Source organism: Triticum aestivum, chromosome 1D (genome assembly GCF_018294505.1).
Source record: "Triticum aestivum cultivar Chinese Spring chromosome 1D, IWGSC CS RefSeq v2.1, whole genome shotgun sequence".
NCBI classification, from domain to species: Eukaryota; Viridiplantae; Streptophyta; class Magnoliopsida; order Poales; family Poaceae; genus Triticum; species Triticum aestivum.
The window spans coordinates 127,510,460-127,582,548 of record NC_057796.1 but is presented as its reverse complement, the minus strand read 5'-3'; the positions used below and the strand labels follow the sequence as shown (position 1 = coordinate 127,582,548).

Sequence of the window (72,089 nt, the reverse complement as noted above, 5' to 3'; positions counted from 1 at the left end):
TTTAAGCTTTTGATGTATTCACATCTTGTTGAGCTGCTTTGACCCATGGCTTGGGTTAAAGCTTCTCTAAGATGGAATATCATACCTTGGGTGGTGGTGTTGATCTTGATCATGTAGGCGAACTTGTGTGGGATGCTCAAGGTTGATGTAGCTCATCAAGGATTGGGAGCACCACGTGTAATTGAGGTTCATCTTCCTACAAGGGTTAGTCTTGCAAGGAAGGGCACTTGTGTATCCAAATGACAATCATGAAACTTGATACCAGAAGAAATTTGATATATAAAATTTGTCAAAGGATATGTTGAAGGGTTTCATGCTTCCTTGACTTCAACCACCATATTGTAGAGACTTGGTGATGTAGAGATTGATCACGGTATGAGTGACTTGCAATCTCATTGATTTAGGTTCATCCAAGTATCTACAAGGGTTAGATAGCATGCAAGGGTGCAAATATATCCAAGACATATGAATATCATCATAAGAGAAATATCAAGGATTAGTCATAGGCTCATGCCTTGCATGTATCCACATGGAGTATCTACTCCAAGTTTGAAGCATCAATGATGTTCAATTCACCTCTCAAACGGCAAAACACTTTCTCATCAAGCGGTTTGGTGAATATATCCGCCAATTGCTTATCGGTACAAACATGCTTAAGATCAATGTCCCCTTTAGCAACATGATGTCGGATGAAATGATGACGAACTTCAATGTGCTTAGTTCGAGAATGTTGCACGGGATTGTGAGCAATCTTAATAGCACTCTCATTGTCACAAAGGAATGGAACATGTTTCACATAGATCCCATAATCCTTAAGAGTTTGGGTCATCCAAAGTAATTGAGCACAACATGAACTGGCGGCAATGTATTTCGCTTCGGTGGTGGATAAGGATACCGAGTTTTATTTCTTGGAGGACCAAGACACAAGAGATCTACCAAGAAATTGACAAGTACCCGAAGTGGACTTTCTATCAACCTTGTCACCGGCATAGTCCGAATCGGAAAAGCCAACAAGATCAAAAGAAGACCTCTTAGGATACCAAATGCCAAAATTTGGTGTATGTATTAGGTATCTCACTATCCTTTTCACAGCCTTAAGATGACATTCTTTGGGGGCCGCTTGATATCGTGCACACATGCATACACTTAGCATAATATCGGGACGGGAGGCACAAAGATATAACAATGAACCAATCATAGATCGGTAAACCTTTTGGTCAACCGATTTGCCATCCTTGGTCAAGTCAAGATGTCCACTAGTAGGCATGGGTGTTTTCATACCTTTGCTTTCTTGCATGTTGAACTTCTTGAATAAGTCCTTGGTGTATTTTGTTTGAGAAACAAAGGTGCCTTCCTTAGTTTGCTTGATTTGCAAACCAAGAAAGAACTTGAGTTCACTCATCATAGACATCTCAGACTTCTTCGACATTAGCTTCCCAAACTTTTCACTAAAATGAGGGTTGGTCGAACCAAATATGATATCATCAACGTAAATTTGGCACACAAATAATTCACCATTAACCTTTTAGTAAAAAGAGTAGAATCTATCTTTCCAATCTCAAAGCCTTTTTCAATAACGAACTTGGTCAAGCATTTATACCATGCTCTAGGAGCTTGTTTAAGACCATAAAGAGCTTTGTGAAGTTTGTAAACATGGTCGGATTTCTTAGGATTGACAAAGTCGGGAGGTTGTTTAACATAAACTTCCTCCTCAAGGTGATATCATGATGATTAGCATAGGCAAGCAAGATGCGGATGGACTCAAGTCTAGCAACGGGGGCATATGTCTCACCATAGTCCATACCTTCGACTTGAGTGTAGCCTTGGGCGACGAGACGTGATTTGTTGCGAACGACTTGTCCATCTTCATCTTGCTTGTTGCGAAACACCCATTTGGTACCGATGATGTTGTGGTTGTTGTCGGGCTTCTCGACCAATGTCCACACTTGGTTTCTGTCAAAGTTGTGTAGCTCTTCATGCATGGCATTTATCCAATCCGGGTCTTCCAATGCTTCTTCAACCTTCATAGGTTCAATGCTAGAGATGAATGAATAATGTTCACAAAAGTTAGCCAAACGAGTTTTAGAGCGAGTGATTCTCCCGGTTTGAATATCATTGAAGATTTGTTCGACGGGATGGTCTCTTGAGACTCTTGCTTGAATTCATGAGAGCTTTTGCTTGGGTCGGGGTGGAACATCTTCTTCATCATCTTGTCCTTCTTCTTCTTGGCCTTCTTCATTGTTGACGTTGTCGCTCTCTTGTCGTGGTGGAGAAGGAGGTTGATGAAGTTCATCTTGGAGTACTTCCTCGTTTTCTTCATCTTGGTGTGTCCCACTTGTGGATGCTTCCATGTCAACTCTTGGTTCACCTTGTCGTGAGGTAGAAGCTTCCACTTGGACGGACGAGGTACTCTCCTTCACCTCCGTTGGACGGATCTTGCCAATAGACAAGTCTTGGGTTGCTTCTGAAGGGTCTTTGTCTCCTACATCAATTGGCAATTGTCGGATCACGGGTTCTGGCAAAACCCTTAAGGTTCGAACTCTAGGGTGCGCGCGAAGTTCTTTCCCTATCGATCCACGCCCTAGCTTGCTAAGATCTCGCGGACGAACTGTGACACCCAAGTTTTTGTTTGGATTTTTCAAAAAAAAAGATCTCTATTTTGACTTGAGGGGAGTGATTTAAATTTTCCTTTAAGAGAACTCTCCCTCTCATCTATTTTCCTTATGGCAAAAGTTTTGTTTGGATGCACCCAAGATCTGCCTTGGCCTTGGGAGTTCTTACTTTTCATTTGGACTCAAAGCAAAATGTTTTTCATTTGGGAAAATAACTTCTGAAACTCTTTTTGAATTTTGCACTATGACTTTTGGAAAGTCCTTCACCACTTTCAACTTTTCCTTCTTACCATGACATTTGTGCAAATCCTCTCCCCAAACCCTTCCCTCACCTTTGGATCATGCTTTACACCTAATCCAGCAAGTTGAACCTCCCCATGTGATTTTTCCCATTCAAATTTCATTCAAACAAATTTCTGCCTTCTATTCTACCACTTGGAGATTTACAAAGGAACTCCATTTTCTGTTTGGACTTTTACCACCAAACTTCTTTCCCCTCCTAGTCCTTTGAACCCTCAACCTGGAACCATGAAGATCCACTAGTCTTCAGTTCAAAATTTTCAAACTACACCTGCTGCAAGTTCGGACCAGATTTGGCAAATTTGGTGAAATTCATTCAAAACCTTCCCCAAAAATTCCAAGTAAATTCAGGCAGCCCCTAGGTGCTTTGAGTGATCATCTCACCAAGTTATAGCTCTAGAAAAATTTACCTCATAGCCAAAACCTTCTGTCGAACACCTGCAGTGCATGGTCATTGTCAAGTGCAGAAGTTCAGAGAATCAGTTCAGTGCTCACTGTCGTTTTCTTCAGAGATGGACATCGATCTCGCCAGTGCCACCGCGTCGCCTTGCTCCTTGTCCTCGCCCCCTTGTTCCTGCACCGCACGAGTGCTTGGCACCTTGCGGGCGTCGGCGACGAGCCGTAGAGGGTGCGCCACCCTGTGACCAACGCCGGCGGCGGCTTTGCGGGCGCCAGCGGAAGACACGGCGTCGACGACGCCACCCAGCGCCGCCCAAACCACCGGAGCTCGCCGCGTGGCCTTCCACTCCCCCGAACGCGCTCCCGCTCTCGTCGTGAACCGTAGGGCGCGGAGCGCGCTCTCTGCCGCCGTTGAGCCCGTGCGGTCACCTCACCGTGGACCGACGCCATTACGCCAAGACCGACCCCGTTTAGCTTCAAAACGAGTCCAGTAACCTCCACTGATGCTGCCCGACCGCTCAAACCCCCTGCCAACCCATTGCTCCGCCGTAATCGCTCGCCGGAGATTCACCGTTCACGGCCACCCCGTCGATCTGCCTATAAATAGGGGCCCCGAGCTTCAACTCGAGCACCCACCAGCCCTGCACTCCCCCTAGAGCACGCCTAGCCACTGGAAGAGCCCCGAGGAGGTCTCCTTCCTCGACTCCGGCCGCTGCGACCCGCCACGGGATCCAGCCCGATTCGCCCCCGTGTGTGCTCCTCCGCCCCCATACACTTGCCAGTAGCTTCACCATGCATCCCTCTCTCTGACCCGCACCTCAATTTGAAGCTTGCAGCTCTCCACCGGAGTTCCCCATCCTCACCCGAGCCGCCGTCCGCCGGAGAAAGTGTCGCCGTCGACATAGTGCTCCCCGTTGGACGAGTCCACCACCCACCGACGCGGAAGCAGACGCTGAAGCTCTTGGTACCCTCCGTTTCGCCTAACTCGCCGTGGTTCGACGCCGGCGTCCACCGCAGTCTTCAGGCGCCGGCGAGCTTTTCAAACCTGACATGTGGACCCCGCACGTCAGCCTCTGTTCTTTTATTCGCGAACCGTTTTCTGTTGACGCCTTCGGGCAAAATACGCTTCCTCCTGTGCGCTTGCGCATTCCCAGCCGAAGCGTTTTCTGTTTTCTCAGTTAAAACCCTGGAACTTTTCTCTTTCATTACAGATAAGTCCCTCGACAGAAACCTTTATAACTTTTTAATAAAAAGGTATTTTTGAGTGATTCTTTTTCTGACAATCTTCAAATTTCGTCTAGTTTATTATGGGATTTATTTGAAAAATATTTGGAAAACTTTCTGTGTATGTGTTGGTTTTCACGATAGTACCCGTTTTGTGATTTGCCGTAGGTTCCGGGAGGGGTGACGGAGCCGCGAACTTCGCCGAGCTAGACTCCGACTTCTCCGAACCAGGCAAGCTTGTTTGAACATTTGATATGGCAGATGTTTTGCATGTTCATGTGAAAGTTTGTGCATGGCATGTGAGTGTCGATGAAAGCCTCGTTGCTTGTACGGCAACGACCCAGTTGTCCCAAAGTTGCGATGACCTCTGTTGAGAGGTGGCCTAATCATGTGGTGACATGAAGGGCAGCAAGGTGGTACTGTTGTAGCATGCCAGCCTTGCGTCATCCGACTCTCCGCGACGTTAACGTGGTTGGAGCTACGTTGTCGTTCTTTTCCCGCATGTTCCGAAGTTGCGATGATCTCTGATGAGAGATGGCCTAATCATGTGATGACATGAAGGGCAGCAGGGTGGTACTGTTGTAGCATGCCAGCCTTGTGTCATCCGACTTTTCCGACGTTAACATGGTTGGAGCCGTGTTACCGTCCCTTCCCCTTTCCGTGCTACCACATGTCTCATTGCCAGGATGCGGTTTAGTAAGTTGGTAACCTCTTTCCGTGTACACACCAAACAGAGAGGCCGGGATGATGGTACCTTGGCCCAGGATTAAAGCCAGTCATTCGGTCAGGAGGCATGGGTGTTTCCGGTTGGGACCGAGAGGGGGGGCACCCCCTTAGAGCGCGCGTATATAAATTCGATCCCATGCTACGCGAGGTTGTAGCCTCCCCGTCTCAAGGTTTTTCTTGAACGTCGCCGAGGGTGATCCCTGGCTTCGGATGGTTGAATTGGGTGTGTACTGGTTAGACGTGTTTCTTCCAAAACACCGTAGACGGAACTAGTCCCCGTGACTACTGAAATCCGTTGGCTGTGGTTAAGTACAAACTCTGCGGAGTCAATTCTTTCCAAATCATCGTATCCATGATCAGTAGTGCACACATTATATCCATATCTATCCGTATGAAAACTTGTCCCCGGTGAACAAGCTCAAGTGGTAAAATTTCAGATTTATTGTTATTCCAGTGGATGGACTAACTTTATTTTGTGACTCATGCTTGTGATAATTTATGCCTCCGAACCGTTGTAATAATGAGATGTGATATAAGCCCTTTATGTGATGTCGCTCAGACGTCCGACTGCGGCATGCACTGTCTTTACTTTCGATATAAGCCCTTTATGTGATGTCGCTCAGACGTCCGACTGCGGCATGCACAGTCTTTACTTTCTGTTATAAGCCCTTTATGTGGTGTCGCCCCGACGCCCGACTCTGGCATTATTATTCTGCATTTACCTCTCGAGGAGTCTTTCAGACACTCGTTTGGCACCCGCATTATTATTTCGCATTTTCCGCTCGAGGAGTCTTTCAGACACTCGTTTGGCACCAGTATTATTATTCTGCAGTTTCCGCTCGAGGCGTCATTCTGACCCTCGCTTGGCACCCAGTATTTAATTTCTCTATGTCTGATCGCACTGGTTAACTTGTTCAGATGTTTCATGCTTGCTTTTGTTATATCTTATGTCCGGACTGTCTTGCGAGTACTTTCATAGTACTCACCTGGCTTGTTGATTTGGCCAGATGTTGACGAAGGCGATCTCTTGGATGAAGAGTTTGATAGCGCGTCCGACGCCTAGAGGAGTCCCAGTCAGTCCTGCGCGATCCTGGATATTGGTCACTTATGTTGTCTACGCTTCCGCCACCCGCAATAAGTCTTCTCGAGCCTCACTCCAACGCTCGATGAGTTGTAGTGCTATGGAATTATATCACTCGCTTTGCGATGATATTTCCACCACCATTATTATCGTGAGTTAGAAGTTTGCCACCCTACCGCCGTAATGTTTTATCGGCGTGCCTGTAATAAATTGTTGGGCAGTCTCAGCTCAACCTTGTATTATATTTTAGCACTCCTGGTATTTTTCTTCTGTGACCAAGATATTGTCTACCAGTGAGAAGGAATTATTCTTCGCTGGTCCATAAAAGGGATTGGTCTCTCAATAATTATTTTATTGAAAAACCGGTCGTGACAAGCTTGGTATCAGAGCCAGGCTGACTGTAGGAAGCCACTAGGTGCGATCGCTAATCGGTTATTAGCGTCTTTTGTGCTTTTTCAGCATTTTGCAATTGTAGCTATTTTCTGTTGGTCATCATAAAATTTATGACATGACTACTCAGAATTTTTGCCTACTTTTGTAGATGGCTGGCAGCAGCTGTGAGAATCGAGTGTTCACCAACGTGCCCGAGGGGTTTGTCAAGCTCCTCGTCTCCATCACCAAGCTCGCGATCGGGCCAACAGCTCGCCCGGAGTTCACACTCTATCAGCACAAGCTCAGTGACGACGTGTCAATGCACCAAGCGGTGGTGCAGTTCAAGGGAGGACGTTCTGCTGCTCGTCACTTCCGCTTTACGGGAAGGGCCATGCCTACGGAGAGGCATGCCATGCAGATGGCTGCCCGTGAGGCGATAGCTCGCCTTCGGGACATCCTTCCTACGATGAAGACTCGTCGCTACCGCTACCTCCCATGCCATGTGCCTTACACCAGCTACTATGCGTTCGCCTGCCATCGGGGAGAACGAGATGAAGCCATCGAGATGGTTGTGGAGTACCTCAAGGCGCTGGAGGAGCCTTTCGACAACCTCGTAGATGATCTTGTGGCTGCCCGCATGGACTTAGTCCGGGGCGGTCCTGCCAGCAGGAAGGAGCTTCTCCACACAGCGCCGCCTCTGACATTCGTCTCGTCTTCAGCCTCGTATGCGCCGACCGTTTTTGCCACTGCTCGCCGTCTGCCTACCACTGAGGAGTTCGACCGTGTCATCGCTCCTACTCCAGTCAGAGCCGCTCCGCCGGCCGCACGCGTGCTACCACCAGTCGCCCCCGCACCATCACCACCGCGCAGCGTCGCACGCCAGGAGCCAGCTAGGGAGGAGCAGGTTGATTCTCCTGGACCGCTGAGCCTTGCCATCGGCAAGGGGAAGGAGATCTTCACCATCTCCGACTGAGAGCACCGAGTAGCCTCGTGTTATGCCTGCTTGTATGACGTGTTGTTTTTATCTGTACGCTAGTTTGTATTGGTGTGTTTGCTACCTTCCGGAGTAGTACGCTAGTTTTAATAACATGTCAAGATTGTGTACGCACAACCTGAGTGCTGTATCTTGTGTTTGCTTCCGCATGTAAGATTTGTGTTAAGCACTTCTTCTCCGTGAAAATCATTTGTGGTTCTTGAAAAACCTTGAAGCCTTTTGATTATTGCCTTTGCGAGATTTTTTGTGCTACACAGTGTTCTCATGGGTTTCGCGAATAATACCCCAGACTGGAAAAATGTCTCGCCCATGGACTCGCTCCATGCCCAATCAGCCAGAAGAGGTTTACGGGACACAGACCAGCAACAATTTCACTCAGGGTCAGTCCAGCCAACAGGACAGCGAAGCGGCACTAGCTCAAGTATGCCGTCTCTTCGAGCAAAGCCAGCAACAGCACCAGGAGATGATGAACCATGTCATCAATATGGGAAACCACCGTGAACCCTATCAACCACATTCCAAGTTATTTGAGTTACAGAAGACTCGCCCCTCAACTTTTGCTCACACCGACAGGCCACTGGAAACCGACGATTGGCTTCGTGAGATTGAAAGGAAACTGATTATCGCTCAGTGCTCAGATCATGAGAAGGTGCTTTATGCACCACACTACCTTACTGGAGCAGCCGCAGCATGGTGGGAAAACTTCCTACACATGCACCCCAGGGAACACAACATCACCTGGGAAGAATTCAAGGAAGGCTTCCGTGGGGCACACATTCCCAGGAGCATCCTAAAGATCAAGAAGATAGAGTTTGATGACCTGAAGCAAAGAGGCATGTCCGTCACAGAATACAACGGCCAGTTTACCCAACTGTCTCGTTATGCCTACGACGAGCACATGACAGAAAACAAGAAGATGGAAAAATTCCTGGACGGCCTGGCACCAGCATTAAGATGCCAACTGATTGTGCACACCTTTCCGGATTTTAAGACGCTGGTGGACAAGGCCATCACCCTGGAGAATGAGCGCCGTAGTCTGGAAGATATCCGCAAGCGGAAGAGTGACAAGACGACTCTTGCCCGCAGCAACCGAGGCAAGACTGAGATCCCAAGGACAGACACGAGGAGATCCACAACTACTGAGCCAAGACCCGTCGGACAATTTCATGCCAGAGACAAGGAGTTCACATACCGTCCAGGGGTCACCTGCTATGCTTGTGGTCAACAAGGGCATCATGCTAAACAGTGCCCGAAGCCAAGAGACACGGCACCCAAGCCGAACAATGGTGGGAACAATCCAGCCCCCAAGCGCAACAACTTCAACCCCAGCAACAACCACAGGAAGGGTCACCTGAACCACGTGACCAGGGAAGAAGCGCAGAATGCCCCAGACATCGTGCTCGGTACGTTCCCTGTCAACACAGTACCTGCCACGGTTTTGTTTGATTCTGGAGCTTCCCATTCGTTTGTTTCGAAGAGTTTTGTTTCACAACACGGTTTTCCGATACTTCCCTTGGAAAAATCTATGATCATCGAGTCCCCCGGAAATAAGCAAATTGCTCAGGGTTACTGCCAAGGAGTGGTCATTGAGTTCGAAGGACTACCATTCCACGCGAATCTCATCGTGTTGGAAAGTAAAGGACTGGATGTCATTTTAGGAATGGACTGGTTAACCACCAACAAAGGATTCATCGACTGTTTCAATCGGACAGTGATTCTCACTCACCATCACGGCAAGACTATAAGAGTTTCCGCTCAAGAAAGGCCACGGTCACAGAAACCAAAACTGAACAAGATGGACATCGCAGAATTAAGAAAAGTTCCAGTGGTATGCGAGTTTCCTGATGTGTTTCCTGAAGAACTACCAGGCATGCCACCAGACCGAGAGATCGAATTCAGCATTGAACTAGCACCTGGCACCGCTCCCATCTATAAGAAGCCTTATAGAATGGCACCCTCAGAATTGGTGGAGTTGAAGAAGCAGATAAAGGAATTGTTAGACAAAGGATTTATTCGAGCCAGCTCCTCACCTTGGGGTTCGCCAGTGTTATTCGCCAAGAAGAAGGATGGGACACTAAGGCTGTGCATAGACTATCGAGCCCTCAATATGGTCACCATCAAAAACAAGTATCCGATGTCGCGAATAAATGATTTGTTTGACCAGCTCGCACAGGCCAAGGTATTCTCAAAAATTGATTTGAGATCGGGATATCACCAACTGAAGGTACGGACGGAAGATATTCCCAAGACAGCTTTTACTTCCAGATATGGGTTGTACGAGTTTACAGTGATGCCTTTTGGACTAACGAACGCCCCCGCATATTTCGTTCACCTCATGAACAAAGTATTCATGATTTTCATGGACAAATTTGTAGTAGTGTTCATTGACGACATTCTGGTTTACTCAAGGACACCAGAAGAACATGCTGAGCACCTCAGAATTGTTTTGGGAGAATTGAGGAAACATCAGTTGTACGCCAAATTTAGCAAATGCGAATTTTGGCTAAGACAAGTTGGTTTCTTGGGCCATATATTGAACCAAGAAGGCGTGGCCGTAGACCCAGAAAAAGTCAAGGCCATACTGGACTGGAAGCCACCCGCGAATGTTACAGATGTGCGGAGTTTCCTAGGAATGGCCGGATATTACAGGAGGTTTATTGAAGGATTCTCCACTGTGGCAAAGCCTATAACACAGTTACTCAAGAAGGACAAGAAATTTGTATGGACAGAAGCATGCGAGCAGAGCTTCCAAGAACTCAAGAAAAAGCTGACAACCGCACCAGTCTTAACTGTGCCAGACATACACAAGAGCTTTGAGGTGTATTGTGACGCGTCCCGAAAAGGTCTCGGATGTGTACTAATGCAGGATGGCAAAGTTGTCGCATGTGCCTCCAGGCAACTGCGAAAACATGAGGAAAATTACCCAACACATGACCTGGAGCTAGCAGCAGTTATACATGCACTCAAGGAGTGGAGGCACTTTCTGTTGGGTAATCGCTGTGAAATATATACGGACCATAAGAGCCTCAAATATATTTTCACACAGCCAGAGCTGAATTTACGCCAACGACGCTGGTTGGAACTGGTCAAGGACTATGACGTCGGTATTCACTACCACCCAGGGAAAGCAAATGTAGTGGCCGATGCCCTTAGTCGAAACCCCAGCCCAGACAGCGACAGTCAGCAAAGTTTGAGGCCTGAGTTTCAGCGAGAGTTCACTCGGCTCAACATGATGTTAGTCTCTGAGGGCACCGTATCGAACCTGGAGATACAACCCACCCTGGTGGAACAAATTAAGAAGGCTCAACAGGGACATCCCAGCATCGAAGGCATAAAGAAGAAAATGAATCTTAGTAAGACTTCAGAATTCGTCACAGACAGTGAAGGAACATTATGGTACCGAGACAGACTTTGCGTACCTAACATTGAGGAACTCAAGCAACAGATCTTGACGGAGAGCCACACCGCTCCATACTCGATCCATCCTAGAGGAACCAAAATGTACAAGGACATTCAGGAAAGATTTTGGTGGCACGGTATGAAAAGAGATATATCCACATTCATTGCTTGTTGTGATTCATGTCAGCGCATCAAGGCCGAGCACCAAAAGCCAGCAGGGCTACTCCAGCCTAACAGGATACCAGAGTGGAAATGGGATGAAATCGGGATGGACTTCATTGTCGGATTACCCCGATCACAGCGTGGAAATGACGCCATCTGGGTCATCACAGACCGACTAACCAAGGTTGCTCACTTCATTCCCGTGAAGACTACCTACTCCACACAAAGACTGGCAAAACTCTATCTCTCCCGCATAGTTTGCTTGCACGGCGTCCCAAAGACTATAATATCAGACCGAGGCACCCAATTCGTCTCCAAATTTTGGGATCACCTACAGCAAGCTCTGGGCACGCAACTAGCTTTCAGTACAGCATACCACCCTCAGACGGATGGACAGACGGAACGTGTGAACCAGATCCTAGAGGATATGCTAAGAGCCTGCGTACTCACCTATGGATCCAGCTGGGAAGAGAGTTTGCCGTATGCCGAATTTGCTTACAACAACAGTTACCAAGCCAGCTTGAAAATGGCACCCTTTGAAGCATTGTACGGGCGAAGGTGTCGTACCCCATTGAATTGGTCAGAAACCGGTGACAGCCGTATCTTCGGCCCAGACATGCTCAAAGAGGCCGAGGAGAAAGTTAAGCAAATCAGGGACAGACTCAAGACAGCACAGAGCCGCCAAAAGAGCTACTATGATCAGAAGCACCGTGAGGTCAGCTTTGAACCCGGTGATTCCGTATACCTCCGAGTATCTCCTATGAGGGGTCTGCAATGGTTCAAAATTAAGGGGAAGCTAGCCCCAAGGTTTATTGGACCATTTTGTGTAAAAGCACAAAGAGGCACGGTGGCCTACCAACTAGACCTCCCCAAGGAGCTGTCAGACGTCCATGACGTGTTCCACGTCTCGCAGTTAAGAAAATGTGTGAGCAATCCAGAAAAGCATGTACCCCATGAGGACATTGATATGCAACCATATCTCACCTATAGATAAAGGCCAGTAAAGATTTTAGAAGAGTCTGAACGGAGGACCCGTCAGAAAACGACAAGATTTTTCAGGCTTCAGTGGAGCAACCACACTGAGGATGAAGCCACATGGGAAAGGGAAGATTTCCTCCGAGCAGAGTATCCATATCTATTTGAGGATCAACCGAAATCTCGAGGACGAGATTTTTCCTAAGGGGGTAGGTGTTGTGACACCCAAGTTTTTGTTTGGATTTTTCAAAAAAAAAAGATCTCTATTTTGACTTGAGGGGAGTGATTTAAATTTTCCTTTAAGAGAACTCTCCCTCTCATCTATTTTCCTTATGGCAAAAGTTTTGTTTGGATGCACCCAAGATCTGCCTTGGCCTTGGGAGTTCTTACTTTTCATTTGGACTCAAAGCAAAATGTTTTTCATTTGGGAAAATAACTTCTGAAACTCTTTTTGAATTTTGCACTATGACTTTTGGAAAGTCCTTCACCACTTTCAACTTTTCCTTCTTACCATGACATTTGTGCAAATCCTCTCCCCAAACCCTTCCCTCACCTTTGGATCATGCTTTACACCTAATCCAGCAAGTTGAACTTTCCCATGTGATTTTTCCCATTCAAATTTCATTCAAACAAATTTCTGCCTTCTATTCTACCACTTGGAGATTTACAAAGGAACTCCATTTTCTGTTTGGACTTTTACCACCAAACTTCTTTCCCCTCCTAGTCCTTTGAACCCTCAACCTGGAACCATGAAGATCCACTAGTCTTCAGTTCAAAAATTTCAAACTACACCTGCTGCAAGTTTGGACCAGATTTGGCAAATTTGGTGAAATTCATTCAAAACCTTCCCCAAAAATTCCAAGTAAATTCAGGCAGTCCCTAGGTGCTTTGAGTGATCATCTCACCAAGTTACAGCTCCAGAAAAATTTACCTCATAGCCAAAACCTTCTGTCGAACACCTGCAGTGCATGGTCATTGTCAAGTGCAGAAGTTCAGAGAATCAGTTCAGTGCTCACTGTCGTTTTCTTCAGAGATGGACATCGATCTCGCCAGTGCCACCGCGTCGCCTTGCTCCTCGTCCTCGCCCCCTTGTTCCTGCACCGCACGAGTGCTTGGCACCTTGCGGGCGTCGGCGACGAGCCGCAGAGGGTGCGCCACCCCGTGACCAACGCCGGCGGCGGCTTTGCGGGCGCCAGCGGGAGACACTGCGCCGACGACGCCACCCAGCGCCGCCCAAACCACTGGAGCTCGCCGCGTGGCCTTCCACTCCCCCGAACGCGCTGCCGCTCTCGTCGTGAACCGCAGGGCGCGGAGCGCGCTCTCTGCCGCCGTTGAGCCCGTGCGGTCACCTCACCGTGGACCGACGCCATTACGCCAAGACCGACCCCGTTTAGCTTCAAAACGAGTCCAGTAACCTCCACTGATGCTGCCCGACCGCTCAAACCCCCTGCCAACCCACTGCTCCGCCGTAATCGCTCGCCGGAGATTCACCGTTCACGGCCACCCCGTCGATCTGCCTATAAATAGGGGCCCCGAGCTTCAACTCGAGCACCCACCAGCCCTGCACTCCCCCTAGAGCACGCCTAGCCACTGGAAGAGCCCCGAGGAGGTCTCCTTCCTCGACTCCGGCCGCTGCGACCCGCCACGGGATCCAGCCCGATTCGCCCCCGTGTGTGCTCCTCCGCCCCCATACACTTGCCAGTAGCTTCACCATGCATCCCTCTCTCTGACCCGCACCTCAATTTGAAGCTTGCAGCTCTCCACCGGAGTTCCCCATCCTCACCCGAGCCGCCGTCCGCCGGAGAAAGTGTCGCCGTCGACATAGTGCTCCCCGTTGGACGAGTCCACCACCCACCGACGCGGAAGCAGACGCTGAAGCTCTTGGTACCCTCCGTTTCGCCTAACTCGCCGTGGTTCGACGCCGGCGTCCACCGCAGTCTTCAGGCGCCGGCGAGCTTTTCAAACCTGACATGTGGACCCCGCACGTCAGCCTCTGTTCTTTTATTCGCGAACCGTTTTCTGTTGACGCCTTCGGGCAAAATACGCTTCCTCCTGTGCGCTTGCGCATTCCCAGCCGAAGCGTTTTCTGTTTTCTCAGTTAAAACCCTGGAACTTTTCTATTTCATTACAGATAAGTCCCTGGACAGAAACCTTTATAACTTTTTAATAAAAAGGTATTTTTGAGTGATTCTTTTTCTGACAATCTTCAAATTTCGTCTAGTTTATTATGGGATTTATTTGAAAAATATTTGGAAAACTTTCTGTGTATGTGTTGGTTTTCACGATAGTACTCGTTTTGTGATTTGCCGTAGGTTCCGGGAGGGGTGACGGAGCCGCGAACTTCGCCGAGCTAGACTCCGACTTCTCCGAACCAGGCAAGCTTGTTTGAACATTTGATATGGCAGATGTTTTGCATGTTCATGTGAAAGTTTGTGCATGGCATGTGAGTGTCGATGAAAGCCTCGTTGCTTGTACGGCAACGACCCAGTTGTCCCAAAGTTGCGATGACCTCTGTTGAGAGGTGGCCTAATCATGTGGTGACATGAAGGGAAGCAAGGTGGTACTGTTGTAGCATGCCAGCCTTGCGTCATCCGACTCTCCGCGACGTTAACGTGGTTGGAGCTACGTTGTCGTTCTTTTCCCGCATGTTCCGAAGTTGCGATGATCTCTGATGAGAGATGGCCTAATCATGTGATGACATGAAGGGCAGCAGGGTGGTACTGTTGTAGCATGCCAGCCTTGTGTCATCCGACTTTTCCGACGTTAACATGGTTGGAGCCGTGTTACCGTCCCTTCCCCTTTCCGTGCTACCACATGTCTCATTGCCAGGATGCGGTTTAGTAAGTTGGTAACCTCTTTCCGTGTACACACCAAACAGAGAGGCCGGGATGATGGTACCTTGGCCCAGGATTAAAGCCAGTCATTCGGTCAGGAGGCATGGGTGTTTCCGGTTGGGACCGAGAGGGGGGGCACCCCCTTAGAGCGCGCGTATATAAATTCGATCCCATGCTACGCGAGGTTGTAGCCTCCCCGTCTCAAGGTTTTTCTTGAACGTCGCTGAGGGTGATCCCTGGCTTCGGATGGTTGAATTGGGTGTGTACTGGTTAGACGTGTTTCTTCCAAAACACCGTAGACGGAACTAGTCCCCGTGACTACTGAAATCCGTTGGCTGTGGTTAAGTACAAACTCTGCGGAGTCAATTCTTTCCAAATCATCGTATCCATGATCAGTAGTGCACACATTATATCCATATCTATCCGTATGAAAACTTGTCCCCGGTGAACAAGCTCAAGTGGTAAAATTTCAGATTTATTGTTATTCCAGTGGATGGACTAACTTTATTTTGTGACTCATGCTTGTGATAATTTATGCCTCCGAACCATTGTAATAATGAGATGTGATATAAGCCCTTTATGTGATGTCGCTCAGACGTCCGACTGCGGCATGCACTGTCTTTACTTTCGATATAAGCCCTTTATGTGATGTCGCTCAGACGTCCGACTGCGGCATGCACAGTCTTTACTTTCTGTTATAAGCCCTTTATGTGGTGTCGCCCCGACGCCCGACTCTGGCATTATTATTCTGCATTTACCTCTCGAGGAGTCTTTCAGACACTCGTTTGGCACCCGCATTATTATTTCGCATTTTCCGCTCGAGGAGTCTTTCAGACACTCGTTTGGCACCAGTATTATTATTCTGCAGTTTCCGCTCGAGGCGTCATTCTGACCCTCGCTTGGCACCCAGTATTTAATTTCTCTATGTCTGATCGCACTGGTTAACTTGTTCAGATGTTTCATGCTTGCTTTTGTTATATCTTATGTCCGGACTGTCTTGCGAGTACTTTCATACTACTCACCTGGCTTGTTGATTTGGCCAGATGTTGACGAAGGCGATCTCTTGGATGAAGAGTTTGATAGCGCGTCCGACGCCTAGAGGAGTCCCAGTCAGTCCTGCGCGATCCTGGATATTGGTCACTTATGTTGTCTACGCTTCCGCCACCCGCAATAAGTCTTCTCGAGCCTCACTCCGACGCTCGATGAGTTGTAGTGCTCTGGAATTATATCACTCGCTTTGCGATGATATTTCCACCACCATTATTATCGTGAGTTAGAAGTTTGCCACCCTACCGCCGTAATGTTTTATCGGCGTGCCTGTAATAAATTGATCGGGCCAGTCTCTGCTCAACCTTGTATTATATTTTAGCACTCCTGGTATTTTTCTTCTGTGACCAAGATATTGTCTACCAGTGAGAAGGAATTCTTCTTCGCTGGTCCGTAAAAGGGATTGGTCTCTCAATAATTATTTTATTGAAAAACCGGTCGTGACATGAACTCAACGAACTCACAACACAAGAGACACAAGATTTATACTAGTTCGGGCCACTGATGTGGTGTAATACCCTACTCCAGTGTGGTGGTGGTGGATTGCCTCTTGGGCTGATGATGAACAGTACAAGGGGAAGAACAGCCTCCTGAGGTTGAGGTGTTCTTGTGCTTGGCGAACTTGTGTGTGTGGATTCGCTCAGCTCGGGCTTGCTTGTGAGCTCCGAACTCGGTGTCCCCTACGGTGGTGGCTGGTTCTATTTATATAGGCCCTGGTCCTCTTCCCAAATATTGAGCGGGAAGGGAGCCACAACGGCCAATTTGAAAGGGGACAACTAGTACAACTTATCCTGACAAAAGCGGTCTTCGCCTGCCAAAGGCTCTGGTGGTGACGCCGCCTTGGGCTCCATGGTGACCTCCATCTTGCCGTTCTGCTGGTCTTGGTCTCGTTGCATCGATATGGAAACCTTTGCTTGACGCCTCGGTACTCTGCGCCTGCGCTCGCTTCCTTAGCACCAAAGGGGAAACAAGGACACTGCACGTGCTGGCGCCCGCCTGGTGCCCGCCTGATCTCGATCGTCATGGCTCATGTCACGAGAACCTCGCGAGGTTTGCCGTGCCTTGATCTCTCCGCCCCTCACGAGCCAACCTGGTGAGGCCGCTCCTGCGGAGTTCTTGTGTCGTCCGCCTCGTGAGGCTTGGTCCCTCGCGAGGGTCTTGGATGCCTTGTTGATGAAGATGGGCCGTACAGGCCTGCTAGCACAGCCACGCCGTGGGCCGCAGGCAGGCAAGTCTGGGGACCCCCGTTCCCATAACGCCGACAGTAGCCCCCGGGCCCAAGGCACGCTCGGGCTTGGCTTCGAGGCGAAGCCAAAGGTCAAGTGCGGAGCGCCGCAGGCCACCAAAGCCTGCGGCCTTGGTCGACGCGTGGCGGTTGATTGGACATGGGCGTCTCCGCTTCCCCACGCTGCCTCGGCAACTGCCCGACTTGACAAGTCCCTGCGACATGCAAGGGAAAACCATCATTAACTATGATCATGGGACGCGCCGGTTGGCCTTCTCCTGCTGTAAATGGGGGGGGGGCAGAGTCCCCCGTCGCCATTTCTCCCCATCATGTTTGCTTCTTCCTCCTCGATCCTCTGCTAGTAGCAATGGCGCCCATCCGAAGGTTTTCTGCTGCGGAGAAGGGAAAGACTCCCCTCGACGTGCCGGTGCTGCTCCCGCCGAAGAAGAGGTCGGTTCACCGCCGTGACGCAGCGGTGATGCGGTGGTGACGAGGCCTTGGTGCAAGAGGCCTCCTCCTGGGTCTTCGCTATCCCTGTACGCCCAAGCTGGGGGCTCAGGAGGAAGGAGCGACGAGCAGCGCCGCCCGCGGCGCGACCGCGGCCGCTGCGCGATGGCGATACGCGTCGTCGCCCCTGGAACCCATGATGTGGACTCCTCTCGCGAGCTCGTGCTGTGGGCGGTGATGCCCCCAAGCACCTGGATCCGCTTCCCGCGGTTCTTCTCCGACGTGATGCCGCCGAGGGGACCCCTCGAGCTCTAGTTGCAGCATGCTAACTGCAACACCCCGGCGACCGGAGCAGAGGTTGAAGTGGTCTCCTCTGGCAAGATCTTCATGACCCGCGGCTGGGGTGAGGTTGCGCGGGTTTGCCGTGCTGAGGGCGCCCTCGCGATCCACTTCGACTATGACGATGCCTCCACGCTGCTCCTCAAGGTCTTCGATGTGGAGGGCCGCCGCCTGGAGTGCTGCCCTGGAGGGGGGCGCCAGGACGATGCGCGCCCGGCTTGCGGCACCTCCAGCAGCAGCGACTCTTGGGCGTCCAGCGGTTCTCCTGAGCTCTACGAGACTCCGGAGACGAGCGACGACAGCTATGTGCCCCCGAGCTCTCGCCGCGCCCGGAGCAGGGCTGCGGCGTCCAGCCGCCGCCGTCGCTGATCTAGATGGGGCTGGCACCGGCCTCCCGCGGCCCACTGTTGATGATGGCGTCGGCCACGGGAGGGTGTAGATAGGATTCCCCTAAGTTCTCGTCTTTTGTTCCCTGCGAGGAATCAAGAAGTACCCCGCGGGGGTGTGTAAAGGCCTTGTAATGTCTTTTGTTGATACTATCCTTGTTATGAAAATTTGTGAATGCCTGCTCTGTTTAGGCTCGGTCTCCCCTTTCCAACCTCGCGACGGCTTGTTGCTCTACGCTGATAGGTCTCGGTCCCCAGGCAAGCTGCAGCCGTCGCTGGTATGCCAGGTCGCGTGCCGTGGTCAAGGCCAGGAGGTGAGCGGCCCGAGGTCCAGTAAGAGCCCCTGAGGCGCGATGCTTAGGAGGTCCCCTTTAGCGCTCAAGCAGCCATGGTAAGGTAAGAAAGGGAGGTGACGTTGCCGCAATAGGGCTGCGGCGAGCATGACCCTTAGGCTCCAACGATTAGCCAATCTGAGCCCGAGACTTGTCTTGGCGGTTTGGGGTCGATTCCTTGCGATGTGCCATGTTAATGCGTAGCTAGGCCAGGTCCATGCGAGCTTCCCCCTCTTCTCCACGCTCTCCTTTATGCTCTACATCCTCAAGTCCCAGCCCTCGAGGGAGCTCAGCCGCCGCTGGTATGCCAGGTCGCGTGCCGTGGTCAAGGCCAAGGGGTGAGGGCTGGAGAGCCAGTAGGAGCTCCCGAGTCACGATGCTTAGGAGCCCCCCTTTTAACGCGCAAGTGGATTGCATGGGAGAAGAGGGAGCTCGGGGTGCCGCCTGCTGTCATTCTCATGAGTTTCCTGCAAGCCAGCACAAGGAGAAACACAGTTTGCCATTATGGTTGCCACTCCACCGCCGGTTGCCTCGCGAGGAGACGAAGGCACTGAGGGCCTCGTGAGGTGACGTGCGCGGGGCGTGCCGCGAGCCAGAGCTCGGCCGCTCAGATTTGTCGACGTTGCAGGGACGGACCCGTGCACAAGCATCGTGCCAGTGTGAGCAGCCCCTGTGGAGGGTGAGAGTCAAACAGGTCATAATCATAGGTATATTAGGCATGGAAGGCAAACTGACTTAGGTAAATGCAGGGAAGATACATGCCACCGGGTCCGGCCCAAGCGGCTTGGGGATGATGCAGCCCGAGGGGCGCCCCCAGCAAGGTAAGCTAAAGACATGACAAAAGGGATACATGCCACAGGGACGGACCCACGCGGCCTGGGAATGATGCAGCCCGAGGGGCGCTCCCAGCTAAATAAACTTGGAAAATATCACCTGGTTCTGGCGATGAAGAGATGTCGGGGCAGCTGAAGGTACACGGCGAAGGGGTCACTCCTCATGAGCCACCGGAGCCCTGAGCCTCGAGAGGCTCTGCGGGCCCAAGCGGTTCCTTGAGGATCGTCTCCATCTCCATCAGGATGGCGTGATGCCTGGCCTCCTGGGTCGCCAGGACGCGCCGCAAGTTGCGCTGATAGGCGGACGACACGCTCGGCAGGCCAAAAGGCATGCAAACGTAGCTGTGCGGTGGACCCTCCCAGCGGCCCACGAGCGAAGGCCAGAAGGGCTCCTGAGATGTGGCCCTGTTGAGCCCTGGGACGTCGATGCAGACGTGCAGCCCGACATCCTCACCTGGATGGGGAGCTGCACCTAGTGAGCGGCGGCCGCCGCGCATGGCCCTTACGTCTTGCAGTTCCTGAGTGGTCCTGGTGATGAACTCCTGAGTGGTGGGCGCTCCTTGCCCTGTGTTCTTCTGAGGGAAACGTGCCGTGAAGCATGCCTCCAAGTGGTGCCCGAGCGCCTCCCTCGTGATGTTGGCAAGGTCTGAGGCCCTCCAGAAGAGAGCCCCCGAGCCCTGCCCGGGGAGGGCGTCGGGCACGCCTTCCTATGCGATGGAGGGAGGCGCCCCTGGCGCAGGCACTGATCCTGACGAGGTTCCAGTTGCGACACCACCCTCCTGAGGTCCTGCACGGTGCAACTGCTTCTTCTTCTTGGGGCTAGCCTCAGGAGGGCACTCGCCCTTGCTGTCGGGGTCGTCGATTGCTGCAGCTTGATAGGCACGCTCAAGGGAGCACACCGCATCTGTTTCTTCGCATGGGACCGTGATGATTCCGCCGCTTCCCGGCATCTTGAGGACATTGTAGCCGTGATGGGTCACTGCCATGAACTTGGCCAGGGCTGGGTACCCGAGGATGGCATTGTATGGCAGACGGATGTGCGCGACGTCGAAGTCGATGAGTTCGGTGCGGTAGTTCTTGCGTTCTCCGAAGGTGACGGGAAGGCGGACCTGCCCGATCGGGGTAGTGGAGCCGTCGGTCACTCCTGAGAAAGGCTTGGTGGGCTGAAGCTGATCATACGGCACTTGGAGGTTGTCGAATCTGTCGACGGACAGGACGTTGAGCCCTGCGCCGCCGTCGATGAGGGTCTTGGTAACTTGCACATTGCTGATGACTAGGGAGCAAAGCATCGGGAGGGCGCATGCGGTGGCCACGCACTTGAGCTGATCCGCCGAACTAAAGGTGATGGCGCACTTGGACCACCTGAGCGGGCGTGTGGCCTCAAGCTTGGGGAGGACTGCATTCACTTCACGAGCAAATTGTTTGAAGATACGCTGCGAGGCTGGGGCCTGAGCTCCGCCCAAGACGCAGGCGATAGCACGTGGCTCCTGGAAGCCCCTAGCCCCCTCGCCTTGATGGTGGTCGTCATTCCTTCTGGGTGGTGGCGATAGTGGAGGAAGACCGGCGTTGCCTTGAGGACGATCCTCACGAGGCTGATCCCTCCAGGCACCCTCGCGAGGCTGATCCTGTCAGCGGTCCTCACGAGGCCGGTCGCGCCACTCCTGGCGCGGGCCACGGTCGTCCCAGCGTCCGCCACCACGTCCTCCTCCTCGGCCGTAGCCCCGGTCGTTGCGCTCGGGCCGTCGACCGAAGCGTCCTTCTTGAATGGCTCTGAGCTCTTGACAGTCGTTGGTGTTGTGGGTATGCAGGTTATGGAAGGTGCAAAACGGTCGGCTGCTCTTGGATGACTCGGGCTGATCTCTGCCGCGCTTGGTGTCCGGCTCCGCCGCGAGCACAGCTGCTCCCTTGCGCTTCACGTCCTTAGCCTTGGCTTTCTTCTCCTCCGGGTCTGCAGGGAGAGGCGCCCTTCCTCAGCTCTTGCGCACTTGGTCGCCAGGTTGAACAGCTCCAGGGATGTGCCCTCGTGGATAGCGAGCTCCTCCTTCATCTTGACGTCACGGACGCCATCAAAGAACGCGGAGATGATGGCCTCATCCATCACCTTGGGGATCTTGAGACGAATGTTGTTGAAACGCTGGATGTACTTCTGGAGGGTCTCTCCTAGTTGTTGCTTGACGCGGCGCAGGTCACCTGCGGCCGGAGGGCGGTCGCGAGTGCCCTGGAAGTTGGCGACGAAGCGGTCGCGCATCTCGTTCCAGGAGGAGATCGAGCCCGGAGGCAGGTTCAGGAGCTACGAACGGGCGCCGTCTTCGAGCGCTATAGGGAACTAGTTCGCCATAACTTTCTCGTCGCCGTTGGCCGCCTCGATGCTCAGCTCGTAGAGCTGCAGGAACTCCACGGGGTCGGGGGTGCCGTTGTAGCGAGGAGGCAGATCTGGCTTGAACTTGCCTGGTCAGGCGACACTACGCAGCTCGGGAGTGAAGGCGCGACAGCCGGCCGTGGTCACAGGGGTCCGTCTTAGGGGTGGAGGTTGGTCTTGACGCCCGCGCGCCGCTACGGCAAGCGGCGCGGGGCCTTGCCGCAGCAAACGATCCTGGCGCAGCGGTGCGAGGAGCGGTGGAGCGTTCTCTTGCGGTGGAGGGACTTCTTGACAGCTTCTTTCTTCACGCACGAGCACCGGACGCGGTGGGTCGCACCGCGGAGCCGCACGCCTTGGTGCCAGGGCGCCGTCTTGGTGCGGAGGTGGTGGAGGCGCTCCGTGAGCTACGTCGCCCGTAGCTGGCGGCGGGCGAGGCAGTGAGAGGGACGGCGCAGGGGAGCCCCCTGTGGCGCTGACGAGCTCGGCGATGCGGTCGAGCCAGTCCTTGTAGAGGTCGTCGACCGGGCGGTAGCACAGGAGCTCGTGCGCCATGAGGAGCGCGGCCCGTGTGTCCATGGGAGCGTGACGAGCGTGAGAAGATGAACCAACGGGAGTCAACGAGGACGCTTGCTGCTCGTTCCCCACCGGGCCGGTGGCGGCGTTGGCAGCAGGCGACGGAGAGCGACGGGGTGGCCCGCCGACAGGGGCCGTGTGAGCAACGCGGGTGGCGAGGGCAGCCCGGCGCTTGGCGCGGGCGCGGCGTGCGTCCACCATGGAGACGACGAAGGGACGTGACACGGAGCGACGGAAGGGAAGCTTCGGCACACACCTACCTGGCGTGCCAAATGTCGGATCACGGGTTCCGGCAAAACCCTTAAGGTTCGAACTCTGGGGTGCGCGCGAAGTTCTTTCCCTACCGATCCACGCCCTAGCTTGCTAAGATCTCGCGGACGAACTCAACGAACTCAAAACACAAGAGACACAAGATTTGTACTGGTTCGGGCCACCGTTGTGGTGTAATACCCTACTCCAGTGTGGTGGTGGTGGATTGCCTCTTGGGCTGATGATGAACAGTACAAGGGGAAGAACAGCCTCCTGAGGTTGAGGTGTTCTTGTGCTTGGCGAACTTGTGTGTGTGGATTCGCTCAGCTCGGGCTTGCTTGTGAGCTCTGAACTCGGTGTCCCCTATGGTGGTGGCTGGTTCTACTTATATAGGCCCTGGTCCTCTTCCCAAATATCGAGCGGGGAGGGAGCCAACAATGGCCAATTTGAAAGGGGACAACTGACAAAAGCGGTCTTCGCCTGCCAAAGGCTCTGGTGGTGACGCCGCCTTGGGCTCCATGGTGACCTCCGTCTTGCAGTTCTGCTGGTCTTGGTCTCGTTGCACCGATATGGAAACCTTTGCTTGACACCTCGGTACTCTGCGCCTACGCTCGCTTCCTTAGCACCAAAGGGGAAACAAGGACACTGCGCGTGCAGGCGCCCACTTGGCGCCTGCCTGATCTCGATCGTCATGGCTCACGTCACGAGAACCTCGCGAGGTTTGTCGTGCCTTGATCTCTCCGCCCCTCATGAGCCAACCTGGTGAGGCCGCTCCTGAGGAGGTCTTGTGTTGTTCGCCTTGCGAGGGTCTTGAATGCCTTGTTGATTAAGATGGGCCGTACAGGCCTGCTAGCATAGCCACGCCATGGGCCGCAGGCAGGCAAGTCTGGGGACCCCCGTTCCCAGAACGCCGACAGCAATTGCTCTACTTGCGAGCCGTTAGATTCATCAAACTTCACATCTACCGTCTCTTCAACCTTTCGGGTGAAATTATTGTAGACACGGTAGGTGTGAGAGTTTGAGCCATAACCAAGTAGGAAACCCTCATGAGATTTGGGAGCAAATTTAGAACGACGATGCTTATCAAGAATGTAACACTTTGAGCCGAATACTCGACAGTATCCAACTTGGGGTTTGTTACTGGTGAGGAGCTCGTATGCCGTCTTGCCGAGTAGCTTGTGAAGATACAAGCGATTTGTTGCATGACAAGCCGTCTCAACCGCTTCTGCCCAAAAGTGTTTTGGAGTTTTGTACTCATCAAGCATCGTTCTCGCCATCTCAATAAGAGTTCGATTCTTCCTCTCAACAACTTCATTTTGTTGAGGTGTGTACGTAGCCGACAACTCGTGTGAAATCCCTTCTTTGTCAAGAAAGGTATCCACATTTGCGTTCTTGAACTCCGTTCCGTTGTCGCTGCGAACCTTCTTGATCTTCACTTCAAATTGACTTTGGGCCTTCCTAGCGAAGTTCTTGAAGATATTTTGGACCTGCGATTTATCATCAAGAAAGAACACCCATGTAAATCTTGAATAATCATCGACTATAACTAGACCAAATGAGTTTCCACCGAGACTCTTGTAGGCATTGGCACCAAACAGATCCATATGAAGTAGCTCGAGCGGTCTCCTCGTGGTCATGATGTTCTTCACGGGGTGACTTCCTCCAACTTGTTTTCCTACTTGACAAGCACTACATAATCTATCCTTGTCAAATATAACATGTTTTACTCCAAGGATATGATTACCTTTAATAAGCTTATCAAGATTTCGCATGCCCACATGACCTAACCTTCTATGCCACAACCAACCTTTAGAAGATTTGGCAATAAAGCAAGTTCTAGGTTGAGCCTTTTTAGTGAAATCAACAATGTATAGATCACCTCTACGTATACCGGTAAAGACCATATTATGGTTATCTCTACGAAACACTTGGCACTCTACTTCAGTAAATAGGACATCGAAGCCAAAATTAGCAAGTCTAGATATGGAATGTAGATTATAGCCAAGAGATTCAACGAGCATAACATTTTGTATGGAGCTATCATGTGAGATGGCCACCTTACCAAGGCCAACCACCTTACCCTTTGAGTTATCACCAAATGTGACATACTTTCGAGGGCCATCGTTTTCAGCAAGCTCACGAAACATATCCTTGTCTCCGGTCATATGATTGGTACATCCACTATCAAGGACCCATTCGTTTCCTCCAGCCATGTAGCCGCGAAGATTTGCCATAAGATCAAAGTGTCTCATAGACTCATCGAGATCGAAGTCACTATCATCACCCTCATCATAGTATCCATGTTCAACATCGTCTTGTGATGGATCAATTCCTAGAGAGGGTGATTCATTAGATTTATGACCATAACAATGTGCATCTTTATGGATTCTAATGACTTCGGAAATGATATTGCTAATGATTCCAACATCTCCTTTGGCACGCATAAGATCATGAAGCTCAAACAAACAATCACCATACATAGGATAATTAGGACTCATCTTAGTCAAAGCAATAGACTTATGAAGAATCTCATCTAAGTTTTTCAAGGAATAGTTTGGAAATCGTTCCTCAAGGAATCTCCATATACTGTAGGCACAATCAAGAGTAGGCAAACATCCAGTCAAGTTTCTAGGCAAACCTCTAGTGATAAGATTATCAGTTCTAAGGTTGCGAATCATGTCAATAGACTCATCAAGGGTAGGATGCAAAGGATCAACATGAGGTGCACAAGGGCTAGTAATATACTTGTTCAAATGATATTCATTGAAAATCACAAGCATCTCATTTTTCCACTCATGAAAGTACTCTCCATCAAGAATAGGCACTCCATATCTAAGGCTCCCCAACGTAGACTCATCCATCTTCCTCCAAAGGTGTTTAAACCAAAGCAATGGAGACCAAAGCTCTGATACCAATTGAAAGGATCGAGAAGAGGTGTCTAGAGGGGGGTGAATAGACTCTTAGCAAAGAAAAGTTCCAGTTTTTAAATTCTTCAAGTTAAGGTGGAGCTTTAGCACAAGCATACACATTCACAATACATATCAAGCAAGCATGACAAGAGCATATAAGCAGCGGAAAGTAAAGCATGCAATTTGCGAGAATGTAAAGGGATAGGATTGGAGTGTGCAAACGCAATTGGAGACACGGAGATTTTTGGCGTGGTTCCGTTAGGTGGTGCTATCGTACATCCACGTTGATGGAGACTTCAACCCACGAAGGGTAACAGTTGCGCGAGTCCACGGAGGGCTCCACCCACAAAGGGTCCACGTAGAAGCAACCTTATCTATCCCACCATGGCCATCGCCCACGAAGGACTTGCCTCACTAGGGTAGATCTTCACGAAGTAGGCGATCTCCTTGCCGGTACAAACTCCTTGGTTCAACTCCACAATCTTGACGGAGGCTCCCAAGTGACACCTAACCAATCTAGGAGACACCACTCTCCAAAAGGTAATAGATGGTGTGTTGATGATGAACTCCTTGCTCTTGTGCTTCAAATGATAGTCTCCCCAACACTCAACTCTCTCTCACAGGTCTGGATCTGGTGGAAAGATGATTTGAGTGGAAAGCAAGTTGGAGAAGGCTAGAGATCAAGATTTATGTGGTTGGAATGGAACATCTTGACCTCAACACATGAGTAGGTGGTTCTCTCTCAAAAAATGTATGCTGGAAGTGTAGGTATGTTCTGATGGATCTCTCCACGAGTGAAGAGTGGGTGGAGGGGTATATATAGCCTCCACACAAAATCTAACCATTACACACAATTCACCAAACTCGGTGGGACCGAATTAGAAAACTCGGTCAGACCGATTCAGTTCATAATGTGACCGTTAGGCATTTCGGTGGGACCGATATGATCAACTCGGTGGGACCGATGTGCTAGGGTTAGGGTAAAACCTCATCTCGGTTTGACTGATTACACAAACTCGGTGGGACCGATTTTGGTAAAGAGCTAACCAGAGAGTTGGTCAAGCAAACTCGGTGAGACCGACTACAAATCTCGGTGAGACCGAAATAATTGCAACAGGCAACAGAGAGTTTGCAAGCCCATCTTGGTGAGACTGGGATCCCATCGGTGAGACCGAATTGATTAGGGTTTCTGGCAGTGGCTATGTCAAGTGAACTCAGTGGCGCCGGATAGACTGTTTCGGTGGGGCCGAGATTGACTTTTGGTCTGGGACATATGTGGATATGAGAAAGTGGTTGAGGGCTTTGGAGCATATCACTAAGCATTTTGAGCAAGCAACCCATTAAGCAACATCTCATCCCCTTTTAATAGTATTGGCTTTTCCTATGGACTCAATGTGATCTTGGATCACTAAAAATAAAATGTAGAGTCTTGAGCCTTGGAGCTTGAGCCAATCCTTTGTTCTTAGCATTTTGAAGGGGTTCCACATCCTCTTGTCCACGCCACTCCATTGTTGAACTTATCTGAAATATACTAGATAAAGGCATTAGTCCAACAAGAGATATGTTGACATTAATTACCAAAATCACCCAGGGAGCACTTGTGCTTTCAGTGGCGCCTCGGGAGGCCCCAGGCATAGATGAACTTGTCGGACGCGTGGCCGCGCGAGCAGGCGCAGGAACTCGCGCCTCCCCTGCGGCTAGTCACCGTGGAGGACCGCCGCATCCAGCGGAGGCGGGAGCGCCGCCTCCTCATCACCGAGGCGGATGAGCGCACCATGGTGGTTTGGCGCGAGCGCTTCCCGCAGGATGTAGCCGTTGAGAACGAGTTCTAGGCACAGAGGAGGACGGAGCGAGCCACGAATCGGGTAGACATGCGTGAGTGGAAGGCACTGGCGCAAGCCTAGTGCGAACTGGGACCTACGTCGACCTGGGACGAGAATGATCCTCGGTGGGTCGATGCGTTTCTGTCGTTGAACTACACCATCGAGGAGGACGAGGAGTAGTTATCTAGTTTATCATTGACGCGTTTATCTACTATATTTGCATCGTAGTATCGTTTTTATCTAGATTTATTTGTATGGTATGGACTAGCTTGTGGCGTTGGGCTTGAACTATGCTATGAATTTAATCTATGTGTTATTTCATATTTTTCATATGTGTTGCTTCAATTTTTTCCAAGCACCAGCTGCTCACGTGCGCTGGATTTTATAGCGCCTACTGGAGCTAATTGCAGTGGATGTTGGAGCAAACGCCCTCCTGCGCTAAAAAACACTATTTCAGCGTTGAATAAATAATTTAGCGCGCCGCGCAACCGCACGCCTGTTGGAGATGCTCTAAATTCAACCATTTGCTCTTTGTAGCTTAATGGTAGTGGTAGCTTAGTTGTGCCGCGCAGAGCGCTAGCACTAGAAGTAGTGCGCCGCGGGGCGCCCGTGGCCAGGAGGAGGCCCAGGCGCGTCAGTCTTTAGGATGCAGCAGTAACACTATTTAACTCTGCAGGCATGTCTGAATGAGTTGTTGTTGCATGTGATGGGATACAGTGGCCTAATCAAACTATAAATGAACTCAAATGCAATGTATGCATGCATGCATGTGGTACTGCTCAGCTCGGCTTATATCTAGCAGTGTGGCGAGCACCTACTGCCAAAGGCCCTGGCGGTAGGGTTACATAGCCTACCTCCACCGGCCCTGGCGGTAGGGTATTTTTCATGTTAAATGGATGTAACGGTGCTATTAAGTCATACCGCTATTGACATTTGCGGTAGGCTGTATTAACCTACCTGTAGAGACTACGGCAGGAGGAAAAAGGGTCAGATCCTGAATTTTTTTCGAACCGGGGTCAGATCGTGCTAAAGTTTAGCAAAAGGGTCAAAACAGTGAATTTGGCTCCCAGGCGGATCCAATTGGCATGGGGCCGGTGATGCAACTGGAGCTCCCGAAGCCACCATGGGAGCACGGCACCGGAGGGTCGCGGGACAGCTCGAGAGAGGTTGTCAGTCGCCAGAGAAGAGCAACGTTTAGACCAGGGAGCTCACCGACCAAGGGAACACACATGTGCACGAGAAAGCTCCCCGCCGCCTCCGTCCGCCGAGAGGGCTTAGCCGGCCGACATCCTATAGCGATGGAAAGGGGGAAGGAGGCACATGGAGTGGTCAGTGGCCATGGGCTAGGGTTCCGCCCAAGCCGCCACAGGAGCGACGTGGGAATGGGGCGTGATAAAGGAGGGGATTTGAGGAAAGAAGGAAGAAGAAGAGGGAGAGGCTTTGATGACCCACAAGTATAGGGGGTCTATCGTAGTCCTTTCGATAAGTAAGCGTGTCGAACCCAACGAGGAGCAGAAGGAAATGACAAGCGGTTTTCAGCAAGGTATTCTCTGCAAGCACTAAAATTATGGATAATAGATAGTTTTGTGATAAGATAATTCGTAACGGGTAACAAGTAACAAATGTAACTAAGGTGCAGCAAGGTGGTCCAATCCTTTTTGTAGCAAAGGACAAGCCTGGACAAATTCTTATATTAAGCAAAGCGCTCCTGAGGACACATGGGAATGGTTGTCAAGTTAGTTTTCATCATGCTCATATGATTCACGTTCGTTACTTTGATAATTTGATATGTGGGTGAACCGGCGCTTGGGTGCTGTCCTTACTTGGACAAGCCTCTCACTTATGATTAACCCCTCTCGCAAGCATCCGCAACTACAAAAGAAGAATTAAGATAAATCTACCAATAGCATGGAACATGTGGATCCAAATCAGCCCGTTACGAAGCAACGCATAAACTAGAGTTTAAGCTTCTGTCACTCTAGCAACCCATCATCTACTTATTACTTCCCCAATGCCTTCCCTTAAGCCCAAATCATGGTGAAGTGTCATGTAGTCGACGTTCACATAACACCACTAGAGGAAAAACAACATACATCTCATCAAAATATTGAACTGTCGGCGTTCTGGGAACGGGGGTCCCCAGACTTGCCTGCCTGTGGCCCATGGCATGGCTCTGTGAGCGGGCCCGTACGGCCCATCTTCACCAACAAGCACTCAAGACCCTCGCGACGGCCAAGGCTCGCGAGGCGGACGACACAAGACCTCCTCGCGAGCGGCCTCACCAGGTTGGCTCGTGAGGGGCGGAGAGATCAAGGCAAGGCAAACCTCGCGAGGTTCTCGTGACGTGAGCCATGACGACCGAGACCAGGCGGGCGCCAGCACGTAGTGTCCTTGTTTCCTCTTTGGTGCTAAAGGGGCAAGCGCAGGCGCGGAGTACCGAGGCGTCGCAAAGGTTTCCATATCAGTGCAACGAGACCAAGACCAGCAGGACGGCAGGACGGAGGTCACCATGGAGCCCAAGGCGGCGTCACCACCAGAGCCTTTTGCAGGCGAAGACTGCTTTTGTCAGGATAAGCTATACCAGTTGTCTCCTTTCAAATTGGCCGTTGTTGGCTCCCTTCCCGCTCAATATTTGGGGAGAGGACCAGGGCCTCTATAAATAGGACTAGCCACCATAGTAGGAGGCAACTGAGCCTCAGGCACCTGATCTTTAGCCAACCCTTAGCCACACACCGAGCACAAGAACAACTCAACCTCAGGAGGCTGTTCTTCCCCTTGTAACTGTTCATCCTCAGCCCGAGAGGCAATCCACCACCAACACACTAGAGTAGGGTATTACACCACAACGGTGGCCCGAACCAGTATAAATCTTGTGTTCTTTGTGTTGCCAGTTCGTTGAGTTAGTCCTCGAGATCTTAGCAAAGCTAGGACATGGATCGGTAGGCGGAGATCTTCGTGTGCACTCCAGAGTTCGAACCTTAAGGGTTTTGCCGAAACCTGAGATCCGACATTTGGCTGTAGGGGTGCGCCGGAGCTCTCCTTCCACCGGCCGATCTGCTCGTCGATCCTTCGGCGCACCGCAGCTCTGATGTTCGGCGACTCAAGAGCCGATACCGACCGCTGGGCGGCCTGGCCGGCCCGGGCGGCGCCGTCTGCCCAAGAAGACCTCAACCCCGCACCTCAGGCGGCACGCGCACCGCCAAACACCACGGGGCAAGGGCGGCGCGGTCACTCACCCTCCGCTCTTACTCCACGACAAGTGCGAGCAGCCGCGAGGGCCTCAAGCCACGGCGCCGCCACGGCGCCGCACTCCAGGCGGGAGCAGGCGAACATGAGGGCCGCGCTCACCATAGCTCGAGAGCTGCTGCGATGCCGGTTGATGGAGAGCAGCTTCGAGAGCGCCACCCTTCTGTTCTCTGCTCGCGCCACAAGCTGCGGCCGGGTCGCATGGGGGACCACGCCGCGCCCGCGTGCCCACAGGCACACCACCAGGCTTCATCGACACCGGCACAACCAACGGGGCTGTGTGCCCGCTAGTGCCCGCGCCACCTCTACTGGCCGCGGGCACGAGCGCCGCCACCTACGGTCCGAGCGGGATGCAACCCTACCATCCTTGAGGCGGCACGCTAGGTCGGGTGACATGGAGCGTGGGGCACTACGGCGAGGTCTTCGAGGTGGCGACCACGGAGGCTTACATGCCCCGCATGGTGGACCAGGAGTACATGCCTGAAGACGACCCTGGCTCGTTCCTCGAGCCGGGCTGGGAGGAAGAGGCGCTAGAAGCCGACACCTTTCAGGAGCCGTCTGGAAGCCTCGCCAACCGCGCCAGTGACAATGTTTACAGGGTACCGCTAACTCCTCAGGAGCAAGCTTACGCTAACCATGGTGCGCAGGAGGATTAGGTCACCACAGCGGCTGGCGGCCCCAGCTTGACGGCCTCCCTTCTGCCAGGGGGAGCGCACTGGGGGCTACAGGAGAGGGGTCAGGAGCCGGACCCCTCCCCGCGCCGCACAGAGCAAGGCGTCCCCCGGAGGTAGGCCCTCTGCCGGGGAGGTGCTGGAAAGCCTACCCCCGGCAGAGGACACATGGTCGCTGAGGGCACTGCTGGCGTCCCCTTTTCCCCTTGGCGTCGTCCAGGTTTCCGGTCGCCCCCAATGGTGGTCGAGGGTGGCGCAAGGCGGGGCCCTCATCTGGCGATATGAAGTAAGGCTCACGCCTGTGAAGATCGCCGCCCGTGACACTCTCACGTAATAACGAGTGGGGTTGTACACGCCCCGGAGCCTCAGGAGTGCCGCCCTCGGGCCTCGGGGGCTCCCTCCCACGTCCTAGTGGCAACACTTAGCTCCGCGCTGGTGAGAAGACTCAAAGACAAGAAGACTAGACTAGGCGCCGGACGCGACCATTTTCTTTGGATCTCTTTTCTGTAGCCTTGCCTTCTGGATTTGGATTTGAGTTGAAGTTGAATTTTCATTGATGCGTGCGGGGGGTGCCTTTTCTCGTTCAAGAGGTTTCTCGCTATCTGGTTCTTGCCTTATCCTGGAGCTTACGCTCGCTGCCTCCCCCTCGCGGGCTCCTCGCAAGCGGGGCTGGGCGCAGCATACGCGCCGCGTGCGTCGACACCATGATCGGCGCCTGATTCTCGCGAGGCCCTCTTGGGCGGATCAGTAGACTCTTCGGGAGTCCCTCGAGAGCTCACGACCTCACGATCCAGTACGGGGCTTACCCGGCTGAGGTAAGCCGCAACAGCAAACTTGTCGCCGGACCCACGGATTCTCAAAGGTGCACACTCGGCTTGACATAAAAGAACAAAGGCTGCGGTTTGTTTACACGAGGGGCTCCCCCTCTCAAAATGCTCTTACAACCTCTAGGGCCATGCCCGAGCCTCTGCGTGCAGGACAAACAACTGGGAAACGCGGGGATCAGTCGGACATGTCGCTCACTGCATCGCCTTCGGACGTGTCACTGGCATCGTCGTCACCTTCGACGGCGCCACCGTCACCATCGTCGACCATGTCGCCCTCGTCTGCCACGACCACCACCGCGTCGTCTTCGGAAGCGAAGGCCCTGACCAGCGCGTCCACATTGTCCTCCACCCACCGCGCCAGGTCGCCCCAGATGGCCTGCGGAACTGGAGCGATGGCGGCGTCAAAGTCAATGTCCTGGTAGGTGTTCTGGAGATGGCTGAGGACACGGGAGAACGCGCGCCCGAGCAAGCCGCGACTCCTCTCTTCGACAAGCTGGCGAGCCCTCTCGGAACGGTTCTCCAGGCGCGTCACCACTTCGGTGAAGAAGCGAAGGTGACTGGCGTAGTCGTCCGTGTGGGGATGAGGGGCATTCTTGTCACAGATATGGCCCAGCGCGGTGTTGGCCCTGTTCCTGAGACTCTGGAGCATGGGGGCGTGCTCGCTCCAAAGTCCGCCGCTGAAGCACTTCCTCCCTGTTCTGCCGCGCAATGGCCTTGGCGTCGATAACCTGCTGCTGAAGAGGGAACAGCTCGGCGCGGACGAAAGCTAGCTCGGCCTGCACCGAGACCAGGGCGGCTGCGGCGGCCTCCTCTCGCCGCTCCACCTCAGCCATCTTAGACTTGAGGGCGGCAGTCCTGCCCGCAGCCTCGTCTTCAACCCGCTTCAGCTTCAGGTCATACCTACCCTCAAGATCCGCGCGAACCTCGACCACCCGGCGGTCGACCTCCTCCTGGGCCCTGGCCTCACGCGCGCCAACAGCGTCCTCCGCTTGGGCAACCTGACGCTCCCTCGTCTCAGTCGCTCAAGCTTAAGGCTACGCTCCACGGCTTCCAGCGTCAACGCCTCCTCGCGCTTCCGGATCTCTTCCTCTTCGGCAGGCGCCCCCCTCAACGACGTGAGGGCGACTCTGCACGCCTCCACTTGCTGCTCCAAGGAGCCGCTCCAGGCTTGGAGCTCCCACGCGCGCTTCTCCGCGGCCTCGCGGCGGCGGTCAGCTTCTTGGGCCTCTTCCAGAGCTCGGGAGCAGGCTTCACGAGAGGTCGCGAGAGAAGCTTCAGCCTTCGCGTTATCGAGCTCGCGCTGGTGACGCCCGAGGTTGACGGCCACCTTCAACTTATGCCACTCCTCTGCCAACCGAAGACCCTCGGCCTCGAGGCGCGCGTCGACACCTGCGAGCTCTTCACCAAGCCGGTTCATCGCACCCATCGCCTCTTGAAAGAGCTCATGACGAACAACGCTCCGCTCGTGCTCGAAATCAAGTGCACGGCCCATCTCCCCCTCCACCGCGGGGGCTGCAGGCGGGGCCCGAAGCGGCACGCCCCCTCCCAGCAGGGGGCTGGGGGCTGGCGCGCGCCCAGAGGCCAGCCAGGCTGCGCAAGGGGCCCGGATGAGTCGGGGCCCGCTACTTGAGGGGCCGCCTGAGACCGCAGCCATCCAACCGCCATCCATGATCAGAGGAGGAGCCCTTGGCACGCTCTCTGAGCTCCACGCAAGGCCATGAAGGAGGGACGATGGGGACGAAAGCTCAAGGCGCCAGTGAGGCGAGCGCGCCCTCTCAACCGACCCCGCACCGAAGGCGGCATGCAAGCTCGGGACGCTCAAGGTCGGCAGGGGAGACTGCTTCTCGGGAGGCTCAGCGGCTGTGGCAGAAGGGACCCTGAAGAACCAATGTTAGGAAGGAAAGCAACACAGAAGAAGCCACAAAGATACAGTACTTACTCGTCAATGGAGATGTACTTCCTCCGCTTCAACGGCCCGAAGATGCCACCGCTGCCGCTCGGGGACCTCTTCCTCTTCCGGAGCTCCTCAAAGTCCATGCAGAGCCGACCAAAGAGTTGGACATGGCGGCCAGCGCGAGGTGCAGCAGGAGAAGCGCTAGAAGGAACAGCCTCAGGGGCGCCAAGCTGAGGAGTGGCGTCGGGCGCCATTTCGCCGCGACCTGTCGAGGTCTCAGGAGCTTCGGCCTCAGGAGTCGCGCGCTGCGTCACCACTGCAGCTGCCGCCCCAGGACAAGAATCACGGACTCCCAAGGACGACGCCTCGGGAGCCTCAGGCGGCATCAGCACCTCAGCACTAGGGCCACCGGCCTCGGACGGTGCTCGCCTCCCTGCATCCACACTCGAGGTGAGCTCGGTGCCTGCAGCGAAGAGTAGAACCACGTTGACAGAATTCTCGTGGGGCCCCACCAGGCCGTCTGGGCGCAGGGCCCACTCGTCAAAGGAAGGCATGTGCTCCACGAACTCCTCCTTGTTCGAGCAGCGGTACAACAAACAACTCTTCCCAGGCATGTCGTCCGGCAACGGGACGCCCACCAAGACCCCAAGCACCGTCTGTCGCGTCTCAAGAGGGAGCCCAGACTCCTGAAGCCTCATATGGTCCTTGCTGTTGAGCAAGGCCCACATCGGCCGGGAATGGCGCTGAAGCGGGGCAACTCGGTGTCGGACAAACTCCTTCACCACCATAGGCACAGTCACGCCACGGTCTTTCAGCCTCTTCAGCCTGAGCCAGACGGGGACGAGGCAGGGGCTCGTGAGCTTCTCGTGACCCCAACCGGAGTTGGGGACGGCAGGCGCCGACGAAGGATGGAGCAAAGGGATGAGCACTCCGACATCAACAAACACCCACCGTGTCCGAAACCCGTTCGTGGATGGAGGAAGCTCGAAATCAATCCCCGCGCCTGCCATCGCAGCCATGGCCTGGAAGCTCAGGCATCCCGAGCTCTGCCGGGGGTCAGTCAGATGCAACGAGAAGAAGTGGCGAAGAAGGGCCACGAAAGGGGCAATGCCCACCATGGCCTCGCACACGAAGGCGAAGACGGCAAGAAGGGTCATGGATTGGGGATCTAGATGCAGCATGTGGATCTGGTAGTGTTCAAGCACTGCGTTGAAGAAGGCGGAGAAAGGAGGGACCAGGCCGGCCCAAAGGGCATCGATGAAGATTGGGACCTCGGTGGCAGCCCGGTCAATGCGAGCACGGGACGCAGGACAAGCCACCGTCTTTCCCCACTCATTGAAACTGGAAGCGAGCATGGGACGCACCTTGCCCATGGCCTCGTCGTTGAGCACCAGCGATCGGCCAACTGCGGGCTCAACAGCCGGAGGCGCACTGGCCGAAGACAGAGGTTTCTTCCCCATATCCGCTTGTTTCGGCGCCATGGCGATGGGGTGAGCAGAGCTCAGGTCAGATTGGAAAGAGGAGCGGAGTCCTGGGGAAGCTGAAGAATTGGGGAAGTATGGCGCGGGCAATGGAAGAATAACTGTGTAGGTTGCGGTGGCCGCATAGCCAGGTGGATTCAAGGGCAGCGTGGGGAAGCGGAGACGCCCACGTCCAATCAACCGCCACGCGTCGACCAAGGCCGCAGGCTATTGGGGCCCGCGGCACTCCGCACTTGACCTTTGGCTTCGCCTTGAAGCCAAGCCCGAGCGTGCCTTGGGCCCGGGGGCTACTATCGGCGTTCTCGGAACGGGGGTCCCCAAACTTGCCTGCTTGCGGCCCACGGCGTGGCTCTGCGAGCAGGCCCGTACGACCCATCTTCACCAACAAGCATTCAAGACCCTTGCGAGGGGCCAAGCCTCGCGAGGCGGACGACACAAGACCTCCTCGGGAGCGGCCTCACCAGGTTGGCTCGCGAGGGGCGGAGAGATCAAGGCAAGGCAAACCTAGCGAGGTTCTCGTGATGTGAGCCATGACGACCGAGACCAGGCGGGTGCCAGCGCGCGCAGTGTCCTTGTTTCCTCTTTGGTGCTAAAGGGGCAAGCGCAGGCGCGGAGTACCGAGGCGTCAAGCAAAGGTTTCCATATCAGTGCAACGAGACCAAGACCAGCAGGACGGCAGGACGGAGGTCACCATGGAGCCCAAGGCGGCGTCACCACCAGAGCCTTTTGCAGGCGAAGACTGCTTTTGTCAGGATAAGTTGTACCAGTTGTCTCCTTTCAAATTGGCCGTTGTTGGCTCCCTTCCTGCTCAATATTTGGGGAGATGACCAGGGCCTCTATAAATAGGACTAGCCACCACAGTAGGAGGCAACTGAGCCTCAGGCACCTGATCTTTAGCCAACCCTTAGCCACACACCGAGCACAAGAACACCTCAACCTCAGGAGGCTGTTCTTCCCCTTGTAACTGTTCATCCTCAGCCCGAGAGGCAATCCACCACCACCACACTGGAGTAGGGTACTACACCACAACGGTGGCCCGAACCAGTATAAATCTTGTGTTCTTTGTGTTGCGAGTTCGTCGAGTTAGTCCTTGAGATCTTAGCAAAGCTAGGACGTGGATCGGTAGGGGGAGATCTTCGTGCGCACCCCAGAGTTCAAACCTTAAGGGTTTTGCCGGAACCCGAGATCCGACATGAACAAATACCAAATTGACATGATTACTTATAACAAGACTTCTCACATGTCCTCAGGAACAAAAGTAACTACTCACAAAGCATATTCATGTTCATGATCAAAGGGGTATTGAATATCAGTAAGGATCTGAACATATGATCTTCCACCGAATAAACCAACTAGCATCAACTACAAGGAGTAATCAACACTACTAGCAACCCACATGTACCAATCTGAGGTTTTGAGACAAAGATTGGATACAAGAGATGAACTAAGGTTTGAGAGGAGATGGTGTTGGTGAAGATGTTGATGGAGATTGACCCCCTCTCGATGACAGGATCGTTGGTGATGACAAAGGCTTTGATTTCCCCCTCCCGGAGTGAAGTTTCCCCGGCAGAACAGCTCCGCCGGAGCCCTAGATTGCTTCTGCCCAGGTTCCGCCTCGAGACGGCGGCGCTTCGTCCCGAAAGCTTTCTTTTGATTTTTTTTCAGGTCAAAACCCTCCATATAGCAGAAGATGGGCACCGGAGACCTGCCAGGGGGCCCACAAGCCCTAGGGGCATGCCTAGGGGGTAGGGCGTCCCCAGGCTTGTGGCCATCTGGTGGGTCCCCCTCTGGTATTTCTTCGCCCAATATTTTTATTATATTCCAAAATAATTCTCCGTAAATTTTCAGGACTTTTGAAGTTGTGCAGAATAGGTCTCTCAGATTTGCTCCTTTCCGGTCCAGAATTCCAGCTACCGGCATTCTCCCTCTTCATGTAAATCTTGTAAAATAAGAGAGAAACGGCATAAGTATTGTAACATTATGTATAATAATAGCCCATAATGCAATAAATATCGATATAAAAGCAAGATGCAAAATGGAAGTATCAGGCTTCCATGTGAGGTCTAACTCTATTGGGACTAACAAAGTTGATTTATGATGTGCTTGGAGCAGTTTACCATTATCTACCAAGAACAAAATAACAACAATTAATCTATATGTTTGTCAGTTACTTGTGACCATTTTCATGAAAAACAAAAGTAGTTTGCAAAATAATGGAGCGGTCATGCATTCAGAGGTCCCATTGGATAATAACAAAAAAAACTGAAGCCAAATATTTCATTAAAAGTTAAAATCTTCACGTGGTATCTTCTGATAGGAGTTACACTAACCAAAGACAACCTCACCGTCGAAATTGGCAAGCAAGTAAAAAGTGTAGATTTTGTACTAATAACGAGACAATCAGACACCTCTTTTTTCGATGCAAATTTGCACGTTCTACGTGGCCAGTCATGCAAATAGCATTCAATTTTTATCGGCTCACAAGTGTTGCCAATACTTTTTGTCACTATTTGGATGGTATTCCAAATAGATTCTGAAAGCTAATAAGGGTGAGAGTGTATGCCTTATGATGGACGCTTTGGCTATATAAAAATGATTTGGATTTTAATGGCAAAAACCCTTCTCCTCTGCAGGTTATTTTCCGATGTACGCACTCGCTTCATACATGGACCATATCGGCTCGCCACCTCCTTTGACATAGGCATAGCGCCAGTCCTATATGACTCTACATATGTCTTTTTTAATTATCTTTTGTCAGATTGTTGGTCTTTGACTGTGTGCGTCTTAGTTATATAGATGTCGGGTGTTGCTCATCATGCTTTGTATCCAGTTTTTTTAGAAAAGGAGGAGGACCCCCGACCTCTGCATCTGGGCGATGCATGCGGCCACTTTGTTAATTATTCTCACAAGACCTTACAAAGTCATACAACAGTAAGATTAAAGCCATCGTCTAAGCAACAACTGTCGCTACACCTATCCAATTGATGAAGGGGCGCTGATAGCCTGGGCCTAATACCAAACAGACATCGCAGCCAAACCTAACATCTAAGACCTGAGGTCCCAACCAGGACGCCTGCCGGGTATGGGCACCCACCAGTCCGGCGTGCTCCTCAACCAGGACGCCTGCCGGGTATGAGGCCGCCGCAGCCACTTGCCACCAATCCATCTTCAGAGATGTACTACTGGATCGACCTTGCCCGGTCTAGCTGCCGCCGACGCCACCACGACGGCAGACAGCGTCGACCTCCTGCGCGAGTCCATCATCGCACATCAGACTCCTAATCTCCAGGGCGCCATGCCATCGAGATCTGTCACCATCCATGTGTATGATGAAGCACCACTTCACCAAAGACGTCGTCCACTGGTCCCTCGAGCCCGCGTACACCTCCAAGAAAGACGCCCCCAAGGGGGAAACGACACAATCGCGCCGCCGTCTTCTGATCTATCGATCTAGGGTTTCCCCCGAAGGTAGCAGATAGTAGTCTAGAACTTCTCCACTGTGATGCCATCGCCGGCTTTGCCATCTAGCCAAGAGCAGATTTTCACCCAGATCTGTTCGAAGAACTCCATCCAGCTTCTTGTGCACGGACCGTCGCCTTCTCCGTCGGAGACTAGATCAAACGGATCCAGCCGCCGCCAGATCCATGCAGCTAGCACCGGGAGATGACGACAGTCTCCCTGTACCAGAGCTAGCACGAACCGGAGCAGATCGAGTCGGAGACGATGATACTCCTGGATCTCCGGCAGACCAGCGAGCCACCGGCACCACCGTGTCCAGATCGTTGGCCACACCGGGCCACAGCCACCCCCCGCGCCGTCCGGTAGTCACCAGATCCGGGACGAGCCGGAACCAGTCGGACCAACGGGCGCGCCGCCACCCAGCCATGGGGTCGCCGCCCCGGCCACCCCCGCCCCCTGTGCATCCGGCCGATTCCCACCGGCACCACCATAGCCGCCGCCGCTGGGACGCCGCGCCGCCGTGGGCCGAAGTGGGGGCCGCACCTCCGCGGATCTGGGTGCCCGCGCCACCCATGGATCCGGGGGAGAGGGGAGAGGCCCTCCGCCACCGCGTCGCACGCACGGGCTTTGCCCGGCACCGACTACCTGCGGCGGCGGAGGGGAGGACGGGGCGTGGGGAGGGTCGCTGGCGGCGGAGGTCCCCCCCCCCCCCCCCCCCCCGGTGTCGCCCGCGAGGGGGGCGACGCTAGAGGAGAGGAGAGGAGAGGAGGGGAGCTTGATGCTACATTTTCTTTGAGTTAATAAAAATGCCCTTTTATCGAAGATACTTTGCAAATAACGACAGTGAAGAAGCACAAACCAGCCAATTGAATGTCAAAGATTGAGATTAAAGGTCAATACACTATACTATTATAGATGATTGTACATTTCACACAGAATGAAGTCTTGGATACTTCATTCCAGTAACATCTCCTATCACTTCACCATCAGGATCTGGTAACAATATACATCCAGACAGATGGTCAGCATCACATGACTCCTAAGCTACGGGTTTTATCAGTTAGCTGAAGGATAATGTCCTTCTGGATGACATAGAACCTGTCCTTGATGTAATCAGTGCCTCGGCGAATTTGTGGATCTCGACATCTTCTGGTATTGTGGCCTCACCACTATCAAACTGAGAACCATGTTCACTGAATCTTCCGGATCCGAAAGATGCATTCTTTTTTACCCCATGACGCTGGTATCTTCCATCTCCTGCTTCTGTGCTATATCTTTGGCTGCCAAAAGAAGGCGTAACGCAGCTGCGATCGTCATGCTGCTGATTGGCAGATACGGCTCCTTCTGTCAAGAAGGAAGAGTAGCTATCATGCGAGTCTCTTCCAGTGAAGTCATCAAAGGAACAGCTCGAAATAGACACTCTCCTCTCCAAAGTAGGGAAATTGTTCTTTTCCTTGTCTTTTCCCAGTACCAATTTCCGTAGCTTAGAGAAAAACTTCTTCTTCTCTTTCTTCTTCGGGTTTCTGGGCGTTGTGATTGATGACATATCGATCGATGTGTCATCGGGTTCGCCACTTGATGATGCCCTTGAAGAAGCGTACTCTGAACCAAATTCTATGGAGCTTAAACTTCTCTCGTCCGCACCAACATTGGCATACTCCATTATCAATTGCTTGGCTGTCTGTCCAGATTTGGGGCTTAGAGTGTTGCTTAGATCCTGTGCTGTAGTTTGTGCCCCAGGACCAGGAGTCCCCTTGTTCTTCAGCTCATGCCGCAGGCAAGCATTGATCCATTTAAGATATACCAGCTCCTCAACATCTGCAAACCTGTCAGTCCGCAGTTGTTCAACCTCTTTTGATAACTTCTCGTTTTCTTGCTTCAACCCATCAGCTTGTTCTGATGTTTTTACCTGCAATCATTTTTACTTTCTTATTTCGTGACAGAGCAACAAATGATCAATAACACAATGCACTTCAAATTAGCACACACCGAAGCAATAGATCTGTGGAAAAAAATTATGCAGTTTCTGTTTGGCAGAACAAGCATCAAGAATATCATTTTCTATTTAGGAATACCTCCTCCATTTGACGATTCATTTTTGCACATTAAGTGTTAGTTACAGTGCAGGCCAAGAACAGTCAAGATTTACCTCCATGCTATTGTGGGACTTGGGTACAGGCGGTAGGCGTGTGAGCTCCAATCGCCTACTAAGGTGTGAATTCTCCTGCTGCAGCCTTGAATTTGCAGCTCTAAGCTCTCTTGCCTCATTTTCCAATTCCTCTAGCCTCTTTAATTTCTTCTCAACCTCACCGTCAACTTCTCCCTCAATAATCTCCTTACACTGAAAGGAATCAACTATGTTCTGAAGGGAAGTGATTTTCTCCTTTGCTTGTTCCGCATCCTGTCTCAACTTCTTTTTCAACAGCTTGCATTTTGATTTTGTCAACTCAAGCTGGGAAGTTAACTTTGAGGTTTCAGACAACTGTGTTTGTAACCTCTGATTTTCAGATTGCAAGGATTCGATCTTCAAGGAGTATAGCTGTGACTCGACATTGTTTATCTTCAGTTGGTTCTCAAGCTCCCTAACTGCAGCACCTTGCTCCTGCAAACCATACAACTCCAAAAGTTGTATCTCCAGGGTCTTTTCCCTTTCTTGCAGAGATCTAACCAAATCTCTGAGCTTGAAAACTTCATGCTCATTAGATGCATCTTCCCTTACTCTTGCTGCAGGTGAGCTTGCGATATTGCCTACGTCTCCGCCAAATTCTTCCATAACCATTTCATTGAATTCTGGAAGGAGAAATCCTTCATCATCATCATCATCATCAATGTTTCGGCATTTTGGGGGAAGTGACACCGAGGCAGTGGTGGTGGTTGTTGTAGTGGTAGTGGTTGTGTGCACAGAGTTCCCATTGATTATTTTTGCCTTGGTGTCCTCCTGCACAAAGCACAAACATAAATGAAAGTCTACAAATGAAAATGGGCATATTTCAGTTTTCCTTCAACTGATTGAAGAATGATATCAAATACAGGCAATAACTAATTTGTGGATAAGTTCTATTTTGTTACGACGGTCGTGGAAGATGAACTAACAGCAACATGTTCATAGTAAACAAAAGGTCATCCTTTAAATACAGTTTAAGATTCACGTGTTACGGCGAATTTGATATAACACATTAAGGAAAGGGATATTAAAAAGAATGTGTAGCCTAATCCTGAAAGCATCACACTATGTTTTTACCATCTTCCAACGAGCCCGGGGTTTGCCTTGCCTAATGCTTACCATTCAGACTTTTTTTGTGACGTTTATATACTAACAATCTAGAAAAAGAATTATATTCCCTGAAAAAGGTTGAAAGACTACCAATCAATAACTAAAACATCTAAGAATTCTAAGTATCACCTTCTGATCATAATAATTTATAAATACTCAGGATGACCATTCTCTGTTAACCTATTAGCTCATCCTTCTTAGGTATGGTTACAACTCTACAAGTGCAAAAATTACAGCAATCATGTTTTTGTGCAATCAGATTCTTACATTCTTGAGGATCCTTAGCTCATCCTTGAGCCCTCCACCACCACCCTTCATGCCACGGGCATCATCCGGCTCTACGAACACATCAAAACATACCAAAAAATTTCAATATGCATCACTTCTTAGCCTGTTTTTCTTATTAAGTGGTCAAAAAATTCTACTGTACTAAATGAAGAGGCAGAGCTGTCGTTGATTGCTCAATAGACAAGAAAATTCTCAATCTTGCAGTGCACAAGACATAACTGAGGCATAATCAATCTTGGAAGGAAAGATTTTATAAAGAAAGCATATCTAGCTTGCAAGCAAGACATGCATGTGCTCATGGTTTGGTACCTGAAGGAGGAGGGAGCAGGAGGTGCCGGGGCCGAGGCCGGTGCTGCCACCGCAGCCGCGAGAAGAAGAGCCCAGCGATGGAGAGCGTGATGGCAGCGCCCACCCTGAGGAAAAGCAGAGGCAGGTCCCTCCGGCCACCGCCGCCGCCGCCGCCGCTACAGTCTCCTGCCTTGGGCATCTCCCTTTCCCTTGACCTACCTTGCCAAGAACATCTGAATCCTGCCGCATGCGAACGGCAGAAACAAGGGGAACCCAATCAGTGGCTCAAGTGTCCTAGGATCGCCAAGAAGGTGGCAAACAAATTTCTAATTTTGGTGACTAGAACTTAAAATTTCGGGCTCTAGACCAAGATTGATGCGAGGAGGGGCTGAAACTTGCAGAAACCGCATCAAGAAACACGGCGAGCTCCACCCCCCTGCACCTTTGCCAGCCATATCTCCATGGCCTGAATCGAGCAGACCAGGAGGAGGGGTGTAGCCAAACCCAGCCAAACAGCCGAACCGGGCTACGATTCGCCCTCCGGTAACATCCAATTTGGACAAGGAGGAGCTAAAATTAGGGTGGCAGGCTCCGGCTTTAGCTCGCAGCCAACGGAAACCGCCGAGAAAGCGAAACGACTGAGGAGGAAGAAGAAGAAGCCAACAAAATTAGCTTCCTCTCAAAGTGGCACGGCTCGTTTGTTCCGTTTCTGTCTTGGCTTGTTCTTGTTCCTCCCAAGGCAAGACAAATTCCGATTCCAAACGCCGGAACATGTCCCCGTCTTTGTAGCGGGGCACTCGTGTCGCCTTTCTTTATTTATTCGGATTCCGTCGTTTTCTCGCCGGTTCTTTCACAGATCGCAAATTCGCCAATTCCTCGCTAGTACTGCTAGTACTACTTCCGTGGCGAAATTTCAGTCTCAGCTTGCTTGTGCACTAATTGTAAATGTAAATGGGAGGGCGGCCGTTGGCGGGAGGGTGGCTGAACCGATTGATGGCGGAAGGAAACGTGGAGCGTGGTGGTCTCTTACGGATCTTCCGTGATTTCTTCACGCCACCTTGAAGGAGCTCGTGCTGCTGCCAACGAGGCATGCTCTATTGTTTGTTGGAACGGTTGGTTCACACGAGGAACACGACGACCCCCGTGGTTGTACAACATCTCCAACGTGACTTGCCGTCTCCAAACGTGAGGTCTTCAACACGGCTCATCAAATGAGTTAATTAGGTGCAGAAATTTTCGCGCCGGTAACGGATCCATACACAAACAAGAAAAATCCATAAAAATCATACATTAACTCAGATTGGTATAAAGTTGTCCGAAACGCGACGTGTCGGCTGCCACGTAGGAAGGAGGCACACGCCCCTCGTCTAAACATTTCGCAGAAACCCCCCTTGAGTGGTGAAGTATCTGCGTAGTGCGGTCCTCATAGTCGTTGCCCGTAGTTTTTTCTAAAAACACCCTCCCTCTCACATGTATAATGACGCCGCTGCCGAGAAACCCTCCGTAACCCCTCTCTTTCTGTCTCGACCACGCCGCTGCCTCGAGGCCTCCGACACGACAGTTCTCCGTCGGCGGCATTGACATCGGCACCGTTGATCGACGCGGCTGGAGCCGCTCCTCCAGTGTGACGTCCGGATAATTAGACTACAGTAATCCCACGTTAACGATGCCACGTCACCTCTGTTAGTGTTGCTAACCTCCCGTTAGATCAAAACGTTTCAAAAGCAAATTTGAATTTTTGACAAATAATGAAAGTTTTCAAATATCAAATACTAAAATGTTCGGAATGTGACATAATTAAGTTTACTAAATTAGGTGCAACCTATGTATTTTTTTTAAAACTAAAATGTTTAGGAAATGAGAGGAAACAGAAAAGAAGATAAAGAGAAAGGAAAAGAACAAAAACAGAAAACACAACGAATAAAGAAAAGGGGCAAAGCCCCTCCCCCTCCCCTGGGCCGAATGGCCCAACTGGCCTCTGGGCCGCCCGGCCAGCCCACGGCCCACTCCACGCTCTCTGTCCTACAAGGCCACTCCCCCCGACCTCAAACCCTAAATCGCCCCACTCCTCCCACGATCTCCCTCGCTCCTCCCACTCCCCCCCGGATCTAGATCGGGGATCCACCCCGACGACCGCGCCCTGCGCCACCCGACGACCGCGCCTTGCGCCACCCGACGTCGGCGCCCGTCCTCGACAGGGCCCCGCCCTGTCACCGGACCTCCTTATCGCCCCTCCTGCCTCGCACGGCGCCCGCCCGTGGCCTCTGTCTCGCCGACACCGGAGCCCCGCGCCGCCACGACTCCGTCGCCGCCCGTCATCTTCGTCGTCCTCCTCGACCCCCACTGCCCCGTGCCCTGCAAACCCCTCGTGAGGCCCTTCCCCTCCTTCTCCTCTGTCGCGCTCCCGCCGCGCCCACCGATGCTTTGCTCCTGCCGCAACCACGCCTCACGCGCTCCGGCCCCGCGCTCACCGCGGTCGGGCCGCGCCCTGGCCACGCGCTGCACCGTCCGGCCGTGCCCGTCACTCCGCGCCGACGCACCGCGCCACCGCCCTGTTTCCCCCACTGCATCGCACGCGCCCGCGTCGCGGCTCGCATAGCAATTGTCCCGCCGCGTGAAGTGCGCGCCCGCACGCGCCTGCGACCAGCGCCCACTGCGTGTCGTCCCACGGCGCTCTCCGCCACTGCTGCTCCTTCCCCGTGCGCCGCGCTGTCGCCCCTCCCCCTCCTCGCCCTGTCCGCTGCGGCCACCGCCCGGTTGGCCCGCGCCCGTCGCTGCCCGCCGGCGAGCTGCCCGCGGTGCCCCACCGGCCTCCGCTCGGGTCCGCCCCGTCGGACGCCCACGCTCGCCCACACCCGTTTCCACGCGCCCGCCCCGGTCGGCCCCCTGGGCCACTGCCAGGTGGGGCCCCGCGCCCCTGAGCCACTGCCCCTGAGCCCGAACCCCCTATGGGCCACAGACAGGTGGGCCCCGCGCCCAGAACGTAAATAAAAAAAAGAAAAAGAAAAAAGGAATTAAAAAGAATAATAATATATAAATAAATAAATAAAATTAATTAGTTAATTAACCCTGTTTAGATTAATCTAATTTAATTAATTAGTTTAATTAATAGTTAATTAATTAGTTAACCCTAATTACCCTAATCAGTCAATGACATGTGGGACCCACGTGTCAGATGACTGCTGACATCAGCATGATGTCATGCTGATGTCCTCGCAACACTGTTTTGGATAATGTTGAATTAAATAATTAATTAAAATTCAGAAAATGATTAAATCTTTAGAAAATCATATAAAATAATCCGTAACTCGGATGAAAATACTTTCTACATGAAAGTTGCTCAGAATGACGAGACGAATCCGAATACGCAGTCCGTTCGTCCGCCACGCGTCCCTAGCATAGTGAACCTGCAACATTTCACCTCCGGTTCATCTGTCCGAAAACGTGAAACACCGGGGATACTTTCCCGGATGTTTCCCCCCTTCACTTGTATCACCTCATACCGCATTAGAACACGTCTAGCTCTGCCTGTTGTCCTGTTATGCACTTGCTTGCTATGTATTTACTGTTTCTCCCCCCTCTTCTCTTCGGTAGACCCCGTGACGATGTTGATGCCCCTGTGGTCGACTACGTCACCGACGACCCCTCCTTCTTGTCTGAGCAACCAGGCAAGCCCCCCCCCCTTGATCACCAGATATCGCCTATTCCTTCTCTATACTGCTTGCATTAGAGTAGTGTAGCATGTTACTACTTTCGGTTAATCCTATACTGATGCATAGCCTGTCATTGTTGCTACAGCTGTTACCCTTACCTGCTATCCTACTGCTTAGTATAGTATGCTAGTGTTCCATCAGTGGCCCTACACTCTTGTCCGTCTGCCATGCTATACTACTGGGCCGTGATCACAACTTGTGACGCCCCCGATTTGACCGTACACTAATCATGCACGCAAATGTGTACGATCAAGATCAGGGACTCACGGGAAGATACCACAACATAACTCTATAACATAAATAAGTCATACAAGCATCATAATACAAGCCAGGGGCCTCGAGGGCTCGAATACAAGTGCTCGAGCATAGACGAGTCAGCGGAAGCAACAATATCTGAGTACAGACATAAGTTAAACAAATTTGCCTTAAGAAGGCTAGCACAAAAGTAGCAACGATCGAAAAGGCAAGGCCTCCTGCCTGGGACCTCCTACCTACTCCTCGAAGCCGAACTCCATGTAGAATCATCCTCGGGATCTCTAGCTCCTGGACTCCAGCATCTGGTTGCGACAATCAGGTATAGAAAGGGGAAAAGAGGGAGAAAAGCAACCGTGAGTACTCATCCAAAGTACTCGCAAGCAAGGAGCTACACTACATATGCATGGGTATATGTGTAATGGGCCATATCAGTGGACTGAACTGCAGAATGCCAGAATAAGGGGGGATAGCTAGTCCTGTCGAAGACTACGCTTCTGGCCACCTCCATCTTGTAGCATGTAGAAGAGAGTAGATGGTAAGTTCACCAAGTAGCATCGCATAGCATAATCCTACCCGGCGATCTCCTCCTCGTCGCCCTGTTAGAGAGCGATCACCGGGTTGTATCTGGCACTTGGAAGGGTGTGTTTTATTAAGTATCCAGTTCTAGTTGTCATAAGGTCAGGGTACAACTCCGGGCCGTCCTTTTACCGAGGGACACGGCTATTCGAATAAATAAACTTCCCTGCAGGGGTGCACCACATAACCCAACACGCTCGATCCCATTTGGCCGGACACACTTTTCTGGGTCATGCCCGGCCTCGTAAGATCAACACGTCGCAGCCCTACCTAGGCACAACAGAGAGGTCAGCACGCCGGTCTAAACCCTATGCGCGCAGGGGTCTGGGCCCATCGCCCATTGCACACCTGCACGTTGCGTACGGGGCCGGAAGCAGACCTAGCCCCCTTAATACAAGCGCGAGCTTACGGTCCAATGCGGCGCGCGCCACTCAGTCGCTGACGTCACGAAGGCTTCGGCTGATACCACGACGCCGGGATACCCATAACTACTCCCGCGTAGATGGTTAGTGCGTATAGACCAAATGGCCAGACTCGGATCAAATACCCAGAACTCGTTAAGCGTGTTATTTGAAGTAACCGCGAACGCCGACCAGGGCCAGGCCCACCTCTCTCCTGGGTGGTCTCAACCTGCCCTGTCGCTCCGCCATAAAGTAACAGTCGGGGGCCGTCAGGAACCCAGGCCCACCTCTACCGGGATGGAGCCACCTGTCCTTTCAGCCCCCTCATCAGAATCACTTGCGGGTACTCCTCGAGCCGACCCGACTTTAGTCACCACATGTGTCATGTATATAATGTATATAGTATATACCCGTGATCACCTCCCAAAGTGATCACGGCCCAGTAGTATAGCATGGCAGACGGACAAGAGTGTAGGGCCACTGATGGAACACTAGCATCCTATACTAAGCAGTAGGATAGCAGGTAAGGGTGACAACTGTAGCAACAATGACAGGCTATGCATCAGTATAGGATTAACCGAAAGTAGTAACATGCTACACTACTCTAATGCAAGCAGTATTGAGAAGGAATAGGCGATATCTGGTGATCAAGGGGGGGGGCTTGCCTGGTTGCTCAGACAAGAAGGAGGGGTCGTCGGTGACGTAGTCGACCACAGGGGCATCAGCATCGTCACGGGGTCTACCGAAGAGAAGAGGGGGGAGAAACAGTAAATACATAGCAAGCAAGTGCATAACAGGACAACAGGCAGAGCTAGACGTGTTCTAACGCGGTATGAGGTGATACCGGTGAAGGGGGGAAACATCCGGGAAAGTATCCCCGGTGTTTCACGTTTTCGGACAGATGAACCGGAGGTGAAATGTTGCAGGTTCACTATGCTAGGGACGCGTGGCGGACGAACGGACTGCGTATTCGGATTCGTCTCGTCGTTCTGAGCAACTTTCATGTAGAAAGTATTTTCATCCGAGTTACGGATTATTTTTTATGATTTTCTAAAGATTTAATCATTTTCTGAATTTTAATTAATTATTTAATTCAACATTATCCAAAACAATGTTGCGATAACATCAGCATGACATCATGCTGACGTCAGCAGTCATCTGACACGTGGGTCCCACATGTCATTGACTGATTAGGGTAATTAAGGTTAACTAATTAATTAACTATTAATTAAACTAATTAATTAAATTAGATTAATCTAAACAGGGTTAATTAACTAATTAATTAACTAACTAATTAATTATTTTTATTTTTATTTATTTATTTATATATTATTATTCTTTTTAATTCCCATTTTTTCTTTTTCTTTTTTATTTACGTTCTGGGCGCGGGGCCCACCTGTCTGTGGCCCATAGGGGGTTCGGGCCCAGGGCAGTGGCTCAGGGGCGCGGGGCCCCACCTGGCAGTGGCCCAGGGGGCCGACCGGGGCGGGCGCGTGGAAACGGGTGTGGGCGAGCGGGGGCGTCCGACGGGGCCGACCCGAGCGGAGGCCGTTGGGGCACCGCGGGCGGCTCGCCGGCGGGCAGCGACGGGCGCGGGCCAACCGGGCGGTGGCCGCAGCGGACAGGGCGAGGAGGGGGAGGGCGATAGCGCGGCGCACGGGGAAAGAGCAGCAGTGGCGGAGAGCGCTGTGGGACGACACGCAGTGGGCGCTGGTCGCAGGCGCGTGCGGGCGCGCACTTCACGTGGCGGGACAATTGCTGTGCGAGCCGCGACGCGGGCGCGTGCGATGCAGTGGGGGAAACAGGGCGGTGGCGCGGTGCGTCGGCGCGGAGTGACGGGCATGGCCGGACGGTGTAGCGCGTGGCCAGGGCGCGACCCGACCGCGGTGAGCGCGGGGCCGGAGCGCGTGAGGCGTGGTTGCGGCCGGAGCAGAGCATCGGTGGGCGCGGCGGGAGCGCGGCAGAGGAGAAGGAGGGGAGGGCCTCACGAGGGGTTTGCAGGGCACGGGGCAGTGGGGGTCGAGGAGGACGACGGAGATGACGGGCGGCGACGGAGTCGTGGCAGCGCGGGGCTCCGGTGTCGGCGAGGCAGAGGCCACGGGCGGGCGCCGTGCGAGGCAGGAGGGGCGATAAGGAGGTCCGGTGACAGGGCGGGGCCCTGTCGAGGATGGGCGCCGACGTCGGGTGGCGCAGGGCGCGGTCGTCGGGTGGCGCAGGGCGCGGTCGTCGGGGTGGATCCCCGATCCAGATCGGGGGGGAGTGGGAGGAGCGAGGGAGATTGTGGGAGGAGTGGGGCGATTTAGGGTTTGGGTTCGGGGGGGAGTGGCCTTGTAGGACAGAGAGCGTGGAGTGGGCCGTGGGCTGGCCGGGCGGCCGAGAGGCTAGTTGGGCCATTCGGCCCAGGGGAGGGGGAGGGGCTTTGCCCCTTTTCTTTATTCATTGTGTTTTCTGTTTTTGTTCTTTTCCTTTCTCTTTATCTTCTTTTCTGTTTCCTCTCATTTCCTAAACATTTTAGTTTTTTAAAAAAAATACATAGGTTGCACCTAATTTAGTAAACTTAATTATGTCACATTCCGAACATTTTAGTATTTGATATTTGAAAACTTTCATTATTTGTCAAAAATTCAAATTTGCTTTTGAAACGTTTTGATCTAACGGGAGGTTAGCAACACTAACAGAGGTGACGTGGCATCGTTAACGTGGGATTACTGTAGTCTAATTATCCGGGCGTCACAATTCTCCTCCACTACAAGAAATCTCGTCCCGAGATTTAGGAGCGGTTATAATTTAGGGGGAAGGGATCTGGTTACGAAATTTTAACGATTCTTCTCGGTCATAGTTGCTCTTCTCGAAGAGGTCGATCCATTACGTTGATGTATTCAGTCCTCTGCTTCAGGTCATCATGATGAAGTTTGTCGTCCTTCCTTCAGGATCTTCACCGTACTTACGAAAGGGTGAGAAGGGAAAACCCTATAAGGACGGATTCTAACAAGATCGAGCATCAAGCGGTTAACCCAGGGGAAGAAGCATAAGTATCTCTCGAATTGAAACCTAAGAAGATGTCGAGACCAAATTAAGAAGGTACCATGAGAAGTTTCAAACCGATAGGCAAGCGTTCGATGCCTACCAGAAGGTGAAAGGGGTTCAGAGCAACAAGAATAAGTATTGCGTCTGATACCCGAATAGATCACTAGGAAGGTGGCCCGCGAATTAAATACGGAGCCAAGTGTGAGGAATAACCTTGGGAACAGGGGGTGTACAAGAGAGTCAGTTTTCGATCCTGTGGAACTGTGGGTTATGGGCCCACCATGTGGGTTTTTTTATAGGAGTAGTGACATCTTGCACGGTCATGATAGCAAGGCATGTCAGAGAGTACCCTGTCAGTTATGTCGGCAACACGTTGGTACCAAGGGCGAGGGACGAAGAGAACCATTTTCCTGCTCGTTGAAACGAGGCGGACCAATAGGCAAGTTCTCATCCATCGGTGGCTACCGAAATGTCCTCAACAAAAGTAACAGGGTCTACTGAGAGAGTGGTACAACGAGGTGCTCAACTAAGCAGGGAATTATCTCTGGTCAGCTAAGTCAGATTACAAGAAAGGTTAAACAAAACAATGGAAAGGAAAATATGATTATCAGAGTAAACAGAACAATGGAAAGGAAAATGTGTTTAAACACATATTTCAAGGGTATATCCTTCCCAAGGACAAGCAGAGCATGATATCCATGACAGGATATAATGTAGAAAACCCTTTAGGTAAGGGGAGAGCAATTTCATGACATTACCCATACAACGGTGTTTGGATAATTGAGCAAGAAAACATTTAGCATTGGGCTTCAAATGTTCTCGTCGAAAATCGGAGTACTACAGACATGCTTCGGGATAGCATTGACATGGTCTTCAAGCAAGGGTCGGACTTTGGATACTCAAAGGATCCATCAGGAACAACTTATAGAATAAGTCTCACAATTTCCTCCAGGAAGAATGGTTATCCTTTCAAAAGGAATTGTAATGATAGGTCCTCCAGCCAGGGGGTGCTAGGCATGACATCATGTTACCGGGTCACATAAAGACCAATGTTATAACTCTCAAAAATATGTCCCAACCATCATATCTGACCGAGATTCAGATCTGATTGGTGTCAGGATAACCCAGACTCGGGATGCCTGAGAAGAAAGGTGCTACACAAAGTGACGAGATGACATTGTAAATTCTCGGGAAATGAACTATGAAAGCAAGTTCCGAAACAAGAGTTCATCATTAAACCAAGGAGAGGGTTAGGAGGTGGCTGATGGACTCAGCGACATTCCATTGAGATTTCCAAAAGATGGATTTCCACAATTATGTGTACAAGGAGATAGCTTTTGTCAGTTCAAATGATATAATGAGGTATGCTCGAGGAAACATACACGATTGAACATTGGTTGATGGTGCACCCGAAATATGGGCTAGGCAGCACAATCAATGTTTGAATGATAATTCAATAAGCCATAGACGTAGAATGAAACTATAGACCAATAACTTCAAAGCAATAGGGTTGCTAGAAGTTTAGAATTTACACATCACAAACCACTTGTGGGTACCCCGGTTGGAATCAACACGAGGACCAAGAAAGAATGGTGATGGTGAGAAGTATCATTATAGCAAGAATTCTTAAGAGGTGGAGCAATCCTCACAACATTCTTGACATCAAAGATGGTAATACTCCGTGGTAGAACTTAACATAAGTTGGATAGCAGGGAAATCAAGATACAACACAAAATATGAACAAGTTTGTGTTGGGGGGAGGCAAGAATGTTGTCGATGATAACACAATTCATCGAGGGGCAAGGATGGTATTTCTCATCCTGAATTTCGACACACAACTTGGAAGAAGTCAAATTGTTGACAATGATCACGACAAATTTGTCGAGAGGTTTTCAAGAAGATGTAACTGATCGACGACGACATCAAGTCAAAGGAATGATGAAAGCGAAAGGTTATTGGAACCATGGGTAGGACACAAACTCGAAATCAAGTTTGCTGTTCAAGGAGAAGTGATATGACGAGGAAGATCGACGTAAGATTAGCTCACCGTCGAAGGTTGTGCTCCGTGATTAAGGACCAGGTAGCACAGTTAAAATCAGCACGATAATGATGTAGCCGAGTAGGCTAGGAATGACGTGATCGAGTTCAAACTCGTAAGTAATGAAGGTTACCAAGAGTTGTTGAATCGCAGTGCGGACTTGATTCAGTTGTCGGTGTCCTTGAGGGGTTCTAACAACTCAGAACCCGTTGGAAAAATGGAATCGGCAAGAATATTAGTTGATGAAGAACTCATAAGAAGTTATGTTGCTCGTGATAATCTCGAGATACCAGGGGGTAATACTCGACGACAGATCAAAGTAGAGGTTAGATTGGGTTTTGCTCTGCAGAAGTCAAGTGCTTAAACTTGCACGAGAAATGGTGTTTAAAGGAGAACGTGGTCGGAACCACGATTGCAAAAGGCCAGATCCCAGATATAAGATGAACTTATACCAAGGGAATAATTAATTTAAGAAAAGCTTTAATGATAAGATCTACATCGTGTCCATGGGCATGAACGCAAAGTTCAAGGTCGACTCCCACTTCTTCAATGCATAACCTTTCATTCACTTCTCGCGTTTGATGAAGTTGCAGTGTTGAAAATTTTTATCTGGCAAAATACCAGAAGAGTATGACTCATGAAAACTTTCGAGTTCACACATATTATGAAAGGCATAGGTTCAACCCATTGGGGCATCGTGGAAACATATACCACAAGCTTCAGGGGTAAATAACTCAAGCTCGATAGTAGAGCATGGGTGTCAAAATGAGAGGATACAATTTACTAAAGGCATTATGTATCAGGGAAAGAACTCACAAGGTGATTAAATATGAGGGCGCTGTCGGATAATAATCTAACAAAGATTTGGTGGTCCACAAGGGATCAGATGTGAGCATCGATACTCAACTAGAGGAAGAAAGAATGCAAGGGGATCAGATTATAGAAACAACTGGCTAACTCAAAGCTCAAATGCAAAGGAATTATGATTTCCAAATCAAGGGATCAGAAGCAAACGCTCTGATTAAGGATGGATAAGTTGAATAGCCTTAGGGGTACAATCGATGGCAATTTGATTGGTCGATACCAGCTCATGTTTAAAATGACGTTTGAGCCAGAGGGAAGAATTCTAGGATCTAATTGAGGATTGCGAGCATTCGCAACAAATTGAATCTACGGACTCAAAATGATAATGACAAGAGATTCCAATAAGATTACGAGACTTAAGATTAATCATAATGCAAGTAAGCAAGAATTTCAAGAGCAAAAAGGCTCCTGAAGATTTTCGGAAGATCGAATGATATTTTGAACACTTTTGTGAAATACTTGAATCAACTGGGGATGAGCGGATACTCGGTAAGTGCGAGGATTATCCATAGGGGTATTCAAGTGACAAAGAATAGCAAGGTAGTAAGCTCAAAGGATTCTCGGAACAACAGAGAAAATTTCGGGGTATCTTGTAATAACAAGATCAACTGGGAAACATTGTATGAATGGCGAGTATACGTGGTTATCCATAGGAGTTTATCCATGAAAGGGAATTGCAAAAGCGACGAACACAAGTTCTCGGGTTATCAGCGGAGAGTATCTTAAGGGTCTTCACGTGCAGCAGACGATCATCAGTAATAAGGGGCTCTCGGGGTGAAAGTGATAACGAGATCCTAATGTTAGTTTAGCAAAATTCATTTAACCCGAATAGGAGAGAGATCAGAGTCCCAGATTAAAGGTCGAGGAGTAAAAGATCCTAGTACCACCCAATGGCGACGTGGGCCCATAAGACACACAGCCATGTTAGTAAAAACTTTTCCAATGACTAGACTCGACTTCGGCCAAGGAGTTGGAAAGGGGGATTCCTACAGGCAGTTGGCTCTGATACCAACTTGTGACGCCCCCGATTTGACCGTACACTAATCATGCACGCAAATGTGTACGATCAAGATCAGGGACTCACGGGAAGATACCACAACACAACTCTATAACATAAATAAGTCATACAAGCATCATAATACAAGCCAGGGGCCTCGAGGGCTCGAATACAAGTGCTCGAGCATAGACGAGTCAGCGGAAGCAACAATATCTGAGTACAGACATAAGTTAAACAAATTTGCCTTAAGAAGGCTAGCAAAAAAGTAGCAACGATCGAAAAGGCAAGGCCTCCTGCCTGGGACCTCCTACCTACTCCTCGAAGCCGAACTCCATGTAGAATCATCCTCGGGATCTCTAGCTCCTGGACTCCAGCATCTGGTTGCGACAATCAGGTATAGAAAGGGGAAAAGAGGGAGAAAAGCAACCGTGAGTACTCATCCAAAGTACTCGCAAGCAAGGAGCTACACTACATATGCATGGGTATATGTGTAATGGGCCATATCAGTGGACTGAACTGCAGAATGCCAGAATAAGGGGGGATAGCTAGTCCTGTCGAAGACTACGCTTCTGGCCACCTCCATCTTGTAGCATGTAGAAGAGAGTAGATGGTAAGTTCACCAAGTAGCATCGCATAGCATAATCCTACCCAGCGATCCCCTCATCATCGCCCTGTTAGAGAGCGATCACCGGGTTGTATCTGGCACTTGGAAGGGTGTGTTTTATTAAGTATCCAGTTCTAGTTGTCATAAGGTCAAGGTACAACTCCGGGTCGTCCTTTTACCGAGGGACACGGCTATTCGAATAGATAAACTTCCCTGCAGGGGTGCACCACATAACCCAACACGCTCGATCCCATTTGGCCGGACACACTTTTCTGGGTCATGCCCGGCCTCGTAAGATCAACACGTCGCAGCCCTACCTAGGCACAACAGAGAGGTAAGCACGCCGGTCTAAACCGTATGCGCGCAGGGGTCTGGGCCCATCGCCCATTGCACACCTGCATGTTGCGTACGCGGCCGGAAGCAGACCTAGCCCCCTTAATACAAGCGCGAGCTTACGGTCCAATGCGGCGCGCGCCACTCAGTCGCTGACGTCACGAAGGCTTCGGCTGATACCACGACGCCGGGATACCCATAACTACTCCCGCGTAGATGGTTAGTGCGTATAGACCAAATGGCCAGACTCAGATCAAATACCCAGAACTCGTTAAGCGTGTTATTTGAAGTAACCGCGAACGCCGACCAGGGCCAGGCCCACCTCTCTCCTGGGTGGTCTCAACCTGCCCTGTCGCTCCGCCATAAAGTAACAGTCGGGGGCCGTCAGGAACCCAGGCCCACCTCTACCGGGATGGAGCCACCTGTCCTTTCAGCCCCCTCATCAGAATCACTTGCGGGTACTCCTCGAGCTGACCCGACTTTAGTCACCACATGTGTCATGTATATAATGTATATAGTATATACCCATGATCACCTCCCAAAGTGATCACGGCCTAGTAGTATAGCATGGCAGACGGACAAGAGTGTAGGGCCACTGATGGAACACTAGCATCCTATACTAAGCAGTAGGATAGCAGGTAAGGGTAACAACTGTAGCAACAATGACAGGCTATGCATCAGTATAGGATTAACCGAAAGTAGTAACATGCTACACTACTCTAATGCAAGCAGTATAGAGAAGGAATAGGCGATATCTGGTGATCAAGGGGGGGGGGGCTTGCCTGGTTGCTCAGACAAGAAGGAGGGGTCGTCGGTGACGTAGTCGACCACAGGGGCATCAGCATCGTCACGGGGTCTACCGAGAAGAGGGGGAAGAAACAGTAAATACATAGCAAGCAAGTGCATAACAGGACAACAGGCAGAGCTAGACGTGTTCCAACGCGGTATGAGGTGATACCGGTGAAGGGGGGAAACATCCGGGAAAGTATCCCCGGTGTTTCACGTTTTCGGACAAATGAACCGGAGGTGAAATGTTGCAGGTTCACTATGCTAGGGATGCGTGGCAGACGAACAGACTGCGTATTCGGATTCGTCTCGTCGTTCTGAGCAACTTTCATGTAGAAAGTATTTTCATCCGAGTTACGGATTATTTTTTATGATTTTCTAAAGATTTAATCATTTTCTGAATTTTAATTAATTATTTAATTCAACATTATCCAAAACAGTGTTGCGATGACATCAGCATGACATCATGCTGACGTCAGCAGTCATCTGACACGTGGGTCCCACATGTCATTGACTGATTAGGGTAATTAGGGTTAACTAATTAATTAACTATTAATTAAACTAATTAATTAAATTAGATTAATCGAAACAGGGTTAATTAACTAATTAATTAACTAACTAATTAATTATTTTTATTTTTATTTTATTTTTATTTATTTATTTATATATTATTATTCTTTTTAATTCCCTTTTTTCTTTTTCTTTTTTTTATTTACGTTCTGGTCGCGGGGCCCACCTGTCTGTGGCCCATAGGGGGTTCGGGCCCAGGGGCAGTGGCTCAGGGGCGCGGGGCCCCACCTGGCAGTGGCCCAGGGGGCCGACCAGGGCGGGCGCGTGGAAACGGGTGTGGGCGAGCGTGGGCGTCCGACGGGGCGGACCCGAGCGGAGGCCGTTGGGGCACCGCGGGCGGCTCGCCGACGGGCAGCGACTGGCGCGGGCCAACCGGGCGGTGGCCGCAGCGGACAGGGCGAGGAGGGGGAGGGGCGACAGCGCGGCGTACGGGGAAGGAGCAGCAGTGGCGGAGAGCGCCGTGGGACGACACGCAGTGGGCGCTGGTCGCAGGCGCGTGCGGGCGCGCACTTCACGTGGCGGGACAATTGCTGTGCGAGCTGCGACGCGGGCGCGTGCGATGCAGTGGAGGAAACAGGGCGGTGGCGCGGTGCGTCGGCGCGGAGTGACGGGCATGGCCGGACGGTGCAGCGCGTGGCCAGGGCGCGGCCCGACCGCGGTGAGCGCGGGGCCGGAGCGCGTGAGGCGTGGTTGCGGCCGGAGCAGAGCATCGGTGGGCGCGGCGGTAGCGCGACAGAGGAGAAGGAGGGGGAGGGCCTCACGAGGGGTTTGCAGGGCACGGGGCAGTGGGGGTCGAGGAGGACGACGGAGATGACGGGCGGCGACGGAGTCGTGGCGGCGCGGGGCTCCGGTGTCGGCGAGGCAGAGGCCACGGGCGGGCGCCGTGCGAGGCAGGAGGGGCGATAAGGAGGTCCGGTGACAGGGCGGGGCCCTGTCGAGGACGGGCGCCGACGTCGGGTGGCGCAGGGCGCGGTCGTCGGGGTGGATCCCCGATCCAGATCGGGGGGGGGGGAGTGGGAGGAGCGAGGGAGATCGTGGGAGGAGTGGGGCGATTTAGGGTTTGGGGTCGGGGGGGAGTGGCCTTGTAGGACAGAGAGCGTGGAGTGGGCCGTGGGCTGGCCGGGCGGCCCAGAGGCCAGTTGGGCCATTCGGCCCAGGGGAGGGGGAGGGGCTTTGCCCCTTTTCTTTATTCGTTGTGTTTTCTGTTTTTGTTCTTTTCCTTTCTCTTTATCTTCTTTTCTGTTTCCTCTCATTTCCTAAACATTTTAGTTTAAAAAAAATACATAGGTTGCACCTAATTTAGTAAACTTAATTATGTCACATTCCGAACATTTTAGTATTTGATATTTGAAAACTTTCATTATTTGTCAAAAATTCAAATTTGCTTTTGAAACGTTTTGATCTAACGGGAGGTTAGCAACACTAACAGAGGTGACGTGGCATCGTTAACGTGGGATTACTGTAGTCTAATTATCCGGGCGTCACATCCAGGAACCGGGGTCGTTCCCTCTAGAGTACAATATGAGCCCTCTCTGTCACTTCCCATCGTGAGCATGCCCCCCCCTTTCTCTAGGAGATGATCGATTGGGGTTCTTCATGTTCTGGCCGAAAGATTGTTGTTTTTGTTGGTAGAGTAGATGTGATCAATGGATTGTTGTTGATGGAAGGATGAATTTTGGTTTTGCGGGGTGGTGATCATGATCAAGGGTTTGGCGGTCGATTTGGGGTTAAATTAAGGCAGGGTGGATGATTGATGCGGATCCAACTCTGTAGAATCAATTATGTTATTGATGTTGATCTGTTAGACAACTATCATGCAATAAATTTGTTGTTTCACCTTTGCCCTGTTTCCTATCGATTTTAGCTAAGTCTGAACAAGCTCAGTTACACATATACATGTTGATTTCAGTTAATAAATGCTATTAGTTAATGATTGAGTGTAGTAAATGGATGAATGCACTTCGTTTTGTTTGTGTAATGGATCAATGCAGTTGATTAGTTCGAAATGAAATTCATTTATTACATGCACATGAGTTAAGTCTGAAGGAACATGTTCATTTTTTCAAATACTTCAGGAGAAGAAAGCTTGTTGTTCTCAGTTGAATTTGAGCATAATGGCATATTCATAGGGCAAGGAGTTAACAGATCCTACCTTGGCAGTACATATGCTACTTTTATTGCTGTCATGCAGAAACATGGTCACTGCCAATGGTGAAGTACTGTTTGGATAAGTTGGATTACTCCCATGGTTTTCCTGATCTACAAGTGCACTCGTGCTTACCAGGCAAGGACATTGTAGATGGTCTTGTTTGTGTGGATACTGAAGAGGTGATTGTTGCTATAGCCAATGCAAGTAAACAAGCCAAGACTCTCTTGTCGATAGTGGATGAGGAGAATAAGAGCAAAACATTATATGATGTGATCATTGATGCCCCCCTCTGCCAAGGGTAATTACTCCAAGGAAATTGCAAGGTGTGCTGAAGGAGGAGAGGAATAAGAGCATGGAGAGGGAAGAGAGGAAGCAGAGCATGGAGAGGGAAGAGAGGAACCAGAGCATCAGGAGGACAGAGTGGGAGAGGACATAGAAGATGCAGAGCAAGGAGAGGAAGCTGATTCGGATTTTGATAAGAGTGATTATGATGTGGAAGATATGGATGATGATCTATTCCTTAAGAATGTAGATGCAGAAGTTGGTGATAACAATGAGAAGTAAGGATACATAGCAGAGGATGATCCTTTGGATGATAATGATCTGAATCTGTCCAACAGTACAGTCAGCATGCAACAATCACCGACTCCTTCACCTCCAGCCACCCTCCACCGTACTTCATCGACCTCATCATGGACTACATGCTCACCGAGTGCCAACACTCATCCGGTCATGGTTTTCATCCAAGATCCCTCGTTCGGCGGTGCCCGGTCACTATTTGATGGAATGCCTCTCTCAAGGTCGACAACGGCAGGCGACAAGGCGATGATGAACATGATCCACTACAGCGGTTACTAGGAAGATGGGCAAGTCGATGACCACTACTTGTTGCAGTCGGAGCAAGCGACGCCGACGGACACCAGCAGCCGACGATGCCTGATGCAGACCGGAAGAACGACGAATTGTTGTGTTTCGCATGGTTGGGCACAAGTGTTGATCCGTTTCAAGGTACAAATCAAAGGGGCACAACCACTATTAGGAAAAGGCTTAAGGTGGCCTCTAATGAGTTGCGGGTGCTGCCTGGCACCAACCACATCTATTTTGAAGAAGTTGCAGCATAAAATAAAAATAAGTTCCCGCCACAGCTAAGCGCTCTTCAGTGGTGGGCATTTATTGCCACCCGCCACTCGTAATATCTTATAGACCAGAGTTATTTGCAAAACTTAGCTGGGGCGAGCAGTAAGTATGGCCCACCACGGCTATCAAGATCAGTAGTGGCGGGCATATGTTTTTGCCTGCCACAAGTTATCCTCCCCTGATGGCCAATGTTGGCAGAAATTTTTTGTGGCAGGTATCAATTTTTGCCCGCCACTGTTAGGTCAAATAGCAGTGGCGGGCGCTGGGTGACGCACTCCATAAGATATTTTCCCGCGTGAGCCGCTTTCCACGACACTTTGCAGTGGTGGGCCTTCTGCGGCACTCGCCACTGATTAGATCACATAAGTGTGGGGCAGGCTGATATTGTAGCTTCCCTCCCACAATTTCTTCTTCTTCCCCAACAAGCTCCTCTTCCTCTCCCTCTCCCTCTTACTACTCTCACCATTGGTCACTCTAGCCACTCTCTCACCTCCTCAACCTTATGGGACCCACTTTTTCGTGGCATAGTTACTCCCCAGCCCCACCTCTGCACCCTAATTAACCACCTCCTAAATAAAACATCCCACCACCCTCTCTAACCCTCTAGAGGTAGGGCCACCAAATTAAATACGTCCAACCACCACATCTCTCTCTTCTTGACTTCGTATGATCGATCGCACATGAACATAGAGACGAGTAAGTGATGTCTACTACACAACGTTCTTCTTGTAGACGTTGTTGGGCCTCCAAGTGCAGAGGTTTGTAGGACAGTAGCAAATTTCCCTCAAGTGGATGACCTAAGGTTTATCAATCCATGGGAGGCGTAGGATGAAGATGGTCTCTCTTAAACAACCCAGCAACCAAATGATGAAGATGGTCTCTCTCAAACAACCCTGCAACCAAATAACAAAGAGTCTCTTGTGTCCCCAACACACCCAATACAATGGTAAATTGTATAGGTGCACTAGTTCAGCGAAGAGATGGTGATACAAGTGCAATATGGATGGTAGATATAGGCTTTTGTAATATGAAAATATAAAAACAGCAAGGTAACTAATGATAAAAGTGAGCACAAACGGTATTGCAATGCGTTGAAACAAGGCCTAGAGTTCATACTTTCACTAGTGCAAGTTCTCTCAACAATAATAACATAATTGGATCATATAACTATCCCTCAACATGCAACAAAGAGTCACTCCAAAGTCACTAATAGCGGAGAACAAACGAAGAGATTATTGTAGGGTACGAAACCACCTCAAAGTTATTCTTTCTGATCGATCTATTCAAGAGTCCGTTGTAAAATAACACGAAGCTATTCTTTCCGTTCGATCTATCCTAGAGTTCGTACTAGAATAGCACCTTAAGACACAAATCAACCAAAATCCTAATGTCACCTAGATACTCCAATGTCACATCAAGTATCCGTGGGTATGATTATACGATATGCATCACACAATCTCAGATTCCTCCATTCAACGAACACAAAGAATTTCAAAGAGTGCCCCAAAGTTTCTACCCGAGAGTCAAGACGAAAACATGTGCCAACCCCTATGCATAAGTTCACAAAGTCACTGAACCCGCAAGTTGATCACCAAAACATACATCAAGTAGATCACGTGACTATCCCATTGTCACCACAGATAAGCAAATGCAAGACACACATCAGGTGTTCTCAAATCCTTAAAGACTCAATCCGATAAGATAACTTCAATGGGAAAACTCAATCCATTACAAGAGAGTGGAGGGGGAGAAACATCATAAGATCCAACTATAATAGCAAATCTCGCGATACATCAAGATCGTGCCAAATCATGAACACGAGAGATAGAGAGATCAAACACATAGCTACTGGTACATACCCTCAGCCCCGAGGGTGAACTACTCCCTCCTCGTCATGGAGAGCGCCGGGATGATGAAAATGGCCACCGGTGAGGGATCCCCCCCCTCCGGCAGGGTGCCGGAACAGGGTCCCGATTGGTTTTTGGTGGCTACAGAGGCTTGCGGCGGCGGAACTCCCGATCTAGGTTAGGTTCTGGAAGTTTGGGTATATATAAGAGATGTTGGCGTCGGGAACAAGTCAGGGGGGTCTCCGAGGCGGCCACGACGTACGGGGGCGCGCCTAGGGGGTAGGGCGCCCCCCTCGTGGGTACCTCAGGACTCTTTTGGTCCATCTTCGATACTCCGTGGGCTTCTTCTGGTCCAAAAAATAATCTCGGTGAAATTTCAGGTCAATTGGACTCCCTTTGGTTTCCCTTTTCTGTGATACTCAAAAACAAGGAAAAAACAGAAACTGGCACTAGGCTCTAGGTTAATAGGTTAGTCCCAAAAATATATAAAATAGCATATAAATGCATATAAAACATCCAAAAAAGATAATATAATAGCATGGAACAATCAAAAATTATAGATACGTTGGAGACGTATCAAACATCCCCAAGCTTAATTCCTACTCGTCCTTGAGTTGGTAAATGATAAAAACAGAATTTTTGATGTGGAGTGCTACCTAACAGAATTTTCAATGTAATTCTCTTTATTGTGGCATGAATGTTTAGATTCAAAAGATTCTAGACAAAGATTTAATACTGACATAAAAATAGTAATACTTCAAGTATGCTAACCAAGCAATTATGTCTTATCAAAATAACATAGCCAAAGAAATCTTATCTCTACAAATCATATAGTTTGGCCATGCTTCATGTCCGTCACACAAAATGCTCCCATCATGCACAACCCCGATGACAAGCCAAGCGATTGTTTCATACTTAGCCTTTTCAAACTCTTTCAACTTTTACGCAATATATGAGCGCAAGCCATGGACATAGCACTATGGATGGAATAGCATATGATGATCGAGGTTATGTGAGAAGACAAAAAAGGAGAAAGTCTCACATTGACATGGCTAATCAACGGGCTATGGAGATGCCCATCAATTGATGTCCATGCGAGGAGTAGGGATTGCCATGCAACGGATGCACTAGAGCTATAAATATATGAAAGCTCATCAAAAGAAACTAAGTGGGTGTGCATCCAACTTGCTTGCTCACGAAGACCTAGGGCATTTTGAGGAAGCCCATCATTGGAATATACAAGCCAAGTTCTATAATGAAAAATTCCCACTAGTATATGAAAGTGACAAAATAAGAGACTCTCTATCATGGAGATCATGGTGCTACTTTGAAGCACAAGTGTGGTAAAAGGATAGTAGCATTGCCCCTTCTCTCTTTTTCTCTCATTTATTTTTATTTTTATTTTTTTATTTTTTGTTTGGGCCTTCTCTTTATTTTATGGCCTATTTTTTTTCGTCCGAAGTCTCATCCCGACTTGTGGGGGAATCATAGTCTCCATTATCCTTTCCTCACTGGGACAATGCTCTAATAATGAAGATCATCACACTTTTATTTACTTACAACTCAAGAATTACAACTCGATACTTAGAAAAAAATATGACTCTTATGTGAATGCCTCTGGTGGTGTACTGGGATGTGCAATGAATCAAGAGTGACATGTATGAAAGAATTATGAAGGTGGCTTTGCCACAAATACGATGTCAACTACATGATCATGCAAAACAATATGACAATGATGGAGCGTGTCATAATAAACGGAACGGTGGAAAGTTGCATGGCAATATATCTCGGAATGGCTATGGAAATGCCATAATAGGTAGGTATGGTGGTTGTTTTGAGGAAGATATAAGGAGGCTTATGTGTGATAGAGCGTATCATATCACGGGGTTTGGATGCACCTGCGAAGTTTGCACCAACTCTGGAGGTGAGAAAGGGCAATGCACGGTACCGAAGAGGCTAGCAATGATGAAAGGGTGAGAGTGTGTATAATCCATGGACTCAACATTAGTCATAAAGAACTCACATACTTATTGCAAAAATCTACAAGTCATCAAAACTAATCACTGCGCGCATGCTCCTAGAGGGATAGATTGGTAGGGAAAGACCATCGCTTGTCCCTGACCGCCACTCATAAGGAAAGCAATCAAAGAACACCCCATGCTTCAAATTTGTCACACAACGTTTACCATACGTGCATGCTACGGGACTTGCAATCCTCAACACAAGTATTTCTCAATTCCACAATTACCCAACTAGCATGACTCTAACATTACCACCTTTATATCTCAAAACAACTATCAAGTATCAAACTTCTCATAGTATTTAATGCACTCTATATGAAAGTTTTTATTATACCCATCTTGGATGCCTATCATATTAAGACTAATTTTATAGCCAAAGAAAATTACCATGCTGTTTAGGACTCTCAAAATAATATAAGTGAAGCTTGAGAGTTCATCTATTTCTTCAAAATAAAACCACCGCCGTGCTCTAAAAAGATATAAGTGAAGCACTAGAGCAAATGACAAACTACTCCAAAAGATATAAGTGAAGATCAATGAGCAGTCGAATAATTATGTAACTATGTGAAGACTCTCTAACATTTAAGAATTTAAGATCTTGGTATTTTATTCAAACAGCAAGCAAAACAAAAGAAATAAAATAACGCTCCAAGCAAAACACATATCATGTGGTGAATAAAAATATAGCTTCAAGTAAACTTACCGATGAACGAAGACGAAAGAGGGGATGCCTTCCGGGGCATCCCCAAGCTTAGGCTCTTGGTTGTCCTTGAATATTACCTTGGGGTGCCTTGGGTATCCCCAAGCTTAGGCTCTTGCCACTCCTTATTCCATACTCCATCGAATCTTTACCCAAAACTTGAAAACTTCACAACACAAAACTCAACAGAAAACTCGTAAGCTCCGTTAGTATAAGAAAATAAATCACCACTTAGGTACTGTTGTGAACTCATTATAAATTCATAGTGGTGTAATATCTACTGGATTCCAACTTCTCTATGGTTCATACCCTCCGATACTACTCATAGATTCATCAAAATCAGCAATCAACACAAAGAAAACAGAACCTGTCAAGAACAGAACAGTCTGTAGTAATCTGTATCATTCAAATACTTCTGTAACTCTAACAATTCTGAAATAAATTGGTGGACCTGAAGAATTTTTCTATTAATCATCTACAAAAAGAATCAACCTAAAATCACTCTTTAGTAAAAAAATGGCAGCTAATCTCGTGAGCGCAAAAGTTTCTGTTTTTTACAGCAAGATCGCATAGACTTCACCAAAGTCTTCCCAAAGGTTCTACTTGGCACAAACACTAACTAAAACATAAAACCGCATCTAAATAGAGGCTATATGAATTATTTATTACTACACAGGAGCAAAAGCAAAGGACAAAAATAAAATTGGGTTGCCTCCCAACAAGCGACGTTTAACGCCCCTAGCTAGGCATGATGATTTCAATGATGCTCACATAAAAGATAAGAATTGAAATGCAAAGAGAGCATTATGAAGAATATGACTAGCGCATTTAAGTCTAACCCACTTCCTATGCATAGGGATTTTGTGAGCAAACAACTTATGGGAACAATAATCAACTAGCATAGGAAGGCAAAACAAGCATAACTTCAAGATTTTCAACACATAGAGAGGAAACTTGATATTATTGCAATTCCTACAAGCATATATTCCTCCCTCATAATAATTTTTCAACAACATAACTATCACATAAAGCACTATTTTCATGATGCACGAACATAGAATTTTTATTACTCTCCACATAAGCAAATTTCTTCTCATGAATAGTAGTGGGAGCAAACTCAACAAAATAAATATTATGTGAAGCATAATCCAATTGAAAATTAAAATCATGATGACAAGTTTCATGGTTATCTTTATTCTTTATAGCATACGTTTCATCACAATAATCATCATAAATAGGAGGCATGCTTTCATCATAATAAATTTGCTCATCAAAACTTGGGGGACTAAACATATCATCTTCATCAAACATAGCATCCCCAAGCTTGTGGCTTTGCATATCATTAGCATCATGGGTATTCAAAGAATTCATACTAACAACATTGCAATCATGCTCATCATTCACATATTTTATGCCAAGCATTCTATGTAATTCTTCTTCTAGTACTTGAGCACAATTTTCCTTTCCATCATTTTCACAAAAGACATTAAAAAGATGAAGCATATGAGGAACCCTTAATTCCATTTTTTTGTAGTTTTCTTTTATAGACTAAACTAGTGATAAAACAAGAAACAAAAATATTCGATTGCAAGATCTGATATACCTTCAAGCACTCACCTCCCCGGCAACGGCACCAGAAATGAGCTTGATGTCTACTACACAACCTTCTTCTTGTAGACGTTGTTGGGCCTCCAAGTGCAGAGGTTTGTAGGACAGTAGCAAATTTCCCTCAAGTGGATGTCCTAAGGTTTAGCAATCCGTGGGAGGCGTAGGATGAAGATGGTCTCTCTCAAACAACCCTGCAACCAAATAACAAAGAGTCTCTTGTGTCCCCGACACACCCAATACAATGGTAAATTGTATAGGTGCACTTGTTCGGCGAAGAGATGGGTGATACAAGTGCAATATGGATAGTAGATATAGGTTTTTGTAATCTGAAAATATAAAAACAGCAAGGTAACTAATGATAAAAGTGAGCACAAACGGTATTGCAATGCGTTGAAACAAGGCCTAGAATTCATACTTTCACGAGTGCAAGTTCTGTCAACAATAATAACATAATTGGACCATATAACTATCCCTCAACATGCAACAAAGAGTCGCTCCAAAGTCACTAATAGCGGAGAACAAACGAAGAGATTGTTGTAGGGTACGAAACCACCTCAAAGTTATTCTTTCTGATCGATCTATTCAAGAGTCCGTAGTAAAATAACACGAAGCTATTCTTTCCGTTCGATCTATCCTAGAGTTCGTACTAGAATAACACCTTAAGACACAAATCAACCAAAAACTTAATGTCACCTAGATACTCCAATGTCACCTCAAGTATCCGTGGGTATGATTACACGATATGCATCACAAAATCTCAGATTCATCCATTCAACCAACACAAAGAACTTCAAAGAGTGCAACAAAGTTTCTACCGGAGAGTCAAGATGAAAACGTGTGCCAACCCCTATGCATAAGTTCACAAGGTCATTGAACCCGCAAGTTGATCACCAAAACATACATCAAGTAGATCACGTGAATATCCCATTGTCACCACAGATATGCACATGCAAGACATACATCAAGTGTTCTCAAATCCTTAAAGACTCAATCCTATAAGATAACTTCAAAGGGAAAACTCAATCCATTTCAAGAGATTAGAGGGGGAGAAACATCATAAGATCCAACTATAATAGCAAAGCTCGCGATACATCATGATCGTGCCAAATCATGAACACGAGAGAGAGAGAGCTCAAACACATAGCCACCGGTGAGGGATCCCCCCCTCCGGCAGGGTGCCAGAACAAGGTCCCGATTGATTTTTGGTGGCTACAGAGGCTTGCGGCGGCGGAACTCCCGATCTAGGTTATGTTCTGGAAGTTTGGGTATATATAAGAGGTGTTGGCGTCGGGAACAAGTCAGGGGAGTCTCTGAGGCGGCCACGAGGTAGGGGGCGCGCCCAGGGGGTTAGGCCCCCCCTCGTGGGTGCCTCGGGAATCTTCTGGTCCATCTCCGATACTCCGTGGGCTTCTTCAGGTCAATTGGACTCCGTTTGATTTTCCTTTTCTGCGATGCTCAAAAAACAAGGAAAAAATAGAAACTGGCACTAGGTTCTAGGTTAATAGGTTAGTCCCAAAAATCATATAAAATAGCATATAAATGCATATAAAACATCCAAAACAGATAATATAATAGCATGGAACAATAAAAAATTATAGATAATTTGGAGACGTATCAGCAAGATACGCATGTTTTAGGGGAGAAAATTCTTGTTCTAAAATCTATTTTAATTAGAGTAGTCATTGTATGAGAATGAATGCGTAGTTGACGTTGGAAATATGCCCTAGAGGCAATAATAAAGTGGTATTATTATATTTCCTTAATCATGATAAAGGTTTATTATTCATGCTAGAATTGTATTGACCAAAAACTTAAATACATGTGTGGATACATTAACAAATACCGTGTCCCTAGTGAGCCTCTACTAGACTAGCTCGTTGATCAAAAGATTGTTAAGGTTTCCTAACCATAGACATGTGTTGTCACTTGATAACGGGATCACATCATTAGGAGAATGATGTGATGGACAAGACCCATCTGTTAGCATAGCATATGATCATTCGGTTTATTGCTACTGCTTTCTTAATGTCAAATACATATTCCTTCGACCATGAGATCATGCAACTCCCGGATACCGGAGGAATACCTTGTGTGCTATCAAACATCACAATGTAACTGGGTGATCATAAAGATGCTCTACAGGTATCTCCGAAGGTGTCTGTTGAGTTGGCATGGATCGATATTGGGATTTGTGTAAGTGCATCTAGTGCCACCCCTAGTTGGTTTTGGAGTATTGACAACAAACTTGGTTGAGGGACTAATGTGTTTGTGAGAATTGCAGGATAACACAGGTAGTAGTCCCACATTGACTTGGTTTACCTACCGGAGATAACCCCTAAAAATGTGTGAAGACATTGAAGACAATGGTGGTCTATGAAGATATTCACAACGAAGATTATGACTAGAAAAGACATTCACGTGAAGACTATGGAGTGCGAAGACATAGTTGTTTCGTAGCTTCCTTTTATTCTTTGTTGAGTCATAGGAACCACCGTACTGTTAAGTGGGGTCCAAGTGAACAAAGTCAGAGTGACTGAAGTGATGCTCAACCAAATCCTATGTCTTCGAGCGAAGACGATGAGAGCAAATCTTATCCAGAGCTGGATGAGTCAGCTTTACTTGTAGCCCAAGTCAAGCTGCCGCGTGTGTTTGAAATCTGACCGTTGGACACGTGTCAGTTCCTTAGTGACCCAGGGTCATTTCGGACAAATCAGGTCGGGTTGCCTCCTGGCTATAAATAGCCCACCCCCTACACCATAAATTGGTGGCTGCTCAGAGTTAGTGAACGACTTTTGCCGTTTGAGAGCAACCCACCTCCGAAGCATTTGAGAGAGAGATCCTTGCGAGGACAAAGCCCAAAACACCCAGAGCCAAAGAGTGTTAGGCATCACTGAAGTCTTTCTGTCCGCGTGACCTGAAGACTTGTTACACTTGAGGACTGTGAATCCTTCAGCCGGTTAGGTGTCGCGTTCTGAGCATCCAAGAGTCATTATGGATTGTCGGTGAACGAAGTCTGTGAAGGTTTGGAAGTCTACCTTGAAGACTTACCAGAGTGATTGGTCGAGGACTAAGTGTCCTTAGCTCAAGGGGAATAAGGTGAAGACGCGGTCTTCTGAGTTGAATCTCAGCCTCCCTAACCAGACGTACAGTTGTCACAGCAACTGGAACTGGTCCAACAAATCCTTGTCCTCACCAAGCAACTGGTTCTATCTCCTCCCTCTCTTTACTTACAGTTTGTCTTCATGAAGTCATTGCCTGCTTGCATGATCTGATTGACTTCGGTGTGTGAAGACTGTTGTTGTTTGGCTTCATACTATCTTCCATCCCGATCCATACTTCCTAGCTGCTAATAGTCTTCGTGCTTTCACTTCATTGCTTACTTGACTATGGCTTGTCTAGTGTAGTCTACCTTCCGCTGCATATCAATAGGTTCATTTCTATTGTTTGTCTTCAAAGCCCCCGTGTTTTGAAGACTTTCATAAAAATCGCCTATTCACCCCCCGTCTAGTCGATAACTAGCACTTTCAATTGGTATCAGAGCAAGGTGCTCCCTTGTTCTGTGTGATTCGGTTTAACCACCTGGAGTTTTAGCTATGTCGACTGCAGAGATAATCAAAGTCTCCGCTGCGTGCCCTGTCTTCAATGGCACTGATTATCCCTACTGGAAGAATAAGATGCGTATGCATCTTGAAGCCATTGATGTCGACCTTTGGTATGTCATCAAGAACGGCGTTCCCAAGGCTGGTGAAGGTTTCACCCCTGCTAATGTCAAGAGGTCCATTCAACTGGATTCTACTGCCAAGAACATCATCTGTGGTCATCTGACCAAAGGACAGTATGGTCGTGTGAGTGCTCTGGAAACTGCGAAGCTAGTCTGGGACTGGCTCTCCAAGGTCAATGAAGGCGTCTCAACCCAGAGAGACTCAAGGATCAGTGTTCTTCACAACCTCTTCAACCGCTTCAAGAGAAATGACAATGAGAATGTCCAGCTCACATTTGATCGCCTCACTGATATCACAAATGAGCTTCATGCACTCGGCGCTACTGAGATCACCAAGCATGAAATCGTCAAGACACTCCTGAGATCACTTGACAACTCGTTTGACACCCTTGCCCTGATGATTCAAGAACGCCCTGACTTCAAGACTCTCGATCCGTCTGACATACTTGAGAGGCTCAACACACATGAGTTCCAGTTATCTGAGAAAAGAGATATCTATGGTCCCAGCTATGGCCGTACTCGCGCTTTGAAGGCAAAGGTTGTTTCCTCATCTGAAGAAGAATCTGACTGCAGTTCTGGGGATCCTGAAGACATTGGAAAGGAGCTTGCTATGCTTGTGAAGAAGTTCCAGAAATTCACCAAGAAGAAAGGCTTCAGAAAGTCTTCAAGATCCAGCTCGAGAAATGATGAAGCTTCTACTCATGACCACAAGAAGAGAACATGCCACAAGTGCAAGAAACCTGGTCACTACATCTTTGAGTGTCCACAGTGGGACAATGAGACCAAGAAGAAGAAGAAGAGCAAGGAATATGATTCTGATGACAAAGAAGAAGAAATCCTCAAAGTCTTCTTCCAAGTCTTCGTCCAAGTCTTCATCATACAAGAAGAGCTCATCTGGCAAGGCTCGTGCTTTTGTTGGCAAGGAGATGGATTCAGAGGAGGAGTCTGCTTCTGAGGAGGCAGAGGTGGAGTCTGAGGAGGAGTCCGACTCTGGCGTTGCAAGTCTGGCTCTAGCTACAGCCTACGTTGCCAAGTCCATCTTCAACACTGAAGACAATGGCTCCGTCACCAACGCTGATGCTAATGACAAGGACGACTCTGCCCCCACCTACTGCTTCATGCCACACGGTGCCAAGGTAAACTCACGCGATGCCTACTTTCAAACATCAAGTGAAGATGACTCTGACTGTGAATCCAAACCTAGCTACAAAACACTTGCTAAAATTGCAACTGAACAACAGAAAGCTATGGAACATATTCAAGAATTGCTAGACAAAAACGATGACCCGTTGGACGCGGAAATGACCCGATCTCAGTCCTTAATTGAAGATATCAAAAATCTTCATGTTAAGTACGAGGAACTTGAAAGTCGTCACGAAACACTCTCAACAACTCATGAAAAGCTTTCCTACGATTATCTTCAAAGGAATCAAGAACTTGAGAAATTGAGAGCGGCTCATGAAGATCTTCAAAAGGAGAACTAGTCACTTCGCACTCAATAGATCAGTCCCGCTCAGGAAGGATTTGAACCACCATGTCTAAAATGCCTTGAGCGTGATAACGCTACCTCTGTTGCTGAATGTTCTACTGATGCTACTGTTGCAATATCTTCAACTACTGATGTGGTAACTAACCCCTCTGCTGAGGATACCACTACTATTGTTGATGAGAATGCCAGGTTGAAGACATTGCTTGAGACAGGAATGTACAAAAG

At 49.9% G+C, this 72,089-nt stretch overlaps 1 protein-coding gene across 1 annotated transcript; it reads right to left on the bottom strand.

Moving 5' to 3' along the window:
• Nucleotides 1-40,044: 40,044 nt before the first annotated feature.
• Nucleotides 40,045-44,094, bottom strand: LOC123180729 (protein CHUP1, chloroplastic). The gene is made up of 4 exons (XM_044592848.1): nt 43,050-44,094; nt 42,720-42,790; nt 41,328-42,116; nt 40,045-41,087 (listed from the first exon to the last, which is right to left on the bottom strand). Exons 1-4 carry the CDS (start codon nt 43,225-43,227, stop codon nt 40,239-40,241), a joined length of 1,887 nt encoding a protein of 628 aa, XP_044448783.1. The 5' UTR covers nt 43,228-44,094; the 3' UTR covers nt 40,045-40,238.
• Nucleotides 44,095-72,089: the final 27,995 nt, after the last annotated feature.

Excerpts from the sequence above, each read along its gene's own strand:
- LOC123180729 (XM_044592848.1), bottom strand. The coding sequence starts at position 43,227 with ATGCCCAAGGCAGGAGACTGTAGCGGCGGCGGCGGCGGCGGTGGCCGG. Across the intron at positions 42,117-42,719 it reads AGCTAAGGATCCTCAAGAAT|GAGGACACCAAGGCAAAAAT; the intron begins GTAAGAATCTGA and ends TGCTTTGTGCAG. Across the intron at positions 41,088-41,327 it reads AGTCCCACAATAGCATGGAG|GTAAAAACATCAGAACAAGC; the intron begins GTAAATCTTGAC and ends AAATGATTGCAG.